At 45.3% G+C, this 71478-nt stretch overlaps 2 protein-coding genes across 2 annotated transcripts; one reads left to right on the forward strand and one right to left on the reverse strand.

The window, feature by feature from the left end:
- Window positions 1-15916: 15916 nt before the first annotated feature.
- On the reverse strand, window positions 15917-18844 carry LOC119045693 (histone H2A type 3). The gene has a single exon (XM_037140477.2). It carries the CDS (start codon window positions 18713-18715, stop codon window positions 18323-18325), a length of 393 nt encoding a protein of 130 aa, XP_036996372.1. The 5' UTR covers window positions 18716-18844; the 3' UTR covers window positions 15917-18322.
- A 9414-nt stretch (window positions 18845-28258) lies between these two features.
- On the forward strand, window positions 28259-44330 carry RNF187 (ring finger protein 187). Its single transcript, XM_037140474.2, has 4 exons — window positions 28259-28360; window positions 41424-41906; window positions 42960-43052; window positions 43244-44330. The coding sequence occupies exons 1-4, from the start codon at window positions 28259-28261 to the stop codon at window positions 43541-43543; spliced, it is 978 nt and encodes a 325-aa protein (XP_036996369.2). The 3' UTR covers window positions 43544-44330.
- Window positions 44331-71478: the final 27148 nt, after the last annotated feature.

Below are 71478 nucleotides of genomic sequence, written 5' to 3' on the forward strand. Positions count from 1 at the left end.
TTATAGGTCTGAAGGCTGACAGTTCAGGCAGCATGGCTCACGTGGGCTCTCTTAGCTTACAGGCTCAAGTCGAGGTGTCTGCCTGGCTGCCTTCCTCTCTAGGGTTAATTGCACCCCCAGAGTCCCTTAGGTTTTTGGCACTTTCTTATGATGTAAGACGGGGACCTTTTTCCCAGCTGACTGGAGCTGTCTTTTCTCCCCAGGCCTGCCTATATTCCTTCTCAAGTTCTCCAGGTGGTCCCCTCCATCAAGGGCCAGTCAACCATTACCAGGGTCCAAAGGCTCCTGCAATTAGCCAGGATATCCAGGATAATCTCCTTGATGTCTACCACTAATGAAAGTTGCAAAGTTCATTTGTGTGGGACACATAACTTACCTGGAAATCCTGAGGACTAGGGTGTGGAGATCTTAGAGGAGTCACCGCACGCCACCATAGTCAGATGTTCCCTCAGGATTTGCTTAGTTGTCCATTAATCAAATCACTGAGAATATGTAATAAAATGGAGCTTGTTTCTCCACAGGTGCACTCATAGGTGTCAGTAGAGTTCACATTCTCTCCAGGGACACTCACGGATATGACAATGTTAAAAGGTTTTCGTTTTCTTTTTCAGAAAAATAACATGATGAGCCCTGGCTGGTGTAGCTCAGTGGATTGAGCACAGGCCTGCGTAACAAAAGATCGCAGTTTGATGCCCCATCAGGGCACCTGCCTGGGCTGCAGGCCAGTTCCCAGCAGGGGCCAGTCCCAGCAGGGGATGAACCAGAAGCAAACATACATTGATATTTCTCTCCTTCTCTCCTTCCCTTCCCTTCTAAAGATAAATAAATAAAATTAAAAAATATTTTAGAAACAATAAAAAATAAAATTGTGAAATATTAAAAAAGAGAAGAAGAAAAGAAAAATAACATGATGATATGTGTGTGCTGGAGAACCCTAAGGCAGAAGTAGAACACTATTATTTCTCCACCAATATCGACCTGCTGGAATGAATGAATATGAACATCAAAGGACAGCTTTGGAAAGATGGAATGAACAAATATTATAGTTATACATCAATACAAAATGCGTTCACAGCAGAATGTGTCAGCTCTGAGTAAAAAATGAGGATGATTATAAAATCACACCTTCCCAGGATATATGTTAAACACATGCATGGCCATGACTTTGATTATGACTGTATAAGCAGGGTCAAGCCATGATGAGGTGACCTCAAATTCTTTGTGGCTCATACTCAAAAATAAAACTGATGTGTTAAATAATTATTTATTTATTATCCTCAACAGAGGACACTTTCATTTTATTTTTAAGTATATTTTATTGTGTTGGTATGGCTCAGTGGATTGAATGCCAGCCTGTGAACTAAAGGGTCTCTGGGTTTGTCTCCCAGGCAGGGCACATGCCTGAGTTGCCAGCCAGAAACTCTGCAGGGGGTGAGGGAGAGGCAACCACACATCAGTGTTTCTTTCCCTATTTTTCTTCCTCCCTTCCTCCCTCTCTAAAAATAAATAAATAAAATCTTTTTTATAAAGTATATTTTATTACTTATGCTATTACAGTTGTCCTATTTTTTCCTTCCCTTTATTCTCCTCTGCCTGGTATGCCCATTCCCTCCAGCATTCCTCCCTACCTTAGTTCACGTCCATGGGTTATACATATAATTTCTTTGGCTTCTCCATTTTCTATACTATTCTTAACCTCCCCCTGTCTATTTTCTACCTACCATTTATGTTACTTATTTCCTGTACTTTTTCCCCTCTTCTCCCCCCTTCCCTTCTCCACTGATAACCCTCCATGTGATCCTCATTTCTGTGAATCTGTTCGTATTCTTGTTGTTTACTTAGTTTGCTTTTATTTTTTTAGGTTTCGTTTTTGATAGTTGTGAGTTTGTTGTCATTTTATTGTTCATAGTTTTTATCTTTTTTTAGATAAGTCTTTTTAACATTTCATATAATAAGGGCTTGGTGATGATGAACTTCTTTAACTTGACCTTACTGGGAAGCACTTTGTCTGCCCTTCCATTCTAAATGAAAGCTTTGCTGGATAGAGTCATCTTGGATATAGGTCCTTGCCTTTCATGACTTCGAATACTTCTTTCTAGCCCCTTCTTGCTTGCAAGGTTTCTTTTGAGAAATCAGCTGATAGTCTTTTTGTTGTTGTTGTTTTGAATTGTATACTTTATTATTTTTTAAAATAAATGTTATTGATTATGCCATTACAGTTGTCCTATTTTCCCCCCTTCATTCCCCTCCACCCTGCACACCTCTCCCCCCATGTTCCCCGTTCAGTTCATGTCCATGTATCACAAGTTCTTTAGCTTCTCCATTTCCCATACTATTTTTGCCCTTCCCCTGTCTATTTTCTACCTTACGTCTATGCTACTTATTCTCTGTACCTTCTCCCCACCTTCACCTCCTCCCACTCCCCTGTTGCTAACCCTCCATGAGATCTTCATTTTTACGGTTCTACTCCTGGTCTAGCTGTCCAGGAGACAGCTTTTGTTTTAGGTGTGGTTGTTAAATAACTGTCAGTTTGCTGTCCTTTCACTGTTCATATTTTTTATCTTCTTTTTCTTAGATAAGTCCCTTTAGCATTTCATATAATAAGGGCTTGGTGATGATGAACTCTTTGAACTTGACCTTATCTGAGAAGCACTTTATCTGCCCTTCCATTCTAAATGAGAGCTTTGCTGGATAGAGCAATCTTGGATGTAGGTCTTTGAATTTCATGACTTGGAATACTTCTTTCCAGTCCCTTCTTGCCTGTAAGGTCTCTTTTGAGAAATCAGCTGACAGTCTAATGGAAACTCCTTTGTAGGTGACTGTCCCCTTGTCTCTAGGACTCTCTCCTTCATTTTTATCTTGAGTAATGTAATTATGATGTGCCTTGGTGTATTCCTCCTTGGGTCCACCTTCTTTGGGACTCTCAGAGCTTCCTGGACTTCCTGGAAGTCTATTTCCTTTTCCAGATTGGGGAAGTTCTCCTTTATTATTTGTTCAAATAAGTTTTCCACTTGTTGCTCTTCCTCTTCCCCTTCTGGTACCCCTATAATTAGGATGTTGGAACATTTAAAGATGTCTGGAGGTGTTCCTAAGGCTCTCCTCATTATTTTGAATTCTTGTCTCTTCATTCTTTTCTGTTTGGTTGTTTTTTCCTTCCTTCTCGTCCACTCCATTGACTTTAGTCCCAGTTTTATTTCCATTACTATTAGTTCTCTGTGCATTTTGCTTCATTTCACTTAGTGTAGCCTTCATTTTTTCATGTAATCTGTGACTAAAATCAATCAGTTCTGTGAGCATCCTTATCACCAGTGTTTTGAACTGTGCATCTGATAGGTTGGCTATCTCTTGGTTGCTTAGAAGTATTGCCTCTGGGGCTTTGAGCTATTCTTCTGCCTTAGCCATAATGTTTTGGTCTGTTTGCGCCTGTTACATATGAGGGGTGGAGGCTTAGGTGTTCACCAGGGTGGGTCTACCCAGTTGCTGGGTTGTGACTGGGGGCAGGGTCAGAGAGGGAGCAATGGCATTTGTTGGGCTCTCTCTCAGATTTCAGTCCCCTCTGCTGCTTCCCACAAGCAAATTGGGCCCTTCTGTTGCTGGTTCCCAGCTGTGTGGGCTTGTGTACCTTCTAGGACCCTGTGGGTCTCCCCAACAAACTCTCCTGTGAGGGTGGGTGCCTCTCCTGGCACCTCAACCCCTGAAAGTTTTTCCAACCAGTGCTTTTAGGCTTTATTTTCTGTTGCTGGGGCCCTGGGTTGCAAGGTCTGTCTCACTGACCATTTTTAGACCGGATTGGTTTATCTGCACATGATTATGTGTCCACTGTCAGCCAGCTGCCTTGCACGTGTCACTGGGTTTGCTCATTTTCTCCCCACACCTGGGTCATCAATCATTGCCTTTTTCTGCTGGGACCCCTCTCTGCCCCTCTTACTGGTCTGGATGAATGGTTTGTTGTTGTCAGACTTTGGTCCAGTTCAATTTTATGTCTGTTCTGGTTGTGTTTTTGTTTCTAAATCCTTGTTGTCCTTCAATTTGGTTGTGCGAGGAGGTGCAGTATTTCCACCTACACCTCCATCTTGGCCAGAAGTCAGCTGATAGTCTTATGTGAATTCCTCTGTAGGTAACTCTCTTCTTTCCTTTTGCTGGTTCTTTTTCATTGCTTTTAGAGAGACAGGAAAGGAGAGATAGAAGCACCTATCAGTTGCCTCCCATATGCATCCAGAGCAGGGATTGTACATGCCTGGACTGGCAATTGAACCTGCATCCTAGGTTTGTGCCCTGACCGGGAATCAAACCTGCAACCTTTTGGCTATGGGACAATGCTCCAACCAATTGAGCCACACTGGCCAGGGCTGAGTTCTTTACTTTTAAAAAAATGGGAAATTTCGCCCTGGCTGATGTGGCTCAGTGGATTGAGTGCCAGCCTTCGAAATGAGGGGTCACTTGTTTGATTCCCAGTCAGGGCACATGCCTGGGTGTGGACCAGGTACCTGGTAGGGGGTGTGTGAGAGACAACCACACATTGATGTTTCTCTGCCTCTCTCCCTCCCTTCACCTCTAAAAATAAATAAAAAGATCTTTTTTAAAAATGGGACTTTCAGCACTGAATGGGTAGCTCAGATGGTTAGAGTGTTAACTTCATATGCCAAGGTTGTGGGTTCAATTCCCAGTCAGGGCACATACAAGAAGCAACCAATGAATGCATAAGTCGAAAAACAAATGGATGTTTCTGTATTTTACTTTCTCTCCCTTCCTGTATTTCTCTAAAATCAAGAAATAAAAACATTTTTTTAAATGGGACATTTCAAGCAGTTACAAAGATAGACATAACAGTAACATGAACTAGACTTCAGTAATTATCAGCCAGAGATCAATTTTGACTTATTTATACCTCTACCCTCCTATTGCTCAGATTATTTTGAAAATATAACCAAAAAATTTTTTTCACTTCATGTGTAAATATTTACCTGACTCTTAGGCCATCCTACTCAACTGAAATAATTTTAATATTTCAGAGATATAATTAATCACACTTATCAACAAGTGACAGATCCTGTCTTCCAGGTTCTTATCACCAACACATCTCTCAAGAGTATACATACTCCATGGGGTTTGTAAGCACCAGTGCTTTCCATGTGGCAATAGCCAAGCAATTTTATGAAACCATACCAGGAGCAGAGGTCTACCCAGAGTCCTGGTGTGGTAGTCAGCTTGGGCTGATGTAACAAAGTGCCACAGGCTGGGAGCTTAAATGCCAGGCATCTATTTCTTCCCATCCTGGAGGCTGGAAGTCTGGGTTCCAGGTTGTGGCAAGGCTGGCTCTCCTGTAGCCTCTCTCCTTTGTATGTGGATGGCTGTCTCCTCCCTGTGTTCTCACATGGTTGTCCTTCTGTGTTTCTCTCTGTTCTGATCTCCTCTGCTTACAATGACATTAGTCACATGGGATTAGAGCCCACCCTGTGACCTCAGACTCATTGAGCCTGGACTTGTAGCATCAACTCTTACTGGGCCTTCAGTGGCCCTGCAGACTTCAGACTTGCTAGCCCCACAAGTGCACAATCCAATTCCTTAAAACAAATCTCTTTCTGTGCTATCAGTTTGTTTCTTCATAGAATTTTGATGAATAAAACCTGGAATTGGAATCCATATGCTCTCTTTTCTCTTGCACCCCTCCATGTAAATAGGCCAAGTTTGTTTCTGAGCTTATCATTTTTTTGGGTAATACCTTATCAAGTAAGGCTAACAACTCCACTTAACACTACTGTACAATGGGCAATGAGTTCACTACACAGGGAGAAGCGCAAGCTTCCAGCCCCCATTAAGTTTCCTGCCACATGACACAGGGACCACTTTCCTGTTGGCCATTTCTCCTGTAATAACCTTTCTCCTGGGCTAATGCTGCATAAAGACAGCCCCAACCCTGAGTGACTTCCAACAGCAGCCCCCAGGCTTCTGATTGCTGCCTCCAGGTGGCACTGACATGTTCTTTCTCTGGTTTCAGGGAGCAACTTCTCCCTGGGGTGTGCAGGTCTTGGGGTCCAGAAGTGGAGCACAAGGCTAGCAGTAACTCATAGTGCTTCCTGAAGCCCTTCCTCTAGAAATGGGGCACTGTCCCTTCCACCCACCTGCCATAAGCCAAGGGGACACCTTGGTGTTAGCTTCCTGGGGCAGCTGTAGTAAAGTGCCCAAACTGGGGGGTTGTGAGGGCAGACAACAGGAATATACTCTGCCAGTTCAGGAAGGAGGTGTGGCTGTGACAGTTGGGCCCAGGTAGCCAGGTTTTTAGTGATCTTGAGCAATGAATTGAACAGAACACATGAAGAGTTTATAGCGGAAAGAGAGAGAGCAGATTTATTAAGTGATAGTGCATAGTGTAAAACATGGGAGCAGGTCAACTCCGAGCAGAGACTGACCCTCAGTGGCTGGAAGGATTGTATTCTTATGGGGCAGATATTTCCTGGCTATTTTTGGTGGGCTTTTATTATGTATGTGGAAATAGTTAGTCTCCCATGATTTCCTTGATTGGCAATCAGGGAAGGGGGTCCCACAATGCCGATTTATTATAATGCTATTGTAACGAAGCAGGGGTCATGTAGCATCTTCTGTGCAGGTATAGTCATGATTCATTATGATTCAGTGCTTTTCTAGAAAGTGGGGACAACTGGTCTTAGAGCAAGGTCTCTGTCCTGTATCGATGTCCTTTGTCAGTCCTGGGGCAACTCCAGAGTTTCCCTCTCTCCTGACTATCTCCTGCCTCGAGGCCAGGCCAAGCTCCTTCTGAAGGTTTAGGGACAGGTGCTTCACTGCCTTTCTATAAGGAAGTGATCAGCATGGCAATGGCAAATATAGCCAAGTACTGATCTGGAAAAGTGATCAGTGTGAGGCTGCAAACAGGAGCCAGGTGTGCAGATTCGCTTTTCCATCGGGAATCAGGTCTGCATTGTAGCTAGGCTGCTATAAGACTTTCTTCTGCTAAAACTCCCTCAGCCTGAGCTAAAACTGCATATGTTTAATGTATATCTCTAGAGCAACTCCCTAAAGTTTGTGCTAAGAGGTCCCAACGATGAAATGTAAGCAAATCAATCATTTTTTTATCATTCCCTTGCATTTGCAACTTTTTTCTTTTTTTGTTATCTGTAAGAAGTAATCACCTAACTAAATCTAGAAATAATGAGAACCTTCTTTGATGGAATGTGACTGACTGGAAAGCAATAAAAGCCTGTCCAGGCAAGGGTCGAGGTGCTCTCCTCTTGAGAGGGTGAACGTGCTGTCCCTTTTTCTCTGCAGGACTCAGTAGTCCATGTGAATTTGTTTACCTCATCCACAACACACAGACTCCAGAGGGCTGGAGTCTGCATCACCTTTCCAGCTCCTGGCGGCTTCAGCTGTTCTCTAGCTGGTGGCCGCATAATCCCATCTTTGCCTCCATTTTCACGTTCTCCTTGTGTATGTCAGTGCTCCCTCTGACGGTCTCTTCTAAAGAGATATGTGATTGCCTCTAGGGTGCAGGAGAATTGGGGAAAGCTCCTCTTGTCAAGATCCTTGATGTGCTCACATTTTTTTTTGTCACATAAGCTACTATTTACAGGTTCTGGGTTGAGGAAAAGCATTTGGCCAGGCGGTCATTTTTGGAGCCAGCCACATGTGGCCACATGCAAGGCCAGCTAGCAGGGTAGTTTAGCCCTGGGAGTGAGGAGTGGGGCTATGAGATTGGGCAGTGTTTGCTCCCAGGTTAAAACAGCACAGGGAGATTTAGTGTGGGGCAAACCTACCTCTTATCATTACTAGAAACTAAAAGAAGGACACAGCACATTAATGACCTTTCTTAAAGTGGTCTTGCTAAATGGGCTGATTCATAGGGAACAAAATATGCGCTAACCCAGTGGCTCTGCCAAAGAGAAGTACCATATAAGAGTTGTAGGAACAGTACATTTTTATCATTAGTGGTGGCTCCAGAGACCACCACACTTTGACTCAGTGTTGCCTTGTGTTGGGTAAAGCTTGTGCATGGCAGCACTATGCAGTGGTTTCATGAAATAACTCTAATGTATTCACATGGAGAGCAGTTGCCAGGATGACTAGGTGGAGTCAAGAATGTACTTTTAGAAGGAGTTCTTCTGTTTCCACCATGTCCTCGCTGAGATGACCAGAGGCATGGGAACTGTGGAGCACTGCCAGTGATCACTGGGACACTGAGACCACTCTGTCTCCACAGGACAGGCTGCCCACATCCCCATTAGAGGAGGGCAGTAAATAGAATCGCGGAGTCTTAGCTTTCCACATGGAAATACCATGGACAAAACAAGTGGTATTAGCCCCTTCCTGAGGCCATCATCACATGTGCATCCAGGTCTTCAGTTGTGTCTGTAATGCTAATTTTCATGAACAGCAGAACAATCTCTTTGGAGTATAGTTGCACCCATGCCTTGAGTGCAAAAAACTAAATCCGATGGGTGTTTTTCAACACCACCAAGCAATTCTCCAATTCTTAGTAGACAAGTGCCCCACAAATTTAACACAATTATGACCCTACATACCTGGAGATAACACCAGTCCTCACAGGTTAAGGGTTCAGTCCTGTAAGACTGTCCCCACTTCAGGTGCCAATCAAAGTCCAACTGTGTTTTTGACCACCCACTCCTCCTCTGGTTTGATTAATTTGCCGTTCAGTTCACTGAACTTGAGAAATATTTTACTTAGTTGATTACTGGTGTGAACCCTGACAAAGAAGACACCTACTAAGCAGGGCTTCTGGTGGCTATGTGGGCTCAAATTAAAACAAACAAACAACAACAACAAAAACAAAGCCTAGCAGCCATTTCTGCACAGGGGCCTCTCACACAAACTGCACTTCAGGGAGAAGCCTGCACTAAACTGCCTGCCCGCGAACTATGTGTCTGCCATGTGAGGCAACCCTTATAAAGGACTTTATGGAATCCTATTTCAGCCAATAGAACTGAGGCTTCCCCTATGCAGTTAGAGCTGTGGAGCTCCAACCAAGCAGAGCAGCTCTATTCTGATCAATCAGGACAGACAATGCCCACCCTACTCCCTCTTTAAAAAGGAGATTTTATTTATTTATTTATTTATTTTTTTGAGATAGGGGAAGAGAGAGAGAAACATTGATGTGAGAAAGAAACACTGGTTGCCTCTCCTATGCATGGGAGACCCAGGCATATGCCCTGACCTGGAATTGGACTGGTGATCTGTTGGGGAGTGCTCTGCCTGGTTTCAGGAATGGTAACCCTAACCCTACCCCTCCTCGCCCCTGTGGCTAAGGATGTGTGAGTGACCTCCAAAATGAGAGCTGCAGGAGACAAAGCTTGTCTCTGGTAGCAATCACTGCCTCAGTGAGAGGCATGGGAGTGAAGTCCATGCCCCAAAGCATGGTCGGAAGTCCATGACGGGTGAGTCTCCTCACAGCGGGGAGCAACCTAAGCCAGACTTGATCACTTGGGAGGCCTTCATAGAGGGACTCAGGGCAGGGGGGATGGGGCTGCAACAAAGAGTGAGCAATGGACTCTTACTGCCCAGTTATGTGATATAGCCAAGTCCTCTGGTAGAAGTGCTTCCTGGCTCTAATCCACTTAAGCCTGAATACCTGATGGGGAGGGGTGCAGCTCCTTGCCTTGCCAGAGTGGATCCCAGGGGGAAAACTCTGACATCACAAAGACTTCCTGAAAAACCTGTGAAATCTGCTTTGCTAAAAGTGCTTTCATTCATGTTAAGGGTCTGAGCAGGAAACCCTAAAGTTTCTCCAAAACTCTCTTCCTGACAGACTCTGACTCAGACTAAGCCCTCAGATTTCTTTGAAATGTTATCTACTGTTTGATCCTTGCTGCCCTGTATTCCTGTGTATTACAACCCAATAAAAGCCCCTGGAGGAGGGGGCTTGAGGCCTTTCCGCCCTGAGAAACTTGCCACTGCTCACGGCCCTTCCTTTCTAAGGGATCGGCCACATCTCCTCCCCAAGCAGATCATGTCTTGTCATGTTTACTTTCATTCTTGGTGGATGGGGGGACTTGTGGGAAAAATCGCCCCCACAGTGACCTTTTGCTTTGAGGTACTACTGACTGAGCCACACCAGTCAGGGCAGGACAGTGCCTTCTGAACCAATCAAGCTTCCAGGTCTTGAGGTTCAACTGTGGCTCAGTCATCTATGCAAATGATGATTTGCACAGAACAAACCAATCAGGGGCCAGAAGTGGGGACTTGTGTTCATATAAGTCACCTCCCTTCTGGCTCTCAGAGTGCACTTTCCAAGAATGACACTGGAGTGTGTCTTTCTGGTTTCAGCTGAAACACCAAACATGTCTCTCCAGAGCAGCATCGTGCAGAGCAGAATACTGAGAAGCAGAGTAGGGCTGCCTAGTCAGAGGGGCCTAACCCTGAGCTGTTTCACAGCACAGCTGTATCACAGTTGAACTGTTTTACACAGAATAAAATTTCCTTTTTCACTGCACCCCAAATCGGGGTCTCTGTGGGGTTGAATTAGTGCTAACAACCATTGGTTGACACAGTTTATTATAAAAGGAATTGTCAGAGGGAAATGATGCACAGAATAAGGTATGGTGACAGGGTATGGAGTGCCCCTCCATCTCCTAGAGTGTCTTCTCTTGGAATCTCCACCTGTTTAACTGGGAAGCTCTCCCAGAACCCCCTCCCTTCGGTTGTTTATGAGGCTTTATTACACAGGCATGATTGAATAAATTGTTGGTCATTGGTGGTGACTGATTCTACCTGCAGCCTCTCAAACCATTCCCAAAGGTCAGGGGGCAGGACTGAAAGTTCCGACCCTCTAATCAATGATTGGTTTCCCTGGTGTCCAGCCCCACCTATAGAAGCTTTCGAAATCACTTCATTAAAATAACAGAAGGTATTTATTCTCTCAACTCTTAGGAAATTCCCTGGGTTTTAAGAGCTTTGTGCTAAGAATGGAGATAAAGACCAAACTGAACATCTTTTTCTTATTGTAAATAACAATATCACACAAAACAAAAACAAAAAGCCCAAATCAAAATTCAGTGATGGATCTGAAATAATTTTCTGCTCTCAGAAAGCAACGACGCTCTCAACAATTTCTGGGCTACGCTAAAAAGGTAAAATAGCCATTTTAAGGGGTCTCTTAAGGGCCACAGTTGACAATTTGAGTATCACACAATAATAGTGGTTAATTATAATATCTTTAGTTTATAAAAGGGGAAAGGTTAATAGTACATGCATTTACAAGCATAAAACAACAAAAGGATGTGAATAAATTGTGTTGAATTTTTATAGATTATGGCAAAAAGGAAAGCGTTGGCAATATGGGTATTTGGTTCTTAAGCACTTGTCTGTTTGTAAGGTTTTGGTGTGGATCTGCGTGTAACACTCCAAGCAGGAAAGCGTGAACAAAAATGTGAGACAAACAGGCGGGGATATCCTTCACGCACCAGGAGGCAGGGAAGACGCTGGGAAATGGCTAGCTAGGGGAGAGCAGACTCCCCTAGCCATTGCGGAGGGTGTACAGGGATGTTACAACGCTGGGCGCGTAGAACAGAGGCGTCACGTAATCTATTCCCGGACAAGGGTGAAAAGGCTTCCCTTTCGGGAAGAATACGCTGCAGCTCTTAGGTCTAGGGGTTGCGCGGGCTGTGAGAAGTCAATGGCATCAGGTGTGCAAAACCCAAACAGCACCTGTGATTCTGAGTCCAGAGGTGGGGGTGGGGATTGGAGGGGAGTCTCTGGGCCACAGGATGGCGGTAGGGGTCTGGAGACCAAGAGGACACATGCACCCGCTTGCAGTTAGAAAGACAGCTATTGAATTGACCAAACGGGAAAGGTGCCTGAGTGTAAATATGGCGGCATTAGGTGTTTTCTGTAGCCAGCCCCAAGCACAGCGTTCAGGAGCCTCCCAGACCATTGCCCGCCTCACCGCACGAGGGTACTTGGTATGCCCTTTTTCTACACCTCTGCATCCCGGTATCCCTTACCCTCCACCCCTTTATCCCGACACTCCGGCACCCCTTGTATCACTTCATCCCTTATCCCTGCACCCTCTCATCTCCTGACGCCTAGCACCCCGCACCGCCGATGTCCCGGAGCCCAGCTACTGTCAGAAGTCCGTGGATCTTCTCCCTTGCGCGTTGCCTCTTGGACCCCGGGGCGCCCAATTGAGCAGAACCCTGAGGCCGAGCCCCACCTCCAAGGAGACACTGGAGGCTCCAGGCTAGCCTGGAGGGACTCTGCGGCCCATCACCTGTGGGCAGCTCAGAGGAGCAGTTCGGGTCACGCCCAGAGACCCCCAGCGCATGTGCCGCATTCACAGGAGGGAGCCGGAATGGCAACCCCTGCTTTAAATGACATAAATCCCACGTCTCTTTTTTACGTTTCATCAAAAACAGCCTTGCACTCTCTCCTCTGTTGGCCTCTGAAGAGGCCGCGCCTTCAAAGTCAATATGCAGCTGCTGTGGAACTTCGGAGCCCGAGGGAGGATGGCCCTCATCCTTGGGTCCATAATTTTTCTTGGTAATGTCCTCACAACCAGATCTGGAGTCGGCTCGTTGACCATTGTTAAAAAGGATCCAGTAGGGCTTTTACTTAGTGTGGAGGGATGGGGGCGCCCAGTGGTGGGATGGCGTACACCCTCCCACTTTTTGGCTGTGGTCACTGGAGTAGTTCCATTCCTTTTCTGCCTCCGGGGGCTTGAGGAAGAGGAACCCCCAACACGCACTCTTGCACGTTTAAATTTCATTCACCAGTATTCACTTTGCATCCTCTGTGTGCCTGAGACTCACCTCTTAACGCTTGAGGGAGGGTACACACCCGAAGACAGCGCCTTCCGGGAGCTTGCATACTGTGGGGTAAGGTAGAGGTTTACCTGTTGAGCAGAAAGAGCACCCAGGCTTGGGGCGTTCTGCCTGGAACCATGGAGACTGAGATTTGAGCGGAAAGTAGGAGGCCCTCAGGGTGGGAAGGCCCACGTGTCTGCTCTGAAGAATGTGGGACATGTGAGTTTGGAGGACGGACCCATGGAACTGGTGTGAGGGAGGGAACGTGGTCAGAGGCTAAGAGAAGGGTATGGGCACTGCACCAAAAGATTTCTTTTTTTGCTGAGTGCCTGAGGGTCCTTAATGCTGAGTACTATTATATATTTAGTGACCTTGAGTGTTTAGTGTTTCAGGTATACTCAGTGACCCTAAATACTTGGTTCCCAGCTGGCTCATTGACTAGGCTGCCAGAGGCGGGGCTTATATTAACGCATGTGAAGAAATTTGTCTACTCTGCCCCTCCCCCCACTTTTTTTCTTGTCTTCTCTATTTTTTAAGAATGGAATAGTCTAAAAAAGAGTACATGCCCATTCTAGGAGGTGGTTGTCAGGCTGTGGTCTGGAGACGTCAGCTGGCCTGCGACAAGGCAGGAGAGTGTTCCTCAAAGGTCTGAGTCCAGTCCTTTTTCAGATGGATGGTTCACAAATACTGTCTCCCACTCCATAGCTTGTTTTTTCATCCTTGTCACAAGGCAAAAGTTTACATTTTGATTAGGCCCAATTACCAGTTTCCTCAGATCCATAGATCATGTTTTTGGTGTCAACCGTAAGCACTCTTTGCCTAGCCCTATGTTCTGAAGATTTCCTTCTATAAATTTTCTTCCTACAAATTTTGTAGTTTTGTTTTCCACTTAAGTCTGTGCTTTTTTTTTCTGTCAAGAATGGCTACTGGATGTTATTAGATACCTTCCCTGCATAATGATTTTATGTTTTTCTCTTTTTCCCCCCACCTGTTGATAAGGTGGATTCCATTGATTTGATTTTCTGTAGATTTTATTCTCAAACAGGGGAACTGAGTTTCCGAGCATCTCACTTATGCTGTAGTGCAGGTAGTGGGAGATTAGTAGTCCAGATAAAAAATGACAGTGTCTGAATTTCCTGGCAGCTGTAACAAATTCCTACAAAAGCTGAGGGACCAGAAACAAGTGTGCTCTCCAGGTGTGCAGCCAAAGTCTGAGAGCAAAGTATGGGCAAGCCAGTTCCCTCAGGAGATTCCAGGGGAGGGCCCTTCCTACTTCTGCCAGGTCCTGGTGGCTCAATGTGTCCATTGGCTTGTGGACAAGTCCCTCCATCTCTGCCTTTTTTCACATGACCTTCTCCCAAGTCTCTGCAATTTTTGTCTCTTAAAGAAACCTGTCATTGGATTTAGGGTCCACCCCAATCCAGAATGATCTCAAGTCCCTTAACTGAATTATACCTGCAAAGACCTTTCTATCAAACAAGGTCAAAGTCACACATTCTAAACATCTGGATGTGGGCATATCTTAAGGGAGCACCCTTCAGCCCACACTAGGTGGAATCCAGGACTAGGATGGTAGCAGTTGACATGGAGAGAAGGGCCTGCATCCCAATGATTCCTGACTTGCTGTTGGTCTCCTTGTGAGCAGGGATGGGGAGGAAGAGATCAAAGGCAGCTTTTGTCAATTTATTTTAGTTAACTGAGTTGCAGGTGGATGGTGGGACCATTTACCTGACTGGGGAAGATGGTGGTAAGGGGCTATGCCTTTGATGCAGCCATCAGGAGGTACATCCAAGCCAGAGCTGGAGCCTGGCCCCTGTGAGGATGTGGTGGATGGCAGCATGGCAGCATGGCAGCATGGCCCTTGCTCTCCTAGAGTGGGGAAGAGGCTGCTCCTCTGGATCCAGAGGGTTCTGTGACTTGGGGCATGAATGATAGCATGCAGGCTGGGCATCAGGGGTCCTGGTAACTCTTCATCTTCCGGGGACCATGTCAGAAAGCCAGAATTAGCTAAGGAGAGAGACAGAACCAAGACACCCTGAAGTGTGAGGGAGGCTGCTGGACCAGTACTTTTCCAAAGACCCTCACTGACCCGTGACTGATGCTGACACCCAACTGAGTCCCAGTTGACCACTGACACCTCAGCTGACTCCCCACTGGCCCCAAATGCCCAGGAACCAGCCTTCTGCATGCTCACTGATTACCAGCTTTCCTGTGAGCCCAGGTCCAACCGTCGATCCTCAACTTTGAGAACAGAACTGCAAGGATGTGATATAAGGATGCCACACAGAGTTGGGGGCAAATTGAAGACAGGGGTGCTGACAATGAAGGCAGCCTCTGGGCACAAGGGCAGTGATGGCAAGAGGAGCTGCCAGTGAGGGGAAAGTGTCAGAACCTGATGTCCCACGTAGCTTGGAGAGGGTCAGAGCTGACCACAGAGAGGAGAGGGCCAAAGGGAGGATGCAGTTAGAGCTATTGCTCGGCAGGTGTCAGAGAAAAGGGGCCACCACACAGCAGGGCAAGATTTTAGGACAACAGCTCAGCTCAGCCCAGGCCCAACAGCATTCAAGCTGGGTGACCCAGTTTTCCCCTGACATGCACCACTGAATGCTTATTTAGCAAAGAAATTGGGTATGTGTGTGTGGAGGGGTGTCCATTTGTTTTTATAGTTGAGGGATTCTCAAACGTGTTGGTGAGTGGACAGGAACTGACACATCCAGGAGGAGACTAGATGTTGGTTAGGGACCAGGGACAGACCCATGTCCAGGAGGGTTGGATAGGCTGTGGGTTATGGGCCAGGCTGAGACTAGACTGGGGAAATTTACCTGCAGTGAATATAGATGTTTCTGAGACTGGTTGGGCTGCATTGTCCCTCCAGTACCTCACCTGTTTTTCTCATCTCTCTCAATGTAATTACCCTATAAGAATATGGAGACAGTAATTGAGAATCCCAGTGTGATGTGCCACAGTGGTCCAAGGAAAGGCCACCCAGAGGAACTCCACACCCCTCTTCCTACATGGTCTCCCATGGGCACTGACAGCCATGCCAGCCTGGCCAGCCCACCCTTCACCTGCTAGATAAAATAATGGAGACACTCAGTCTCATGGTAACCTACCATTACATTCAGATTTCTTTGAAAATCAAGGTGAAATTTCTATAACATATAAATATCTACAGTGCAATTCGGTGCATTTCCAGTGCTGTGCAGTCCTTCGCTTCTCACTCCAAAACATTCTCATCATCCTCGAAGAAAAGTCACTACTCATTCTTCCCATCACCCTCAGTTTCTGGCAATGACTAACCTAGTTTTTGTCTATAGATTTGCTTATTCTGGACAATTCATGGGGTCATATACTGTGGCCTACTGTAACTGACTTCTTTTACTTGGCACAATTTTTTTAAAAGATTTTTAAAATTTATTTTGTAGGGGAAGGGAAGGAGAAACATCAATGTGTGGTTGCCTCTCATGTGCCCCCTACTGGGGATCAGGCCTGATGCACAACCCAGGTATGTGCCCTGACTGGGACTCGAACTGACAAGTCTTTGGTTTGCAGGTCAACAGTCAATCCACTGAGCAACACCAGCCAGGGCTCGACACAATATTTTTTAAGCTTTGTGTTGTAGCATGAATCAGAACTTCACTCTTCTTTTTATGGTGGAATGGTACTCCACAATGTGGGCAGACCACAGTTTGTTTATCCATCCATCTGTTATAGGCATTTGGGCTGTTTCTACATTTGGGATGTTATGAATAATGCTGTTGTGAATGTAGTTATATGGATATCTGTTAGAACCCTTGTATACACCTGGAAGTGGACTGAGTCATGTGATGCTCTCACACAGAGGCAGGTAGCTCTGTTTACTTCATCAGGTTTTTGAACCTGGTAGCGCAGACAGATAACTAGATTTTAGACTGGAGCTGTCCAACAAAACTTTCTGTGAAGATGGTGCTGTCCAGTGTTGTAGCCTCTGGCCACATGTAGATAGGACAACTAAAAAATTAAATGTCCCCTGTGGATTGTGGCTGGCTGTATGGGAAAAGTTCAGCCTTAGAGATGACAAATGAAGTTGCTGCCAAAGAGTACCGCCCACATCACAGTCTCTATTCCAAGAATGTCCAGGGAAGTAAAAAAAACTAAAAAGCTGAACAGCCATGGTGGTAACTTGGAATACTTAAGCCCCTGCCCCTGGAAAATTTATTTTCAATACCACCTAAGGATTTGAACATAAGTTTACAGTAGAATTGAATGCCCTCACTGTTTAACACGCTGGCTGCACCTTGAGAAAGCTCTAGTCTGTTGATGCTCCTCACTGCGATGGGGCCTGCTCAGCACCAAGGTTCTTTCTACTCTCCTCCACGGGGGGGACTCTGGTATGGTTTCCATCCACGTGAGTACAGCAGTTGTCTATATGTCTTTTTTAGCACCAGAATATTTTCTAAAGACTAGTAGATGGCTAGTTTCAGATGGTTCTGGAAAGTCCTGGTTTGAGTAAACTTATTTTTAGTAAGATAAAATATATTTCTGAATTGTTTTACCACTGTACTTATTGTTATAATGAAAAAAATTGATAACAGTGAGGATAATGACAGGAATAACTAACACTTACAAAGCCCTTATTTTGCACCAGGAATTATTTTTTTAGGGAATTACCATGGATTATCTCATTTATTCCCTTATTTTCCATGAGGTAGGTGCCATTAACGTTCCCATTTCTCAGCTGACTTTTCAAAAGCATGTCTCCAACCTTGCTTTGTAATGGAATGTAGAGCTGGTGAACAGCCAGCTTCTGAAATAGGCATGCAGACATTACACAATCTGATCCTAACAATATTCTTTAAACTCACTAAATTCACAAACCTAGTTTTTTAAAATCAGGCTCAATGTACAAATTATCTTATTATGATGTTAGCTAACAATTCGAGAAGTTCTTTGGTTGTTTGACCAACCCAATGTTAACAATTTAATTTCCTTCATTTAGTTAATGTTAAGTTCTCTTGAAGACTTTATACCGCTTTTAAAAATAATTCCTTTTAAATACTGAAAACACCTGTAGTAAAATAAATCCTTCCCCAGACTTTAGAATTCCCAGCCCAATAAATTCTATCATACTCCCGATGAACCTTAAAAACTGCCATTTCGACTCACTCAAGCACTCAAATTTAAGTGGGAACGAGTTTACTTATCAGAACCAGAAATGGCAAATTCTGAGGATAACAAACTTTTCATACCAGGCCAATTTACCCGGTTGTCCCTAGGATAAAGACAGTTCGTATCTGGCGTCTAAATGTGACCAATCGAGACTGTGGAGACTAAACACTGGTAATAACACAGGTACCTTCAGGGTGAGAGAGATTTAAATCCCAGGAGGGATTTGGTGGCAAGATTCGCGAGCATGGCGGTTACACATCAGGTGAGCACCCCCTGCAGTAGAGCACGGGGCACGCCACGCTGAGGCCGGGTGAGGCTCTTTCCAGGAAACTGGGTGGCTCTGAAGAAAGCCTTTGGCATCAGGGGACCCCCAGGGCGCAAGGCAGTTCCTGCCTGCCTCCGCGGCTTCACTTGCTCTTGGCCTTGTGGTGGCTCTCGGTCTTCTTTGGCAGTAGCACGGCCTGGATGTTGGGCAGGACGCCACCCTGAGCGATGGTCACGCGGCCCAGCAGCTTGTTGAGCTCCTCGTCGTTGCGGATGGCCAGCTGCAGATGGCGCGGGATAATACGCGTCTTCTTGTTGTCGCGGGCCGCGTTGCCGGCCAGTTCCAGGATTTCGGCAGTCAGGTACTCCAGCACCGCCGCCAAGTACACCGGCGCCCCCGCGCCTACGCGCTCAGAGTAGTTGCCTTTGCGAAGCAGGCGATGCACACGGCCTACGGGAAACTGTAGCCCGGCGCGCGAAGAGCGCGACTTGGCCTTGGCTCGCGCCTTGCCCCCCTGCTTGCCGCGACCGGACATATCCGTAAACCGGAGCCAAAATAAAGAAGAAAGACAGAGAAACAAAACCCGAAATAGAGACCGCTAGGCCTAGTAAGCCTTTATACTTGGTCCGGAGGTAGGTGAGATGGCGCCGTCCAATTGGATGGCGGCTACAGTCAATCAGAAAAAGAAGTCACCACCTCCTAATTTGCATGTGTCTTTCCCAGTGATGACGTCAGGGAGTGTTTCACCCTACCAGAAACTAGAAACTGTGACCTTGATTTGAATATACGACATATTGAGTTGCTCCGTTTACAGAAACTATTGGTAGAGACACTTAAGCATTCTTTATCCCTTGAAATCTGTCCCCGAGACCAAGAAAGTAGTCCCCAAATTGCAAAAGAATGCAAGAAGCACACAAGCTCTGCTGTAAGGAGAGCTACTCTGTTTACAGGTGAAATTTGTTGAAGTAGATGCATCCCGACACCAGCATCTTGTCCAAAGCCATGGATAGCATGAACTCCTTTCTCAAAGGCATCTGTGAGCGCGCGAGGCGTCCCACCTGGCGCAATACAACGAGTGCTCCACCATCACTTCCCGGGGAAGAGCAAACGTCCGGCCTTGCTCCTGCTGTTGCCAGAGCCCCTACCATAATTGAGAAAGGGTTTCCGAACACGGTGAAGGATTGTTATGTAAACCCAATGGATCTTTGCGCCCTAGCGTTCCCCTGGTTATTTGCAGGGGCCTTGCTTCAGTCGTGTGCACGCGCGTTTGTGTGTATGCACTTGCGCGCGAATGCGAGAATCCAGAGGTCGGGATGCAAATCATAGCAAACAATCCAGGACCCCCTAGACCACCCTTGCCTCCGCTCAGGGCGATTAATGCATGGCCACGCAAAGAAGGAGCGTGGAGCTGGAACGTTCTTTTAGTGCATCCCTGGTGCTTGCTCCCGGGGACTTGGTCTACAACTCTGTCTGTTTGCCTATCTCCCGCCTCGTGTCCCTGGTGGGTGAGTCCGGAGGTGCTTCAGATGATGCGCTTGGTGAGGCCCTGGTGATGATGAGCAGATCTGGCGGTGGCGCCTTGCACTGCGTCCCTGCCTGGACCCAACATCTTTATCCTTGAGCAATGAGCATTTCCCGGAGGACTTTTGTGTGGTTGGATACTGCAATGGCAGGATGCTCAAGACTGAAAAGGAAATGGAAGCTCGGTGAAAACTCAGCGCCCTGTGTTCGGGAGCCCCGTGTAATAAGCCGACTCTGCAGCGGGTAGCTTTCACCCTTAGGGGTGGGAGGTGAGGTGAGGGAACCGGGCTAGTTAAAAGGAAAGAATACCTTTTTTTTCTGAACAAATTAGTTCCCTCCCCTTCGGCCACATTATCTTCTGTGAAACGTTACTGACGAAGAATAGAAGTCCCCCTTTGAACTCCCCGCATTTATTTGGAGAATCATCTTCCCGGGAAAGTTCTTTGTCATGAAGAGTCTTCACTGGAAGGGACAACGCTTACCTTTTCCTAGGCTTGGCTTTCTTATTTTTTAAAAAGGGGTTCCTAATCATTTCCTTGAACATTTTGAGAATTAATGTATTGAAAGCTTGCATCGGTGCGAGGAGGGTTTAGCAAAGGGGGGCGGGGAAGAAAGGTTGCATTATCAAAGCAAGGAACAGGTATTCAGTAAAAGATAATCATGGAGTTTACAAATCCTGTCTCCAAAGGAAAGTTGGAGTTGGGGGGCGAGGCTGAGGCGCAAGCGGCACCAGGAAAGAAAAGTCACCAATCATCCTCTGCCACAGAGGCTGGAACTCCCTCACTCCCTGTCCTGCCAGTTTGTTTTTCTCGTATGGATCCACTCTAAAAGAATTTTTTAAATCTCCCACATTTCAAAGTTGGCATCTAAAATATCTTCATGGTTAGTTGAAATAGTTGCAAGGATGCAAATTCCACCCTTGAGTTTTAAAAAATGGTCATACACATCAGTCTTTTAAAGGTATTGTTAGGTTAGAGTCTCTCAAGAAACTGGAGGGATGCAGCGAGCTAAGGAGAGCAGGGTTTATTAGTGGGGAATAAGGAAGAGGGGAGCCAACCAAGGGAGGTTGGGACTCACTTGGTTGTTCTTAGATCAGGGTTTTTAAACGCAAAAACTTCTGGTTGGGGTATTAGAGTCTGAGTGGCTAGAGCCGGCTACCGGGTGAAAGCTGCACCCTGTTATGCCAGAGAAGCAGACCCCAGACCCTAATCCTCCTGGGCAGGGTCAGCAGGCAGCTTCCCACGGTGCCATTTTCTCGCCTGGTGATTTTCCATTCCTCCTAGGCCTGCCTAGATCTAACAGGTATCTGTTGAAATATCAATTTGGTACCATAATTTATAAAATAACACGACCAATTCCTCATTAATAGATGTTTTAAATGATCCTTTTTTTCTCCCTGAAGTCATTTGTATTCCACTTCTGTCTCAAAATTTCATCCTGGTGTAAGATGTATTTTTTGTTTATCTACCACTTTTCCCTACAAAAAAGGCATGTAAATTGAAATTTTAAAATACCTGTAGGTGATCAAACCCCAGTGTTTGAAACATCAATAAGTTTTGCCCTTGCAGTATGGCTCAGTTGACTGAGCATCTTCCGGCAAACCAAAAGGTTGGAGGTTGAATTCAGGTCAGAGTGCGTAGGGAAGGCAGCCAATCCATGTTTCTCCCATGGGTTTTTCTCTCCTCTTTCTTCCTCTCTTCTCTACTCTCTAAAAATCAATAAGCATGTCCTCAGGTGAGAAATACATAAAATTTTAAAACACAAGTAAGTGTTGATAATTTTGAAACAAAAACCAAAATTTTGGTGAAATCTGCCTCTTAATGAGATGGATGGTGGCCCCTCCCTTTCTACGTTAGGTAGTTCATGCACCCTTGCTCAAATAGACTTATGTTTACAGTGATAGTAATATAGCAGCTTTTGCTTTGTCTTATAGATATATGCTTTGAAACACCATTTACAAAAATATATGCATAGGAATGAAATTTTTCTATAGATGTTTCACTCAATTCTTTGCTTTCCTAGTTATAATCCAAAAATCAAACAGTGATTGATAATCATCAAATGACAATCCCCTTAATTCTCAGATATCTGATTCATATTTAAAATGTCAGTCTTCAGCCTCCAGCCCCACTGTGAATGGGGCTGTCGACAGGTCCAAGCCCTGGTCAGTATCTTAATGAGCACTGTAGTCACATGAAACCAGTCTCACAGATCCACATGATTCTCTCTACCACAATGAGCCTAAAACCGAGATTTAGTAAAATAAAACTTGTCTGCAGCAGAATGTGATAGATTGTGCTCACAGAAGGCAACGATACTGCTTAGTGTCAGAAGATCAAGAAGCAAAATGAACATGTTGTAGAATTCCCAAATATAATTATATAAAAATAAATTTTGTTGTGGATAGTGAAAATCATTGGTGAATTTCTCAAGCTCTGGCTGGTGTGGCTCAGTGGATTGAGTGCCAGCCTGTGAACTAAAGGGTCACTAGTTCGTTTCCCAGTCAGGGCACATGCCTGGGTTGGGGGCCAGGTCCTCAGCAGGGGGCACACGAGAATCAACCACACACTGATGTTTCTCTCCCCCTCTTTCTCTAAAAATAAATAAATACAATCTTTAAAAAAAGGAATTTTGTTAAATGGCAGATGCTAGTTCTTCTTTTCTATTGGATAATAGTACATCCAATCTGAAGGTACGCCTGTGGTGTACACGGGGTCAGATTCATACCTTTTTCTCTTCATCCTGTGTGTTTGTAGCAAAAATATAAAATACAAAATAACCAGTTTTAACCCGAGTCTACATCTTCTCTGGGTAGGACGCAGATATGGGGTGGGAAGAGGGGAGGGGAGGAAGGATGCATTTCTTCTGAGGAAGGGGATGTTGACCCTTATTCAGCACAAGGGATGAGAACGGTATTTGCTTCCAACTTCCTAAACCATTTCTTTCCCATTATTTCTCCACCCCAACCCCAGACTCCCCAAAGGCCAAAGAAATAAATTCAGAACTCAAGACTAGATGCAAATGGTGTTTCAGGTATCTGAGGTAATAGTACTGAAAATATGTTATTGTGCTTACATTGGAAGTGTAGCAAGAAGTCAGACTTTTTAACTGCAGAGAGGACTGGAATGGGTTCCAAAGGAAACACTAATTCTTCCTACTGTTGATGTCCACTGAACAAACCCTTTGATGAGATGGTCACATGCTAAGTGCTTGGTATGTGTGATCTCATCCAGTCTTCTAATATCTCGGAGGGTTAGATATTAATGTTCTCTAATTACCCATCAGAACTTAGGCTTTATAGAACTGGTAAAAGATAAACTGAGGCATATAAAAACATTTTAAGAGTTTTTTGGCAATAAAATTCATTTGAATTTGGCATCAACCAATGTAGCAGATAGAAGGGAGATCCAAGAAGCTGTGCAAAATGAAAGACTCTTATAAGCAGAAGGGAGGGGGAACAGGGAAGTCATCTAAGGCAAATGGTATTGCATATGGTATTGCAAAGTTGCTCTTCTTTAGGGGATGGCTGGGGTTTCTTGTGCAGGTGACCTAAGTTGTGCTGGCCAGGCAATTTCCAATTGTCTGGTTTGGGATGCCATTCTGAGAGCACTGAAAGTGAAATCAAATTCAGTATTGGTTTGGTGATGTGAGATTTAACATAAGTGGCTCCATTTTGGGCCCGTTTTCTTGTTTTTAACAGAAGTCACTTGTTCCTGAGTTACCTCCCTTATTAAATTAATTCCTATATGCACAAGGTTAAGTTTACTTATTATATTGACTTCCAAGATAGAAACGTAAGGTGTAATGAATTTACCTTCCACTTATTTAAGTGTCAGCTGGGGAGCTCATCAGAAATGCAGACTTTTGGGCCCCACCTCAAATGTTTTGAGTTAGAATCTACATTTAAACAGATTTATATGCACATCAGAGTTTGAGAAACTCTGGTCTGCAGGTCAGTTACCTGGCTATTTTAACCATATATGCCACTATCTAAATGGGCCAGGGAACTTAATGGCATTCCCAAAGCACAAAATAATTCACCGAGTTCAGAGCAGTTAGCACCATGCTTTCAAAATACCAACACAAGCAGTGTCCTCTGCATGTGAGTCTATCCTCTGAGGTCCACTTGGGCATCTGGAGATTGTAAGTGCCTGGACATCCTTAGCATTAACCTTTTACCTATTTACTTGACAAATATAGAATTGATTTAACAAACATTTCTCTATAGCTCATCATGAGCTAGGTAATGTGAATCCTGGGAAAGACACCTGCTAAGAAGGGGTCCTGCTAGCTCAGTGGCTCAAATTTAAAAACAAAACAAAAAACAAAACAAACCTAGGAGCCAAATGGCGACCCAGTGGCCTGGCCCACAAACTACCCTTCATGGAGAAATCTGCACTAAACTGCCTGTCTGCACTGTTTCTGCCATCAGAACCAGCCCTTATTAAGGAGTTCCTGGAATCCTATTTCAAAAAATGGGACTGAGGCTTGCCCCATCCAAAAGCTGCACAGTTACAATCAACCAGAACAGCTCTATTCTGACTAGTCAGAATAGAGGACAGTATCTTTTGGACCAGTCGAACTGTGAGGATTTGGGGTCCTTATTTGCATGAAGACAGACCAATCAGGGACCAGGAATGGGGATTTCTGTCCACATAAGCCAGCTGCCCTGGCTTCTAGAGGGGCACTTTCCCACTGGAGACTGGAAAGTGGGTCTCCCTGACAGACCTGATATACTGAAGCTATCTTGCCAGAGTGGAGGAGACCAGTGCAGCACAAACAAACTGGCAAGCAGCAGAGCAAGCTTCCTAGCTGGAAAAGGGCCTGGTTCTAGGATTGTCTCACAGCTATTTTGCACTGAATAAAGTTTTTTTCTTCACTGTACCCCAATTTGGCGATTCCTGTTGGTGTGAAATTGGCAGCAACTACTGACCATTGGTTGACAGTAACCACTCAATAAATATTTAATTCAATTTAGTGCTCATAACAGCCCTTCCGGGTATGCATTATTATTAACTCCACTTTGTAGACAGATAGCAAAGAGCTGGAAAAAATATAGCCGAAGTGTTGGCCCTCGAAGTCAGGCCAGCTGGTGCTAAGCTCCAAGCTGACTACAACAACCTAGATTTTTTTTTTTACCTTTTGGATATTGATTTTCCTTCTTGGAGAGGAAATAATACTTGTGATATGATATGTAGAAGAAAAAAATTAACAATTTAAATGCATTGCCCTGTGTTTAAGTTTCTGGGGCAAAAGCAGCCAGAAATCTTAAAATTTCTACCAAAGTAGAAATATAAAAGTACTACAGGTAAAATTGTACTCAATTTCACAATGGCAGATTTAGTTGTTTTTTTTTAAATGATTTTATTTATTTTATTTTTAGACACAGGGGAAGGGAAGGAGAGAGGGAGAGAAATATCAATGTGTGCTTGCACCTCATGCACCCCCTACTGGGGACCAGCCCCACAGCCCAGGAATGTGCCCTGACTGGGAATTGAACTGGCGACCCTTTAGTTCATAGGCCAGTGCTCAATCCACTGAGCTACATCAGCTAGGGCAGATTTAGTTTTTTAAAGGCATCTTAAAGTGGACAAAAGCTTGCTTCTGGAATGTTTATTCAAACCATTTTTATAACTATTATTTGTTTTTATGTCAAAGACTTAATGACAAATGTATAAAAAAAACTATTGCCACCCTGCCTTCCAGCACCCTTTGAAGAGCTCTGTAGCTTCACCTTGAACAGGAGGTATAGTCAAAGCAAGAAGCCTTTCCTTTCGCCTGTAGATCTCATTGGCACAGATTCTTCCACTGCAAGCTGCCTTCAGTTCTTTTTTTTTCCTTAATATTTTATTTCTTTTTTAAAATTTTTTAGAGAGAGGGGAAGGGAAGGAGAAAGAGAGGGAGAGAAACATCAATGTGTGGTTGCCTCTCACACGGCCCCCACTGGGGACTGGGCCCGAAACCCAGGCATGTGCCCTGACTGGGAATCGAACCAAGACCCTTTGGTTCACAACCCATGCTCAGTCCACTGAGCTACACCAGCCAGGGCTGCCTTCAGTTCTTAAAGCTTACTATTCTGAGTAGGTCTCTTTGTTTCAATAGAGGCTAGCTGGCAGTTAGATGTTGAAGATGTTTACCTTTTGTAATGTTGCAGAGGAAAGACTTTCCTCTCCGCTGTCCTGGTTTGATGGCTGGGTTCATGAAATCAACCAACAGCAGGCAGACTAACAGGACAAAATATATACACATTTATTAAAATTTTAAAAAATATATTTATTTATTTTTTAGACTGAGGGGAAAAGAAGAAAACAGGGAGAGAAATGTGGTTGCCTCTTGAGTGCCCCCTACTGGGGACCTGGCCTGCAACCCAGGCATGGTGTCCTAGACTGGGAATTGAACTGGCAACCCTTTGGTTCATGGGCCAGAGCTCAATCCACTAAGCCACACCAGCGAGGGCCATTTATTTAATTTTAATATTATGTGAATGGGGGAATCACAGGGGGAAAAGGTGAACACCTCCCAAAATGATAAGATTTTGGAGCTCATATATATCTTTACAGGAAAATGGGAGTAGGTACCTAGACTTCTTAGGGAAGAGCGAACGATTTTAGGAAGGATATTGAGACCTTAGGAGACTAGATGGGAGATATGACAGTGTGTGACAAAGTCTGTCTAGGTGTGATGCCAACCTTTAGTCTCCTCTGCTGGGATTGATAAAATTCTTGGAAGGGTACTGATGGCAGTTCAGTTAATTTTGCAGGGTCTGTCTTAGGCAGATAAGGGTGGGGTGGGGGTGTTCAGAGACAACCTCTACCAGCATTTGTTGTTTTTCAAGTGTCTTCAGCTCCAAATAATCAACATATCAATGTGGTATATTTTGGAGTGGCTTCACTAGCAAAGGTGTTTGTTGCAGACATCTGAGCTTAGGATTTGGGGAGGCCATGCTTAGCCTATGTCACATAACAGTGATAGTGAATATTGAATTTTCCAGCAAAATGAGAATGGGGACACTCTGTCCAATGACTATTATGAATTCCAAGACAATCACAGCAGAGCATGGGGCGATTCTCAAGACAGCCCTGGTGCAGGCTCTGTATGGCCCTCGAGCTGTACCCAGTGCCTGGCCCTTGTGTGACCATGGTCCCCTCACCTTCTCTAGTCCTGCCAGCCACTGGTGACATGGGTGCTCCCACCAGGTTCCAGAGATTTCTTGGCTTCCTTGTAGTGTGGGAAGGTTTGGAAGAGCAAATAGGATGCAAATATTTATAGGAATGGCTTGGGTAAGAAGTTGTCTTTTCATGTAAGTGCTAAGATTTGGGAATTGATCTGCTCCACATGAAGGCTGTTTAGTGCCAGGAAATCAGAACTAGAATCTCATGGGCTGAATGTTTGTATAAACGGTCCCCCAAGCTCCAACCAACTCACATGCTGAAATGTTAACTACCAAGCGGATGGTATTGGAGGTGAAGGCTCTGGGAGGTTTTTAGATACTGAGGGTGGAACCTCCATGTTGGGGTTGCTGTCTTTTAAATGAGGTAGGAAAGAGTTAAGATGCTCAGTCTGTGGTGTTTGTTACAGCAGCCCAAGTGGACTAAGATGTCCTTGGGGTCAAGAGCAATGCGATATTTTGACAAATGGAACAGTATAGGGCAAGCTTGAAGTTTGAGAGAGAGAATGAAAGAGAGAAAGAGCGTTCTAGAGCACAGTGCCTGGTGTGCTAGGCAGCGATTCAACCATTGAGGACAATTGGGAAAAATACATTCTGCCAGTGTGGATTTGCCGGCAGAGCCGGATGCCATGCCTTTCCACTAGGTTAGGGGCATGCGCGATCAGCTCCCTCCTCACTTGGCCAGATCCCTGTAAATTCTCACAAACAAGCAATTCCTATAAATGAATTGCTGCAATGGCAAACAAATGGCATATAGGTTCCCCTCCTCCTCCCTTTTCCCCTCCCTCTCCCCCACGACTGATGATTCTCACCTCATGAAATAGCTAAAGTAACACTCGCTCTCGGCACACAGAACCTTATGGGAGGAAAAAAGGGAGAGTCTGCCTGGAAGCCACCCTTCACAGACGCAGATGCAGATGCAGACTGGACACTGTCAGGGCTACTGCAGATGCATTTTAATTGCTGGGTTTGAGAGCTGTCAGAAGGCGAGAGTAAAGTCACAAGGTATACTGGGCAGCTCTGCGAAGGAGGTGAGCGTTACCTAAGGTCTACGGGCTTGCAAAGAAAGAAGGTGGCGGGGCAGCCTTCATCCTCCAGATGGGTTCTGGAGCTCCAAAGGCTGTCTTCCTGCCACACAAGGAATGCTTGCCTGGCAGGGGCAGGGGATTCTACTCTTCAAGTCATTGTCCCTTGCTGTGCTGCCCCTTGCCACCCCAGGCCCCTGCCCCATCTCAGGACCTGAGGTGAGGTAGATATTGCCCTGCACCCTACCCCCTAACAGGTGGCCAGGTGGCTTCCCCTCATGGTCCGCCCCAAAACGCCAGAAGACCAAAGCAGCTGCAGTGTCTATTTTCATTTTATATCAGCAAGCAGAAAAGACAAGGTGGTATGCAATCGACTCCAGGGGCAAGTGTGAATGAAGGACAGGTGACCACAGCTGCAGAGGTGGGACAAGACCTGGAAACCAGGTATGAGAAGCAGCAGTGCATGGTGAGGGATTCACAGCTTGTGGACCATGTTAACACATGTTCCAGCCTCACATGTGCAGATACACTGAGGAGGACAGCCAGCCTCTCAAAGGCAACACCAGCGAGATTGACTTTCCTTCCCCACATGTGCACTCCATATTTCTTTTATTTCCTATCTGTTAGGTAGTATAGATAGCAAACCAAGGCAGAGAGCAGGAAAGAGATGTGTCACCCATTAATTCAGCAGTCCTGAGCCCAGTCAGATAAGTTTGCCAAGTGTTCTGAAGATCACAAGAAAGATGACAGCACAGGAGGAGAGCCCTTGAAATTCTATGTGTATTGGTTCCACCATCTGGGAAAAGGAAGCCTTTCAAACTGCATGTTAATCCCAACATCCCCCAAGACGGGGAGCCCAGAGGCTGGCTGCAAGCAGAATAACCCCAAAGCCCCAATAGGCAGGGCACTCAGACTAACTGGGTGCCCACTTGCAGCTTTGTGCACACGTGCATTTCATAAATAAATTTGCTACCTCATTTCCACTGTACGTTTTCTGTTTCTTAACTGAATTTATCTCTTGTGATCAAGACAAGAGCCAAAGAGGGGTGGGGGGTCCCCTAACTCGGTAACAACACTGGTAACAACACTAAGCACAGCACTGAAAGTATCTTAAGGAATGCTGAAGATGAATGTAGTAGCTTCCGGCAATATTGGAGGAGGTTCAGAAAACGCATAGCTCTGAAACCGTAAGACTAAGGAGATTTTATTACAATAATTTTTCTACATTTTATTTTTATATTTTTATACTTATGTGTGTGAGCATAAAGGAGACACACAGAAGGAAGAGTGAGTTTTTCTAAACATAATCTCAGTCCACCCTCCCTATGCCATGGGTTGGTCCCTTCTTCATCCACACAGCTTCGCTAGTGTCAGCATTAGTCAGCTTCTGTTTATCTGTTGGTCTAATTAAGGTACAAAATGGTAACACATTGCTGTTTAAATCTGCATTTCTCTGATGACCTGTGACCTTAAGCATGCATAGTCACATAGGTCTATTACATTTTGGATTCCCAAGTCTGTAATTGAAGTCATAGCCTTTGCCTATTTTTCCATTGTGGTTACTGTCTTGATTTGCCAAAGTTTCTGGTATTTTTAGATGTTAATCTCTTCTTGGTTCTAGATAATTCATATATTTTCTCCAATCTGTGTTCAGTTTGTCAACTTTACCTTTTAGTGAATGGACATTCTTAATTCTGCTATAATCTCCATTCAGCATTTTGCCTTACATTTAGTGCTTTCTAGTTTTGTTTAAGAAGTCATTCTTCATCTCTAGGTAACAAATTCTCTTACGTTTTTGTCTGTTACCTTCATGGTGTTTAATTCCACACTTTTGGATACAGATGGTCTTTTAAACTTTCACATCAGTTGACTTGATATATATTCATTGGTTTGACCTCTTCATTTCCTTATGCAAATTTTGGTCTCTTATATGATCTAGAAGTTTACTCATTTCATGTTGGTTTTTAAATACCATGTAGTTCATAATTTTCTTATTTAATTTTTTGTTATATCTATAGTTATTTCTACTTTAGTATGCAATCTTTACAATCTAAGAAAGTTTCATTCTATAGCTCAGTTGCTGATATTTTCTTGTTAGTTAATAATCACAATGAATGCTGCAACTTATAAAAGACTTTTTTCTGCATTAGATGAATGAGATCATAGGTTATAAAAGTTTAATCTGTAAAGTATTTCTCTTACTCTCTTGTTTAAATAGGTTGGTCAGCGGTCTAGGTATCTTACCAATTTTTTCAAAGATCCAGATTTCCATTTTATTCATCTTCTCTTCTTTTTTCTTTATTTAATTGATTCCTGCTTTTATATTTATTTTTCCTCATGTTTACTTAGGTTTACTCTGTTAGTTCATTAATGTATTGAGTTGAATGGTGTGTAACAAATTACAAATTGGGTGCCTTAAAATAACAGACATTTATTCCCTCTTGGCTCTGGAGATGTGAAGTTTGAAATCAAGGTGTCTGCAGGGCTCTGGTCTCTCTCAAATCACCAGAGGAGGGTCCTTCTTGCCTTCTTCAGCTGTGGGATTTTGACAGTGATCCCTGGTGGTCCTCACCTTGTGGACAAATGCCTTGCCTCTGCCTCCATCTTCATGTGGCCTCTCCCTGTGTTTGCATCCAAAATTCCCTCTTTTTATAAGGACACCAATTATTGGATTAGGGCGCACCCTTGTCTTTATTATGTCTTCAAAAACCCTCTTCCAAATAAGGTCATATCGACATATTCCTGGGGACAGGACTTCAAAACTTAAATTTATCTTTGTTCTGGATGCAATTCGACCCATAGGAAATGGTTACTGCCTCCTTTTTTTCTCCCTTTTAATCACAACATATGACTTTAAAGAAACAGATTTGCTTTTAAGTATGACTTATTTTGGTTCCACACATGTTTAACAGATATTAATTTCAATATAACTCACTTCTAGGTATTTCTGGTATTTTTTTATTTTCCATCACATTTATATCTTAACATCAAACAAAGTTGAATTTAGGGTAGGAATGGTCATAAGAAAGATGAGGATATTATATTATGGTACAGTGAACACTAGGTCGAGTCAACATGAACATCTTTGGCATACGTGTACTTTATAGTACCTCAAAATAAGCCAGCACATGTGGAAACAGATAAATCAGCATTGTCACAGATTTCAACACCTGTTGCACAAATATTGAGAAATCAAGGACAAATAAGCAGATATTGAAGAACTGAGTAACACAATGAATAATCTCAAGCCTTTGGAACTACAACCAGCAAACAGAGAACATTTACAAGAATCCATTCAATCCATGCATTCAGTCCTAGAGCAGGACTTGTTGAATTATTCAACATAACCATTACATTCTGCATAGGTAGTAATAAAGTTACAAATTATTTACTAAATTTAGCTATAGATTCTATATATTTAAAAAGAAAATGATATACAAGTGTGGTGGGGGTGCTCCACTCACAGAGTTCCCCCATCAGCCATGGATGAATAAGTCTACCAAGACATGATCTGCTTGGGAAGGAAAGGTGGCTGATCTTTCAAAGAAGAGGGGCCAAGAGCTTTTTCTTCAATGGGCTTTTATTGGGTTCGATTTGCACAGGAATACAGGTAAAGCTCATCAATTATTGTCAGGCAGTAAGATCAAACAATGGATAACATACAAAGAACTATGAGGGCTTATTCTGAGTCAGGGTCAGCTAGTTAAAGGGCCATAAAACTTTGGGAAACAAACTCATTTCATGTCTGGACCCTTTCAGAAAACTGAGGACATTCTTAGAAAAGCAGGTTTCACAGGATTTTATGTATTCTTTCTCAGGCCTTGATTGCCATGGGGAACTGCCTGTTCCTGCCCAGGGCTGCACCATCCTCTGGCATTGTTTCAGGCTTAAGCCAGGCAGGGGAAGTAAGGTAGCCAAGAGATTAGGAGACTTTTCACAGACAGAATGAGGACTCAGGCTTTGTCAAAGCCGAGGGGTGAGGGTCCATCACTCCCTTTTTCTATAGTTCCCCAAGTTCTTCCCTGAGGGCCCCTTCATGACCATGCCTGTCTTAGGTCATCCCTCCCTTGAGGAATCTTTTTTTTTTTAAATTAATTTTATTTAGTTATTTTTCAAGTACAGTTTTTTGTCTATTTTTCCCATCCCAGCCTCCCCGCCCCTTGCTCCCCACCTCCCTCCTATTTCCACCGCCTTGGTTCTCGTCCCTGTGTCCTTCCTATTTATTCCTCCAAATCCCTCCCCCTTTTTCCCCTTAACTTCCCTTCCTTCTCCCCTCTGGTCACTGTCCCCTTGTTCTCTATTTCAGTGTCTTTTTTTTTTTTTTTTCTGCTTGCTCATTTGTTTTGTTGTTTAGCTTCCTGTTAAAGGTGAGATCATATGGTATTTGTCTTTCAGCACCTGGCCTATTTCACTCAGCATAATGCTTTCCAGTTCCATCCATGTTGTTGCCAAAGGTAGTAGCTCCTTCTTTCTCTCTGTAGCATAGAATTCCATTGTGTATATGTACCACAATTTTTTGATCCATTCATTTACTGATGGGCACCTAGGTTGCTTCCAACTCTTGGCTATTGTAAATTGTGCTGCTATGAACATTGTGGTGCATAGGTTCTTTGATATTGATGTTTTAGGATTCTTAGGATATAATCCCAGCAGTGGAATTGCTGGGTCAACCTTGAGGAATCTTACCTGTCATTGGCTAACTGGTTATTCATCTGGGGCCAAGCAGGATGAAGTAAAAGGGGACAGAGGCTGGCACCCCTACCAGGAAGATTAGCTTTGTCTCAGTGGCTTGTGGTCCCAAGGTCTCTTACTCAGCCTTAGCCAATGGGGGGGGTGGTGTCTGAAACCAGGCAGGGTGGTTCCCAACATACAACTAAATAGTATAATATTTGGGTTAAAATATATGAAATAAATTATATGAAGAATTAAAAATATTGAGAACCTAATTAAGACAATACTTACTACCTACAAAATATATGTGCTTGAGCTTATCTCTACTTAAAAGTTCATGTACTAATATGTTCATTCCTAATACACATATTAGGAATGAATGCAGGTTTAAAAACAAATTTTCAAATGTATTATTCTGAAAACCTAGAAAATTCTGGAAAATTATTCCCATAGATAATACTATAATTGTAATTTTTATTTCTACCTAATTTTTTAAATACTTTCAATTTGTTGGTTTAATTGCCAATATTTCTATCCTGATTTTTTCCCTTTTCAGCCCCAAAGTGAGACAATAGTTTTTCATGAAGCAGAAAAATATGTATGAAAATAAGAAAGAGCTTTTATTTAAGGCAGTTTTGTAGTTTGTGGGGTATCATGATGAGTGTGTGTCTTTCAGATTTCTCTTGGGTAAGACACAGGCTGAACTGAACCATTCTGAAACACATCTCAGCTTTATTACCCTGGGACCCCATTTTTATCTTCGTGTAGCACATGGGAAATTTGCAAGAATGCTAATTTGCTTCCTATACCAATTCTAAAGTGTTTGTTTTTTGCCCCTCAGCACCAAGCAATCAATTCAATTCTGACCCTTTCTACCTGGAGATAGTGTAATCGAGTAAATAGGGGCCCATTCATGTGGCACTTTGGTGAACGACCCAACAATTAATGGTGGAAGTAACAAGCTTTTATTTACAATATTCCAACCTTAGGGGTGCGGAGAGCACTGATGCTTGGAGCCCACATCTTCCCTAAGACCTAGAACTTCTCTTGCTCCTCAAAAGGTTATAAGCCAAAAGCCCCCAAACTAGAAGTTCCCCATTTCCTTGTCTGAATTTAAGCTGGCTGTGTGAACAGTTCTCATTCCCTTTGGAAAGGTACCAAAGTTGCCATCCTCACACAGCAGCTCTCTCCTTTAGAATCTGTGGTGTGTTGTCCTCAGCCTCCACGTACTGGTCCAAGAATACATGTGCTGCATTACTGCATCATGGTGAAGTACAGAGAAGGCACAATTCCTGGGAGTGGGCTTTCCATATGTCCTAATACCCCAGAGTCAGTGTGTTGCAAGGCAAAAGTCTTGCTTGGCTTTGGAGTCAGAGCAGCCTCATATCTCCTTCCTTATCACACCAGGCTGCATTGAGGGAACCTGACTACAACTACATACCTGCTTGCTTACTCCTCCCTTCACATGGATACTACATCATCACTCTCCTTCCTCATGGCTCCCTGCTCACTACACCCTTTCCAAACCTCATACCATCTCCTATCTTACTACTGGCAACATAGCTCTTCTCGTGGTTGCCTGCCCTTAGTTTAAATCCTGACCTCATTTCTGAGACCTCATCTCTGACTTCTCCCACAATGAGATGCATTTGCCACCTTCCCTGTATTGTTCTATCTTCCCTTGGCTGCCACCTTTAGTCAGAGCAAAGGTGACTCACTGATCCAGGGACTTCCACCTCCCTCGGCTACATCGTGAGTCAGTTACGTCATTAAGGTCACACACACACCTTTTGTTCCTAGGCAGTAGCACAGCTGTTATCTTACCTTTATTATGAAAAGTATTTTAAGCTGTATCATCTGTTTGCCCCCATACCCCAACCAAGGGCTATGGGGGTCTTGGGGACCTCTTGCCCTGCACCCCGTTTTAGTAGTAAAGGGCTCAGGCACACATAACTGTTCCTACTTCTGACACCAATAGCAAATCGAGTTTGTCCCCGCCATGTTTCTGTCCAACTACCTGTAAAGCAGAGGTCTCCATGACTCTCTCTACAGGTTTGACTAATTAGCCAGAGTGGCTCACAGAACTCATAAAAGATATCACTAGATCACCAATTTATTATAAGAACATAACTCAGGAACAGCCAGATAGAAGAGATGCACAGAGCCAGGCATGGGAAAAGAACAAGGGGCTTCCCTGCTCTCTGAGCCTACTCTTCTGGCACCTCCATGTGTGCACCAACCCAGAAGCTCTCCAAATTGTGGCCTTTCGGTTTTCACAGAGGTTTCATTATACAGGCATGATTGATTAAATCACCAGCCATTCTCTCCTCCTCTTAGGAAAGAGGATGGGATTGAAATTTCCAACCCTCTAATCACTGGTTGGTTCCCCTGATTACCACCCCCGTCCTTAGGGGCTTTACAGAGTTAACTCATTCACATAACAAAAGATACCTTTATGGCTCTTATTACAGAAAATTCTAAGGGTTTTAAGAGCTATATTTAAGGCAAAGACCAAATGTATTTTTGTATTATAAATCACAATATCACAACCACAATAATTTCAAGTTGACCTCTTAGTAGTGATACCAAACTTCAGTATGAGTCTATCTATCTGTGAACACAGGACAAAAGAAATGTATGAGCAAGGGTTTGCAATGTATAGAGGAAAAAGTTTAATATTAAATTGGCCAATCCAGAGACAGGGAGCTAGTGCTCTAAAAGACCTGAATCCATGATTGTGTGTGGGTTACAGATTATATAGGGCAAAATCATAAGACACCACTAGTTTAGGTCATGTTGGGAGCTGATTGGTTGGAGGTAAAGTAAGGATAATAAATCATTTCTTCGGGTCTTAAGGACAGCTCTAAAGTTAGCTCTGACATCCCTGTACAGAATTTCAAAGAAAGCTAGCATTACCAGACTAAAGGGGTCCATTTTCCTGCATGCATAAAAGGCCGATTAGATGTGAACAAGAGTTTTCAGCCAAGAAAGGAAGGATTTATTATAAGGAGATGGTGCCATGCTCAGAGTCATAGGTGAGCTAATGCTCAAAGGCCTGGCTCTTGATGGTTTCCAGGGGATGGATTATATAGGAAAAAAGGTATTGATCATGATGACTAAAGGAGTCAGGATTATGGTCTCCACTAATTGGTTGGTGCCAGGGTAATTGGTTTGTAATCGATCATTGACATCTAGTCCTGATGTCAGCCATGGAGTTGTTCTGAGTTTGCAAGGATTTGTTTAGTGGGATCATTTTGCTTTTTTGGGTCTGTAGCAAAAACACAACTGAGGCCAATACATTATCTTTAGTTTGATTGAAAACTCTTTCTCTGTAATCAGTGGACCCAGGACCTTGTTCGTAAGAGTACTGAATGCTGACCAGAACCTCAGTGTACTGAGGACAAGGAAGAGGGAGGTTGGTGATTCAGGGTGCTGGGTGAGGCCAGTTTGAGTCAAAGGGAAAAATCAAAATGAAAGTACAGATTAAAGAAAATAAGGTTTCTTTATGGTTATAGTAGCTTGGGGTTCATTCCACCTTAGGGTTCATGATCTGAAAGATAACAGGTCAGGATGTGATCTTCAGCCTGCTAGAGATCTGGACCATACGATCATTAGTCAGGTGCAGGCTATTGTCTTCTGCTGCCTCAGGGGTGAATGAAGGAAGAGGCTAGGTCTATGAGGGGTGTAGACAGAGAGGGGAAAAAACAGATTTTTAAGCTGTAATCACAAATCAAATCAAAATTATGAGGACCCTTTGTTTCATTAAGTTGTATATCTTAGTAGCATTGTAACAAAGGGAATCTGGTCAGATAGCTGCGCAAAGGGGAGGGATCCCTGAGGCAGCATGAAAGGCTGCACTCCTTGAAGTAAGGGTGGGGTTGCAGGAAACTCCAAGGCAACAGACTGAAGCCACAGTACCTGTGACTCCATATCCCCAGTAGAGGGTAAACAAGCAGGCACGTGGAGCCATGCTCCAGGCAGAGATGCTGTGTACAGCTAGAAACCCTCCTTCCCACTTACCATGGTGGCAAGAGAAGAAGCAAGAGAAGAGGCAGAGATGTTCTGTAGGCTGACACATATGATAGAAGTTAGCCTAGAATGGTCGGCAAGTTGGACGCTCCCACAGCATGCAAGATTTTGGGGCAAAAGATGGAAGGTGTGGAGTCTTGGCCCATTTTTGCATTTCCCTTGCTCACCCAGTCAGAACCCAGCTTGCGGAGGCCAAGTCCTGCACGTGGGACATGAGTGTTGCCAGCATCAGGCCTGTGGGATACTGTGGCTCCTCACTATGTGGCACAGGTCCTGGACTGCTTCCATCCTCTTGATCTGAGGGCAGTACACAGACATGCAGGTCTGGAACGCTTGCTGGTCCAAGGTATGTGAGCAGCCTTGGATCCTGGAACTGCTAGGACAGAGAGAGCCCCTTGTACAACTGGCTGCAGTGATCTGGCGGCATGCCCTGGCACTGGAGAGGAAAGAAGCTTTGAGGAGACAATGGAAAGTCTGCCCCATTGATGTGCTCTGCAGAAAGAGAGAGAGAGAGAGAGAGAGAGAGAGAGAGAGAGAGAGAGAGATCTGAAGCTAGAGAGCCAGATAGACCTGTTCACATAACAGTCTTGTGCTCCAGGAGGACAGGTAAGATTGGAATGGTGTTTCTGGACACTGACTCTGGTTCTGGGGGTGGCTGGCATCTTTCTGTGTTTTGTGGAAGAGATTGCCCTGGAGCTGGGGAGTGTCCACATCCCCCAAGCTGAGCAACCTGTTAATGAAGAATGAAGACTTTTTCCTTTCCCACCAGTTTTGTGTTATGCTGTGTTTGGCAAAAAGCAGCCGAATCCCACTTTGTTCAGTAACACTATTTCTAACAACAATAAAAATTATTTTCAATTCCATTTTCATGTGCCAGATATAAAATTTCCAGTCAGAACTTTATCTAAATACTTCTAATGTTTCTTCAAGCATGTCCCTATACACACAACTGACCGTCTCTCTCATTTTTGTACACCCTGCTTTGTTAGAACAGAACTTAAAATAGGGTGACCCAAAATTCAACAAAACACACATGAAATGTACAACATATTCTGGATTGCAATTTCCTGTAATAAAGATTGTAGGAGAAGAAAAACATTTTCCTCTATCAGTCTCAGGTTCAATGGCCAGGGCCCCATGAGATTTACACACAAATTAACAGGAAAAAAGTAGTTTATTAATATGTGTAGCACACATTACCTAGGAGAAACCTCAGTGGTGAGTTACTCAAGGGGATGCTTAGAACTTGGGCTTTGTAGCATCTTAACAAAGAATACATTTGTAGAGAAGTGACAAGAAAGGATTTTAGGCTTTTAAGGGTGATGAGCTATGGGGAAGTAAATTTTTGGTGGAAGGTAATAGAAGATAAGGACTATTAGTGCAGGTCCATATTGGCACCAAATTCTCCTTTTCTTTATGGCCATAAAAATTCCCCTGGAGAGGGGCTTCGTGGCAGTTGTCATTTCTCAGAAGTTTCTGCTTTTAATCAGATTGGAGAAGCTCTGGGAGGGTGTCTTTCTGCATCTTTGATTGTCATTTGCTTCCAGCTCAAAATAATCTTCTTGCCAAAGTGGTACATTTTGGAGTGGTGTGTCCTCTTTGGAATTTTTTACTTCTATTCCGCTGGTCTATATTTTTGCTGGCCTAAACAGAAAATGACCTTGTCACGCTCTTATAGAAAATATTCGAATTTCTTATTGTTGTGAATTTAATCCCCAAACATTTAATATTAATCCACTTACTATTGAGAAAAAGGAAGATGGTTCGCAGCCTGGAAATATTGGGAGTTCTCCCTTTTCGAGAAGAGACATCCTCTTATTTAGTTCTTGGTGTCAGTGCAATGGGAATCGGAGCACCAAGACACCCAGAGAAAAATGTGTCCTACTATTTTGTAGGTGTGTATTAAATGTGATACTTAGCAATAATCCTAAAAGTGTATTCTTTAATTTCCTGGATGGTTCAAGAGGCAGATGTGGGAGTCTGTCCACCTTCCTTGCCCTCTGCCCACCCAACTCTTCTTCTCAAAGAACACTTAGCTAAATCTTTCACTTGGAGGGTGCAGAGGAAGACTAGGAAGGGAGAGTGAGAAATGCTAGGTAACTTCTTTGAGTCTGTCTTGGGAGGTGTGATATTGGGATTTATAATAAGAAATATATATTTGGTCTTTGTCCACAATTCCTGGTGCAGAGCTCCTAAAACCCTTGGGATTTCCTGTGATGAGAATATTCATAACAAGGCCCTGTCAACCACTCCAGAGTTTATGTTAATGAGTTAATTTTGGAAAGTCCCTAAGGAGGAAGGCTGGTTACCAGGGAACCAACCATGTCATAGAGTGTTGAAACATTCAATCCTACCTCTATTATCTCAGGGGAGGGGAAAGGAAATGGAGATTGAATCAAGCGCCAATGGTCAGTGATTTAATCAATCATGGCTATGTAATGAAGTTTCCATAAAATCCCCAAAAGACAGGGTTTGGTGAGCTTCTGAATGGTGAGAACATGGAGGTTCTGGGAGAGTGGTATACCCACAGGGAGAGGGCATGGAAACTTCCCACCCCTTTCAACATACTTGGCTCTGTGCATCTCTTTCACTTGGCTCTTCCTGAGTCATATCCTTTATAATAAGCTGGTGCTCTGGTAAGTAAATTGATTTATTGAGTTTTGCCAGCTGCTCTAGGGAATTAATTGAATCCAAGAGAAGATTCATAGAAAACCCCACTCTATAGCTGGATGGTCAAAAGAACAGGTGACATGTGAAGGGGGTGGGGCAGTCTTGTAGGACTGAGCCCTTCACCTGTGGGGCCTGATGCTATCTCTGGGTGACCTACAATTTAACTCAGTTAAATTGTAGGTCACTCAGCTGGTATTGGGGAGTTGCTTGGTGTACAGAAAACCCACACACTGCAATCAGGAGCAGAATCAGGGACAGCTATGCAAATGTCTACCATTTTTTCATTTCCTGGCTCTCCTGTGCAAGTTTTCAAATCGATGGTGATTGTGATGACTGAACCGCTCTCATTATTAAAACTGTAACATTTTTGGTTTTTAAATACTGATATAACAAACATTTTTCCAAAGCAAACCATGAAAGTCTTTATTTCCATTTTGGGTTATTTTTATAGTGTATTTTAAGAAAAGCAGTTTCAAAGATTATGAAAATCTGAAGGTTCTCAATACATAATTGCTACATTGCCTCCGAGAAGCAATATTAATACAGGAGAAGGGCATGAGCACTATTAACTGAAGTCAAACAAAGTTAAGTCAGGAGATTGCTACCTTCTGCCTGAAATGGAGCTCAGTTGACCACAGAGGCAAGCAGATCATGAAGAGCCTCCAGAACAAAAGAAATTCCTGCAAAGATCGATTAATAGCTACTCATCCATACCTTATTGTTCACCTATACTATAAAAGGCAAACACAATGTCACAAAATAGACCTTGTGAAGGTTAAAGTTAATCCCAACAAATGTTCCACTCTCTATTTTTCTACACCAGCAATTTTCCATACAGATTACAAACAGATATAAGTTCAACCTCTAGAGATGGTTGGGGGTCTTTCTTCCTACCCTTGTGAAGAGAGTCTCACTCTGTGAAGTGGCTTTTCTTGCTTACCCTCTCTACCCAATAAACTTACTTCCAATTAAACTCTATTTTGGTTTGTGTTTGAATTGGTTCCTGTGAGAAGCCAAGGACCCTCTTGGCTCTGGGCTGAGCTCCCACTAGGGATTCGCTTTTATGGCATCATTATCTATAAAGTCAGGTCTTATTTTATTTTTTGGCAGTTGGGAGGGGTATCCTGCTAATTTAATAGTGAAAAAAATCTCAGTTTATGTTCCTATTTCTTAGTAACTGGTCAGAGAGTGTGTGTGTTTTATGTGTATTTATAATTTTTTATTTGGTGAATTAAAAAATCCCACGGGGGTCATTTTCTACTGTACTATTCTGTATCAGACTGATGTACTCTTTGTATATTTGTGGCTGAAATTCCCTAGTTTGACTATTTGTCTTTAATTATTGTGCTTGACTTTTTTCCCCACTCACAGGAATATCATGGACTTTGCCCAGTTGCTTTTTTCTTTTTTAAAAAAACTTTTCTCTCCATTACATTTCTGTTTTGCCCCACAAATTGGGCGGCGGGCCTTGAAGCGCCTTCGTCCTTCTGACAATTCCTCTACACAGCCACGGTTTACCAGTCGCATTTCCAACTATAACTTGGTGCATTTTTAAGTCTGTAACAGATTTTTCAAAACCTACAAAGCCGAAAAGGGACACCTCTCGGAGATTTTGCACTTGTATGCGATAGTAAATTCATTTTTTAAATATTAAAATAACGTAATAGTAATTTTTTCCAACTGCGGGCTTGGTTGTGTTCAGGGTAAAAAGACTGCTTGTTCCCAAAACTTTTTTGTTTTTCCTAAAGAGATCAATAGATTTCTCTTCGGTGGGGGCGGCGGGGGACAGCCCGAGCCGGTGGCCGGGCTGGGCGGGGCGTGCAAAACTGTCTTTTACCGGAGGGACTCCGAAGCCAATTGTCAGCATCTCCCCACCCCGCTGGGTGCTTGCAGTTCAGGTCCTATCAGCTCACAAGACTTTTAAATGTTCTCTAAATAATAAAAATTGTTTTCCCTCTCTCCTACATGTAATTTATGAGGGAAGTGACAACTGCTGTAAGATTTTTCTGGTGCGATGACGTGGAGGGCTCGCCGGCTAAAGAGTGAAGCGTCCCGTTGACAAGACCCGCGGGTGATGTACACCGCTGCCAGGACCGTGCGTGCAGCGCCCAGTCTTCCCCGCCCACGCGCATCTCGGTCGCCATCCTTGTCCCGTCTAGCGCAGCGTCTTGACTTTCCTTCAGCGACCGGGTCCCGGTCCGCATTCGCCGGCCTCTTCGCCCGCGCCCTCTTTTAGGGCCCCCGCCGCCGCCCTGGCGTTCCCTGCAGGCCCGGGTGAGGCCGCCTGCGCCTTGTGCCAGCGCACGCCCCGCGAGCCGGTGCGCGCCGACTGCGGCCACCGCTTCTGCCGGGCGTGCGTGGTGCGTTTCTGGGCGGAGGAGGATGGGCCCTTCCCCTGCCCTGAGTGCGCTGATGACTGCTGGCAGCGCGCCGTGGAGCCCGGCCGCCCGCCGCTCAGCCGACGCCTGCTGGCGCTCGAGGAGGCGGCAGCAGCACCCGCGCGCGACGGCCCGGCCTCGGAGGCTGCGCTGCAGCTGCTGTGTCGTGCTGATGGGGGTCCGCTGTGCGCCGCTTGCCGGATGGCAGCAGGGCCCGAACCGCCCGAGTGGGAGCCCCGCTGGAGGAAGGCACTGCGCGGCAAGGTGCGCGCGGGCGGTGCCCTGTGCGCCGCCATCCCTCTCCCTACCCGCGCCAGATGGTGCACGGAGCCTTACAGTCCTCCTGAGGACGACTCCCTGTCCACCCTCCCCCTGCTCTAACTGATGTCCTGTTCCCAAATACCCCACCCCCCATACCCTCCGGCCCATCCTTTTCCCTTTGAACTACCCTTCTCTTTTCCCCAGCTGCCGACGGCTTCCAGTGGCAGGTTCCACTCCTGTGCCTAATTCTTGGGGCCCTACTGCTCCTCCCTTGGGCATGACGTCACCTTGTGGCAGCCTCCTCCCCAGGGGTGAACCCTCCCCTGAGGCTGTCTTGCAGTTAAGGCTCCTCTGTATTCCAGTCTCCGCCCCCCACCCTTCTCGTCCCCTCAGCCCTCTTTTGGTTTCCACGTCTGTTCTGGTACTTCATCTGCATTGCATGTGGTATCTGACCCTGGGTGGGAACCGCAAACTGGCGACCAGGAACCCACCCTTGTGGGTAGTGGGCGCTCAGATTAGCTGGGCTCTCCTGGGGACTCTTCCTGCCCGGTGGGGAGGGGAGGAGGGTCCTTCCACCTACGTGGTCAGCACACAGCTAGTGCCCGTGTCTAGCAGGCCCTGCGTGTGGCCATGCACACCCTAAAGGGGCCACCAAGTTCATCAGGGATTCCCAGAGTGACCCTGCCAGGGCCATTCCTCCTGAAAAGGATATGGTAACTATTGGCAGATACCACTCTCCATTCCTATGCTTGTGACAGTAATATCGGGTAGCTGAGGGGACACTCATGTCCAGTTATCTAGTTAGATTCTTGGGATGGACTTTTCTGTGAGGCTTCTTCAGGGAGCAAGCTTAGCAGAGTCACTAAGAACTCTCTGGTGTCTGCAGCCTGTTCGCATGAGGCTGGCAGGATAGGAGCAACGATGTGATGGGGCCTTCTGGACAGTCAGATCTTTAGTGAACTCGGGAGGTGCAATGTACCCTGGACTGGGCTAAAGGAGGGGTGTCCTAGACCTTCAGGTGTGGCTGCCAGCCTGGTAACCAGCTTATCTTCCCAGGAGAGCAAGGGGTCTGTGGAGGTCATGAGAAAAGATCTGAATGATGCTCGGGACCTGCATGGCCAGGCTGAGTCTGCTGCTGCTGTGTGGAAGGCAAGTGGGAGTGGCCCTGGGGTGCGCATGAATGAGGGGACACGGGTATGCACTCTGACCCTATCTGGCGGGGCCTTGGGATGCAGCTGAGCCCTGTGTAGCAAACCTTCTCTTCTTGAAGTGGTCAGCATGGGGCTGGGGTCTTGGGTGAAGCCTGAGGACACAGGTGTCCTTCTCTGCCCTCCCTGCAGGGACACGTGATGGACCGCAGAAAGAAGGCCCTGACTGACTACAAGAAGCTTCGGGCTTTCTTTGTGGAGGAGGAGGAGCGCTTCCTGCAGGAGGCGGAAAAAGAGGAGGGGTCCCCTGAGGATGAGGATGCTGACCCTGCAGAGAGGTTCAGGTCCCTCCTGCAGGCCCTGTCGGAGCTCGAGCGGAGGCACCGAAACCTGGGCCTCAGCATGCTGCTTCAGGTGGGCCCCGCCCCATCTGAGGGTGCTGAGCAACCAAGAGAAGGCTTCCATTTGGGGCTGAATTTCAGGAATCAGTGAACCGGGAGACAACCCAGCCTCCATGGCATTGGCGATGTTTTGTGAGGCAGGGTTGCACCCCAGTGTTGAAGCACTGGGCCCCTGTGCTACCCTAGCACTCTGCAGGCAGGAGCTGGCTGAGGGGTCCAGGAGCACAGGGACCACCGAGGAGGCTAGTGGCTATCTGACCCTCGTTCTTCATGTCCTCACACCCTATGTTGGAGGCCATGCCTAACCCTTGAGGCTCTGGATTCTTTGCATTCCCTCTGATCCTGAGCCAGCAGCCTCTGTCCTTCTCTTTTCTGGGCTAAGGTGTGATTTCACTCCTGGAATGCTGGTTAATCAACTCTAGTGGGTGGTGGTTTTAGGTGATGATTGGAGGGGGGCTTGGCTTCAGCCTTGGGAAGGCGTCTATGGCTGGTGGAACTGGGGCATGGTCGTCTGGGTTTCAGGATGGCTACTCCCTCCTCTACCTCCCTCTCTCTCTTTCCCTGTCTCTTTCTCCCTGCAGTGATGCCAGGCAGAGGATGCTGGCTCAACCCTGGCCCAGCCCCCAGCAGTTCCTCCATCCGCCTCCTTCAGGACTCCGGAGGGTCTTCATCTAAGTATAGACTGGGCTTTGTATTGTAGGTGCCACCTTGGGCTATCCCCTCAGCAGTGTCCATGTTTTTTTCCTCGGGTGGTCTTGTTTCTGGGCTATAAAAGCCAGTTTTGCTGTGGAGACCTGAAGTGGTGGGGGGCATCCGTAACCCAAGTGTGTCCTGTTCTCTCTCTTCATAAAGCTGTTGTTGCTGCTGCTGTCTCTTCAGCTCTGCCTGAGGTCTCTGTGGCTGCTGTCGTCGTCACAGCTACCAGGTGGCTGGGTTGTCTAGACCCAGAGCCCAGTGCCTTTAAATGCTGCCCACGATGAGCCTGTTCCCACTAGGTTTGAAGACCCCCACCCAAGCATTGGGCACAGGAGTTAAGATTAAATTTGGGGTGATCATCCAAGGAAAGGGAGGCTCAGGGCGTGCAGATGGGGAGGGTGAGCAGATAGGTCAACCTGTCACTCCTTTTTAAGGTCCCCCATAAACTACCCACAGCTTGATTTCTGTGTGCAGGAATGGCTGCCGGGTTCTTGTGGGTCTGGGAGGTCAGCCTCCTGTGCACCTCACCTTACAGCTCTGCCCCCTGTGCTTTCCAGTGTGTCTGTTGGCCATGCCCACTTCTCTGTCACTGTCCCTCAGGAGCAGGGTAGACGTGCTATTAGTCTTGCTGGGTCCTGGCTTCCCCTGCTGAGTAGTTGCTCCTAGAGATGAATTTAGCAAAATCCGTGACTTAGTGGCAGTGTCATTGTATCAGTTCAAAGGGCAGAAATGTCACACAGTGACTGGATAAGGGATCCCAGTACATTGGCACAGACAGACTTTAGGACGGCTAGGACTATGATTCCTGAAATAGTGGCTTTATGATCAAATGGGTCATTTTTGGACAAAGCTTCTCAAAGTTAGGTGCCACCAACTCAGGTTTTTGTGAGTTTGGGAGCTAGTGGCCTGGAGCCTAGATCAGGGTTTGCTCATATTCCTCATGTCTCTTCCGGTGCCCCGTGATTGGGACTGAGGAGCCTCTGCAGCTGGTTTTCTCTGATGGGCCCCCACTTCCCACCTCTGCTGAGTGATACTGGGGAGCTGGCCCAGGCTGCAGCAGACTGAGCCCCAGATGCCCACTTGGAGGGCTGCCGATTCTTCCCCTCTCAGTTGGGGTCCCAGGTGTAGCCCAGAAGTGTGGCACCCTGTGGCTGGGGAAAGACACGAGGTCCACTGGCATAGACTCTTTTTTAAAGAAACTTTTTTAATATTCTCCAAAGTATATTTTTAAAATTGCTTTTTAGGAAGGGAGGGAGAGAGAAATGTTGATGTGAGAAACATGGATCTGTTGCCTTCTCATATGTACCCCAACTAGGGATCGAACTTGCAACCCTTTGGTCTATGGGATGACGTTCCAACCAGCTGAGCCACACCTGCCAGGGTTCACTTTCTTTCTGACAGTGGGGACCGCTTTACTGCTTTCACATGCTATCTATGTAAGGATGGTGGGCAGAGAGGGGAAAAACTGCCTGGCTGTATATCAGAAAGAGACATGGTCATCATCTCATCAAGTCAAATAACTGTGGCTAAATAACGCTAACAAATAATTCTGACCCCTCGGATCAGGGGTCCATACTAGGGGTGCCCTCTGGCCTCTTCCAGACTCTGGAAGACCCAGGAGGGAGCTGCCTAGCTTGTGTTCCATAGAGAGCCTTGGCTTGGGCTCCAGTGAAGCCTGGCTGCCCCTCATCGTTCCTCTGAGTGTGCAGGCAGTGAGAGCTCTGTGACAGCCTTTTTATGTAGGGGTTCCTATATTCAGTACTGAGATACAGTCCCTTCTACTTGTCACTATAAGAGCTTGATGGGAAAATTGTGTATAGTTAGGAACTGTGGCTTATTTTTATTTCAGATTCATAGTCCAAGGGGAGCAGAGACAAATACTGAGTGTCATTTCACTCAGTATGTAGTAGGGGTTATGGGGACACAGCCGTGCTTTGCACACCATGTGCAAGCTCCAGGGTTCCCCGGAACCTCCTTGGAGCTCGAGAATTAACTACAAATACTTCCAGACCTCTGCTCATGGTGATGGTTTGTCGTGGGGAGAAGGAACAGGCTTAATGGGTTGCCAGCTGATCTTAGAGGCAGGAGTGCCACCCGCAGGTAGGTGGGGCAGGCTGCTGTGCAAACCTGTGGGCAGATGTCCGTTCTCTGGTCATTGCTAGGGTGTCTCCCCCAGCTTTGCTGTGCCCTTAGGAAGAGGGTCACAGAACACGAGATACACCCACAGCAGTTCTATGGGAATGCTGCCATTCCTTTATTGCCACCAGTGGAAAAGCTGGTGTGTGGAGTGGTTTCCACAGGTGAGGTGATTGGACTTATAAAAAATGCCTTTTCAAGGGTCCCATGGCCAGAGTAGCAGGTGGATGGAACAATAGAATACATTTGCAGTGGTTTACACTGAGACTATACAGGGAAGGTTTGCAGAAGAGCCCAGAGCAGCTACAGTGAAAGAACATAGGCCAGAGTGTGGACAGGCAGGTGAGAAGAGGAGCCAGGAGCCCAGGGAGAAAGGGTCAAATGTGTTAAACTAGGGCAATCACTGCTTTCCCCTGGCCTTGTATTGCTGCCATATGTCATCTGATTTAGGTCACAATGATCCTGGACCTAGAGACCCTACAGCCCACCTGCCTGCTTTTCTGATCATAGCCCTCACCAGGCCCTAAGGGAATTCACATGGTGTAGGTGGTTGATGGGGAAGGTGGTTGGTCGGATGGGGGATGGAGGCCATGGAGAACTTCCAACCCTGGAAACAACACAGACAGCTGTTTGGTGGGGCTGAGGGCACCGTGCTGAGATAAAAGCAAGAAAATGAAACATAAAATACTATGTGAACTTAAAATGTACACACACAGGACATCTTGTGGTTGTAAGAACACTTAAAACTGACAAATGGAACCATTGGGGTAGTTGCCTATGCAGAGGAGAAGGGTTTTAAATTGATGTAACTGAAACACAAGTTTAGTCACCTGCTGCAACAAAAGCCAAACTCAGGTGCTAGTATGAAGGGAAAGGTTTATTCAGTTGTGGCCTGGGAGAAAGGTGGAGCTCCTTTTAAAAGGCCATGTCATCTTCTTGCTCAAGCCCACAGTTCTTACAGGAATAGGGAGGGGAGGGCTCCCCCCCCACAATCCAGTGATCTCTCCAGCTTTTGGCTCACTCTGCATTATACATTCATCTTTCTAGCCTTTGGTGTGCTCAGCGTAAGAACCTCACCCTGTAACATCTTGGCCAGTGGGGGAGACACCCTGGTGCTCTGCCAGCAGTAACAGTTCCCCCCTTCAGAACTTTGGAAGCATGTAATCTTACAAGGTAAATTGATGGAGGCCTCAGCTTCTGTAGCTTCTTCCCCCTGTCAAGAGGGATAGTGCATTTTTCTTTTTTTTACCTATGCCTGGGTGCAGAGATTTCTGCTATCTGCTAAAAGAAGAAGGGGGTTAAGAATGGAGGCAAGCCTCATTGTGATGAAGAAGTCACTGTCTTTGGAAGGTGGCATATGTAGTATCTACAGGATGGCCCTACTGAACAAGTGAAGCTGGTAGATTACATATTTCAAGGGACAGTGTTGCAGATGGGCTTCTAAAGTGAGACCTTTGGGAGGCACTGTCCTGTTCTGAAAGAGAAATTTTAAATCTCAGGAGTCCAGTCTTCCTTTGCAGTATCAATAGCAGCGCAAGATCCCAGTCCTCAGGTGTCACCCACTTTATCTGTGCCTGGTGGATCCAAGGCTTGATTCCTGTGAACTTTAGGGAAGAGTGTGTTGTCAGCAGGACATCATAGGAACTGGTCCATTGCTTGGCACTGTTCAGGACCTTATATTGCAGTGTTCCAGGTCTTTCATAAGGGTTTGTCTGACAGACCTGCAATGAGCAAACTTGTGCATGGCTGTTAGTGTTTGCCCCAAATGTTGGACATATTCTTTGATTTTTAATTTAGGAACGTCTTCCAAAGGAGACTTTCCTAAAACAGAAACTTGGAAGGGTCACCCATAAAACTATTTCAGAAGGGCTTAATTGAAACCTGCTTCAGAGTGCCACCCCAATCTGGAGCAAGGCAATAGGGAGGGCCTGGTACCATTTCAAATGTGTTTCCTGCCATATTTTCCCCAGGGTCTTTATTTTATCGGTCTTCCCTGTAGATTGGGGTTTCCAAGATGCATATAGTTTCCATTGAGTTGGTAGTGCCTTTGCTACCTTCTGGGAGATTTCTGAAGTGAATGGCAGGCCTTTCTCACTTTGAATGCTGTAAGGAAGTCCAAACCTAGAGATTATTTCTTTAGGTAGAACTTTTGCTATCTCAGTTGCCTTCTTGGTTATAGTGGGGTTATACTTCCACCCATCCAGAAAAGGTGTCTCTGAAAACTAATAAAAATTTAAAGTTCTTATGTTAGGCATCTGTGTAAAGTCAACTTGCCAGTCCTCAAATGGGTGTTTCTCTTTATATTGCATTCCCTTTCCCATAGGCATGTTCTGTCTTAGGATGGTTTTTGGCACATATCTGACAGGCTTGGATAATCCTCTGGATGGTCCTTTGTAAATTAGGGTCCTTTCAATGAGGGTGCCTTCATGTAAGTGTTTGAGGGTGGAATATACTAGAGCTTCAAGGGGTAAGATCATACCATGGATGTTGACATTCCACAGAGAATTAGGAACACTGTTAAAGTGTCCCCATTCACAGGCCTGTTTCTCACGTCATTCTGTGTAATGGGGTTAAAATTCTGAGAAGTCCCCGTGGGGAGTTGAAGCCCTAAGAAGCTCCTGCCCTTGGGCAGCTTGTCTTGGTGCTTTATTGGCAGTTTGGTTTCCCTGGCTTGTTTGGGAACTGCTCTGGTGTCCTGGGCAGTGCATTATGGCAATCTGGTTTGGTAGATTCACACTACCTGTACCAATTTTAAGTCTCTTTCGCATGTTTGCGTTCTTATTCCCTGAGGGTAAGAGCCCTCTTCCCTTCCATGTTGCCCCCATGGGCATGGACTACCATGAAGGCATATTTAGGGTCAGTGTAGATGTTAACATTCTTTCTGTAAGATAATTCTAAGGCTTTGGTGAGGATTAGGAGTTCAGCCTTTGTTGCTGATGTTTCTGTGGCAAGGACTGGGCTTCTCTTACCTTGTTTATGGTGACTACCATAACCTGTGTACCTGGCTTGTTAACTATTCTTCATGAAGCTGCTCTCACCTGTAAATGGTTTCTTCTAAGCTTCCTTTTTAAGGGGGTATTTCTTCTGTGGGATCCATGCCCCTTAGGCTTTTAGGTTAATTTTTATAGGTTGGATGTTAACCGTCCTGCCTAGGGTTCCACCTGCTAGTCAATCTCAGGTGGGAAGAGTTTACCTCCGGGTTCTTCTGGGAAAGTCAGGGAACACCTGGAGCTGGAGACCATGTTCTGGTGGGACTCCTAAACATAAGTGTTGCTTCTCAGGAGAAAAAGTTGTTTGTGCCTGCAATTTACAAAGTAAGTTTTGACCCGATAATGGAATGGGGCAGTCTGGCATGTAGAAAAAACTATGTGGAAGTTTTTGATCCCCAAGCTACCATTCTGGAGGTTGGAGGAATGCCTGTTTTTGTTAACTGTCTGGTCACTTCAGTAACCAGCACTGAAGCTGAACTTTTGTTGGTTAGTTTTGTATTTAGCAGAGTGTGTAGCTCCTGTATGTACAAGGAAATCAATCAGCTTGTTCTCCACTGTCAACTGTACCCAAGGCTCCTGTAGGGAAATAATAACAGGTTGGGAAGTGTCTAGGGGTGCCCCTGGGCTTCCTCAAATGTCATTAGATTAATTTCTTTCTGACATTTCTCAATGAAGGTTTCTGTCCTTTTTGAGTTCTGGGCAGTGCTTTCTCCAATATCCTTCCTTGTTGCAATAGGCACATTGTGGATCTTTCTCTTTTCCTGTTGGCGTTGCCTCTTGCCTCTTCACCTGGTTTTCCTGCACTGTTACTGAAAAAAAAACGGTGTCCTGCTTTACTGTGTCCTCCAGCTGGGAGCAATTCATTCCTAATGCCCCGTCTAAACATTGGAGCTTCCTTCTGATATGCAGGGCACAGTCAGGTTTCTCATCCAGACTTTCTCTGGCGCTTGTGTTGTGCATCAGCATCAGTGTGCTTTTTTGATAGGCTTGAGAGGTTCTTTCTAAAATTCAGAAGAGTCTTTGTTTGATTTCTTTTAAATCGCCTTTATTTAATTTTCAGGCTCTTTGTTTGGGCACCCTTTTCTTAATCCCTTCCAATATGTACCTTTTGTAATGTTCTAGGAAGCCTATGTCCCTGCTATTCAGGTCTCAGTTGGATCCTTTCAAGAGAATTGGCTCAGCTGTGTTGGGGGTCCCATTGAGATTCTCCTGATCATTGAGATTCTACTTATGGAGGTGATGAGCTTCTTTATTAGCCTTATTTATAACAAGTTGCCTTTCATCTGCCATTAGCAGGATGTTAAGGAGAGCCTATACATCTGCCCAGTGTGGATGGTGAGTGGAGAAGGTGGAGGTGAAAGATCTGCCATTCTCTGAGGATCCTCCCTGTATGAGGGGTTGGGATTCTTCTAATTTAGTAAATCTGAATTGGAAATTGAAGTATGTGTCCAGTAGTGGCCAGCAGGCTGACCTTCCTGGTTTATTCTGCCAATGGGATGTTACCTCCAAAGGAAATTATCCTGATCTGGGGAGAGATGCTTCCTGGCCAAAGTGGGTGCTTTGCTGGGTCTTCAAGGGAGAGACCCTTCCTCATATAAGGGAGGGACTGTTGTCCCTTCTGTGCCCTATTTTAGGAGTATCTAGCAGCGAGGTTGGTGGCAGGGGGAATCTTGCTGCTAATTCTGTGTCTCCTAGGTTTAGGGCATTACAGAGACTCATTTTTCATTTTCATTTTCTCCCTGTGCCAAGGAGTGGTTTTGAAACCAAGTCCCTTGTCTGCATCATTAAATTGTTTCTTTTCTTTGCTGAGTCCTTATGTAAAGACATAAACACCTACACCTGGACATAAGGAATTTCATTGCATTTCCCTGACTTATGGCAAAACAATTACAATTGTATGGTGGTGTAGTAATTTAGGGAACCATTTAGGGGCCATTCCCCTGCCTGCCTCCCCCTCACCCCCCTGTACTCCAAGATATACATAGGCCAAGCAGTGTTGCAATACAAAACTAATTCCTTCTTAGTCATTGTATCATAGCTGTGCTTGAACCAATCCGCTAAAATTTGGCTAAGTGGGCTCCCTTCAGGAGTTGCAACAGAACAACCCCTGAAGACATGAAAGTACAAACCCAAACCATACCCCTAGAAAGACCCCAGACAAAGTGGGAACACATAAACAAAACTTGGATCTATCATTTCATTAATCCAAATGAGTACTTATAAGTAAGTTCTAGAGTCTTATCTGCTGCCAGCTAATACCACAAATGGTTCTGACTAGACCCAAATGGCACGAAGCCCAACCGTCAAGGATAGCCTGCCAGTTGATACTGCAGATGGTCCTAACTGGACCCAAGGGGTACAGAGCCCAAGTGGTAGGGCTTAGGACCCCCAGTGTGCATGCTGGTTTGGCTCCAGGTTTGGGGTCCATCTACTCCCCAGAAACCCATTTCCTCTAACCAGCCAGGTATTTCAGGAGACTGATGCCTTGAGAAGGAGAACAGGGAAATTTCCCAAGAAAAGCTCTCAGCAGCTGTGGGAAGTCCTCATAGTCCTACTTCTGGGGTTGGCCTGTCACAGGCAGCTGGGACCCCAGCCCTGGCCCTCTGGGACTTACCCTGACTTACATGGTGCCTGTGGAGTCACCAAAAACTGTTACTGGAAACACAGGTTTGGCTGCCTGCTGCAAATAAAACCAGAATTGTGAGGCAGGTGCTGGTACAAAAGGAGGTTTTATTAAGTGCCATGCCCTGGGAGAATGGTGGACTTCTGTCTCAAAAGACCATCCCCGTGGTTTTCACAGGGACAGGGACAGGGAGGAGAGGGCTTTCTTTCTATTTAATTATCTCTAGGTTTTGGAGTACTTGAGGCCCTATTCACTCATCTTTCTAACTTTTGGTGCACTGGGGCCCTGTCCATCTTTAACCTTTGTTGCGCTCGGTGTGAAAACCTCCTGCGCCATCTTGGCCAATGTAGGAGACTCCCTGGTGCTCATTGACTATAGTAACATTGAGGGTGTAGTAACAGTGATTGCTACATTGATTGTAGTAACATTGAAGGTTTTCTCTGGACTCCCACTTTGAGACTCTTAGGTAGGCTGAGTTGCCTGCCCCCAACCCCAGTATCCTTTCCTTTTTCTTCTCTGGCCTTGTGGGAGCCCCAGTGACAGCTTCCTAGAGGTCCTTTGTCCTGGGCATTCCCTGTGCCCACTCAGCTGTTCTCATTGGTCCAAAGACCAGCTTCTTGCTACCAGTGTTTTTCAGGGGAGGGTTGGACCAGGGAAAGGGTCAAGGGCCTCAGACAAAATAGGTAACTCAGGATGTGACTGGGACAGGGAGGTTCCCCCAGTGTCCCCTGTGTGCAGAGGAGTGGTGAAGCAGCTCCTTGGGGGCTCCAAGCCCCACCTGCTCTCAGTCAGATGGCTCAAAGCTGGGGTGCCTCATTTCCTAGCAGAAATCTCACTTAATTTAGGGACACATTATTTAAATGTTAAACAGACCTCATGTTCCTTTTTCTGTACAAGATAATCTTTTGGGCCTCAGGGTTTATTAAACCTCTGTTCCTGAAGAGGGATGTGGTAGTGAACCACTTCTACTTGATAGGCCTTGCAAGTATTTATAAAACCACTTAGTAATGAAGATGTCTTAGAACATTGTCATCAATAAAATATGGTCAAGTAACAACCAGTCAGAATTAAACCTTCATAGGACACAGTATCAGCTTCTAGTTTTGATGTCCCAGTTTTTGCATAAGTGAGTGGGCAGATTTAAGTAAAATCAACATAAAGTGGAACATGTTGCTCTTAGATAAAGACTCTGGTCTCCTATTTGTGAGAGTAAAACTGTCTACTAGTGAAAGTTTTCAGTCCCACACCTTGGATCAGCCACTGAATTTGTTGTGACTAAAAAATGACATCTGTCCCTCTGCATGGGCCACCTCTCCTGGTTGCTTTTGTGTGCAGATGCCTCCTTTCTTCCCTTTTAAAGACTTGACCCTCATGGCAGGGCTCCCCAGCATTTGGGAGCATCACTCTTTTGCCTCCTGAGACCCAGTGGACCTGGAGACAGTGCCTGGCTGGCATCCAATAGTAAGGTAAGACTCGTGGGCAAGGCCAGCCAGCCTTGGGCTCCCTGCTGAGGTCCCTGGAGTCCTCTTCCGAGCTATAGCCCCACAGGGGCACTGCTGGTGCTTTTTGCACCCTGAGCTACTAGTGTCCCAGGGTTTAAGTGTGGGGGCTCAAGGAGTGTGGCAGAACATAAAGGCCCATTCCTTGAATGCAGCCCTTTTGGCCTGTGGGAACATGGTTATCTCAAAGGACATCATGCCCTGAGTGCAAGGATAGCGCTGTGCTGTGAGTTCTGGTGCCAAGACCTATGCAAGTGAAGTGACTATCCAAGTTTTGTCTGATTGGAAAAGCCACAGGGCTTGTTACTGCAGAACAGCCAATGGGACTCCCAGGATGAAGGGTGCATTCATCCCACTGGGAGCTGCATGCAGTGGGTGCTCTGGGAATATAAAGGCCAGCTCTTTCTGTGCCTGGCCACTGCAAACAGGCTAGCTGGATATGTGCCACCTGTGTCTTGCTGTCTGCAGCTGGAGGAGCTCAACAAGCTCGGGGTGTCCTGCCCAATCCCCAGGCTCTGCTACTGCAACACCAAAGACTCTTGAGTCAGCCACATGGCCAGAAGCAAGCTGCCAATGTGTCTCCTCATTTCCTTCATCCCTGTCCTTCCCTTGTGCAGCTGTGGTCAGTACAAGAGACAAGGTTGGTTCAGGAGCTGGCAATGGCCCTAGCTCTGACGTAGGAATGGTGGATGCATCACTGTTGGTGCACAGCAGACACTGGACCAGGGCTGGGGTGGTCAGTTGTATACCTCAACCCTCTGCAGTAATGCTGTGGGGGATTGGGAACATGGATGGGCATGTAGTGTCAGAGGTATGTAATGGGCCTCCCAGGGTGCTTAAGTTCCTGCCCAAGGGGTGCCCTCTGTGGCAAGGGTCTGTCTTGGAATGAACTGTGGACAGAAGTTGCCCCTGGGCAAAAACTAGGCTCAGTGCTGGGTTCTGGTGGACTCTACCATCCTACTGGTTCACACAGGCCTTTTCCACCAATGCTTTTAATACCCCATCTAAGCCCTGGCTGGTGTAGCTCAGTGGATTGAGCGCGGGCCTGGGAACCAAGCAACCACGGTTCGATTCCCAGTCAGGGCACATGCCTGGGTTGCAGGCCAGTTCTCTCCCTCTCTCCTTCCTTTCCCCTCTAAAGATAAATAAATAAAATCTTAAAAAAAAAAAAAATACCCCATCTAGAATATAAAACGCTGTTAGCTCCTGGCAGGGTTTAGGACACACTGCCCTGAATTGAGCAGCGAGGCATATTAAATATTTTAAGCCAAAGAAGTTTAGGAAACACCATAAACAGGAAGGTTACTGACCCGCCCTCCCCACTTTGTCCTTCTCCCCAGAAACAGGCCTTAAACCCTCAAGTAAGGGGGTGCCTTTCCTGTACCCCGTGGTAAGGGGCACTCATCTATGAACACAAAATGGATACCAAGAAGAATCCTAACAGGCTTTGCTAACAACTTTCTCTATTGTCTACCCCTTGCTCGTTGACCTATCACAGTCCACTGCCACTGCCTACTACTAAACACTTGGGCCTAACTGTCTCTGGGTCTGCATCTCCTTATGAAGGCCCCAAGACCCATGAAACTTAAATAGCTTGGTAGGCTTTTCTCCTGTTAATGTGTCAGGTTAACTTTCAGACCTTGCCAGTATCCCAAGAAAGGTTGAGGGAAACCTTCCCCTACATTCAGGTGCCTTTTCCCATGCTGTGTGGTCAACCATGCAGCTGAGGAACCTAAGGAGGTAGACCTGGCTGTGGCTGGAAGGAAGTCTGGTGCCAATGACCCCAGAGGTGAGACCCCTGTGGGGTCAGGGGCCCCACTGAAGGGAGGGGAGCATAGTGAGGGCAGAGAAAGGTTAGGCCAGAAAATGTGTGAGCTTCTGAGATGGTCTTTTGTATAGAAAGGACAGACCTGTTTTCAGCAGAATGCAGAAGCTGCTGTCCAGGGGACTCCTCTGTGCTGCTGACCCTCCAGTCCCTGGCCATACATGGTGTAATCTCTCTTAGAATCTTCCCCACTTGTGACCTGTGTTGGGAGGTCCTGAGCTTGGACACAGGCTGAGAGTCTGTAGGCATCTGTTAGTCAATACTAGGAGTTAGCTAAGAAATTTAGAAATGTGAGGCAGCTCCAGCGTGCAAAAGAGCAGACTTAAAAAAAATAGTTCTAGGACTCCTGCCTCCTACTGGTTTCCTGTGACCCTAATGCCCCCACCTGTTCTTGCTCTCCAATCAGATGCCCCTCCTGCACCCTGCAGGCAGTCTTTGGACCCAACACTTTTGAAAAGGTTTGTGTGGGCCTGTATATGTCTCAAATGCAGGCTGCTGGACTGTTCTGTGCAGGTAGGTTTTAGCTAACCATCTTTCTTTTTTTTAATAGTTCCTTAATTTTTACTCAGTTACCACTGGTTCTGATTTTGCACTCTGCACTTGTTCCTCATCCTAATGTAGTGATAACAGCCTTCCACGTGCTTTTTAGGTCTCTGCTTCCAGAATGCTCTTGCAAATATTTATGCTTTCCAAGGGCATTAGAAAGTGACACTTCCACACATATTAGAAGCTTAAAGATGTCATGTGACTCATCAAAGTGACAGAGTCTGGGCTGATTTGGGATATCAGAGGCCTCAGCCACACACTTGCACAGAATTCCAGAGGACCACAGCTTCTGATGGGCTGGGTCCATTGTACACCTGGGGAGAAGTGCTTTGGAGACAGGCTGAGGCAGTTGGACCAGCTGGGGCATCTAAAGTCCCTACACTTGGTGGTCAGGGTTGGTCGGCAGCTCGGAGGACTTGGAGTTGGAAAGGCTCAGGTGGGCAGACTCAGGCCTCCTGGTGGGTAATGCAGAAAATGCAATGGGGACACCATGGGGAATGGCCAGTCAGTCACAGTACATGGAAAACAGCTATCAAGTATCTAACCCTACACTGGCCATCCTGCAAATGTCCCCAGGCTGGTCTCGAGTTTGGGATTGCTGTAGTGTGTGTGTGTTTCAACTGGGTAATTCCCAATACGTAAAGTTAACCATTTTAAGTGGACAGCTCTGGAATTTAGCACAGCCACAGTGTTGTACAACCACCATGTCTGTCTCATTCCAAAACATTTTCATCATCCCAAAAAGGAGACCCTGAACTCATTAGCAGGATTTGCCTGTTGTGGATGTTTCATATAAATGGGTTTATACACTGTGTGGCCTTTTGTGTCTGGCATTTCACTTACTACAATGTGTATTTAGGGAGGGGAAAAATCTTAAGTGTCCTTTTTGGATCTCTGGCTAGACTTGAGAGTTTAGTCAACAAAAGACAGATTTACAGGAGGAAAGCACATAGATTTTTACATGTACACAGAGCCCTCATAAGGAAATAAAGATCCACAAAAGTGGCTAAACCGAAATACTTTTTTTAATTTCATTTAAAAAAAATTTTTTTTTAGAGAGAGGGAAAGGGAGAGAAGTTTAACGTGTGGTTCCCTCTCCCACAACCCCTACTAGGGACCTGGCCTGCAACCCAGGCATGTACCCTGACTGAGAATCGAACTGGTAACATTTTGTTTCACAGTCTGGCTCTCAACCCACTGAGCCACACCAGCCAGGCTGAAATGCTTTTATAATAGGCTGAACAAAAAAGACAATTTTGGGGAAATAGCTCAACCATATGGGGAGGCTAAAGGAAGATAAGTATGTTACCAAGGTCTGTCTGTACAGAATCATGTTCTGTCTTAACTTTCCATCCCTGATAAGAACACTTTTTTTCCTCTCTGGTGCAGGGTAGGCATCTTTCAGGGGAGAGCTTCACCTCCTGTTTTCAGGAAGAAAAGGAGAGATCAGGATGATATTCATGTATCTGCCACTATTGCAGTGTCTTCAATTCAGAATCATCCTTATGCAGAAGTGACATACTTCAGGGTGCTGCCTGCTCCTAATGTTAGAACTCTGCTTATGTTTCCCACCATGCCAGGCCTGTTTATCAATCAAACCAGCTTCCCACACAGAACTTATTTCTGTCAATTAGTTGTCTCTTTAATTATTTCTGTGTGTTTTGTCCAAATGCCATTGAAAAGTGAGATGTGAGATCAGGAATATGGTGTCTTTTAAGTCTCCTGGAATCTAACTCTGTGTGTGGTCAGGGCTGATGAATACTTGTAGGATGGAAGGATACATGCATTTTATCATTCACTGTGAGCTCTCTGGGAGGGGGCTGTGCTTATTATTCAGTCCTGTAGTCGTGGTGTGTAACCTGGTACTGTGGTCTGAATGTGCCTGTCAAATTCACATGTTGAGTCCTAATCCCCATTGGGATAGTGTTAGAAGGAGGTGATTAGGTCATAAGCGTGGAGCCCCATGAATAGGATTAGAGCCCTCACAACAGAGACCCCCAGAGAGCACCTTCACACCATCTGCCCTGTGAGGACACAGGATAAGGCACCGCCTATGAACCAAGAAGTGGGCTCTCACCAGACATCAAGTTGGCCAGCCCCTTGTTCAGGACTCCCAGGCTCCACAACTGAGGAAGAAACATCAGTTGTTGGTAAGCCCCCTGGTCTGTGAATTCTTGTTATCATCTCCCTAACAGAGTGAGACACATGGTGATGAACACACCTTCACTGCATCCATGGGCATATTTTGTGGGTGAGGGGGAAGCAGTGGAAAAGTCAGGGCCTAGGGACAGTTCAACTTCCACTGAGCCTGGAGCACCCCAGAGGAAACATGGAGACAGAACTGAGTGCTGTGTACACTGTGTCAGGAACACATTAGGTCTCAGGAGGTGAGCACCTGGTCCCTGTGAGAATTAAATCTATGGACCCACCCAACTGGGCAGCGGGAGCCCAGATGTCTGGTAAAACATGATTCTGGATGTGCTTTTTGACGAGATTAACATTTGAATCAATGGACTGAGTTGAGCAGGCGGCCCCACCAGTGTGGGTTGTCCAATCAGTTGATCGGAACAAAATGATGGAGGAAGGGAGCCTTCTGTCTGTCTGTCTGTCTCTTGAAGCTGGCACAGTGGTTTTCTGCATTCTGACTCAGACTGGAACACTTGCCACTGGCTCTTCTGGGCCTTCTGGTTGCTAATAGTAGACCTTGGGACATCTCAGCCTCTATAATCAGGTAAACCAATTCTTCACAATCTCATGTTTATACAGGGTGGGGCAAATTAAGGTTTACAGTTGTGAGTATACAGAGCACAGTTTATTCTTGTGTTATTATTATTGTGTTCTCCATACAAACAACCATAAACCTACTTTTGCCCCACTCTATTATAAATGAATTATATATTATTTATTAATAACTGAATTTATTAACAGTATATAAATTTATTTTTTCTGAGAGCTCTTTCCCACTCACTACCCTGGCCAGGTGCAGGCTGTGGCCATCCAGCACCTGGGGAATAGACAGATCTGTGGGATCCTCTTTCTGGGTTGCTGATGCAAGTGGGGCTTTCTACCAGCGCAGCATTTGTGAACTGGCAGATTAGTGAAGTAAAAGTTCATTTTGTTTGCAATGTATATGCTCACAGGGAGGCTCAATGAGCAGTGACTCAAAGGGGTGATTAAAATTTGGGGCTCAAATACCTGACTTAGTAGGGGACGGTGAGTGGGGGGAAAAGGCTTTTATGGGAAAAACAAAAAGGGTGTTTTTTTTTCAGGCTAGGGTTAGGTTAGGTTTTTTTTTTTTTTTTTTTTTTTTCAGGAGAACAAATGAGAGGTAAAAACGTTTACAATAGTGTTTGACTTGGGATAGGTAGAGTGGTCTTTCTGACTTCAGAGCCATAACACTCATAAAGCTAACTAGCCAAGAAGCAGCCCCTTCCCCCATAAACACAGCAGCCCCAGTAGAGCTCCCAGAGGGCTCTTTCTGGACCAAGAGGCCTCATGCCTCTGAGGTAGCCTTCACACCCTGATGATGTTGAGTTCACCAAGGGTGCTCCTGGTACAAGGTTTTGATGCAAACCCAGCTCCTGGGGTCTGAAACATTGTGGGTGGGGGAGAGACATTCACACGGACTATTGAGTCCTGCGGAGGAAACAGGCGGGCATGGCTTTTTCTTTCAAGGGGAGCAAAAAACTGGGGCCTCGGCCATGACAGGCCTTTATTTCTTTTCTTGGCACATTGCATGATTGTCCTCATTTACTATGCACAGGTTGCTTTAGGTGGTTACATTTTACAGAAAACAAAGGAGCCAATGCCACTAATCACATCACAGAAGAGGGATATTTACAAATGAAAAGGGAAAAGTAGTTGAACCAGTTACACTCATCCTTGGAAGGCTGAGCATGGATTTTAGGAAGTTAGTTTGCAGTAAATGTTTGCTGCAAATTGGGGTGAGGGAGCTAAGTAAAAGCAAGACTCAAAGCGGCCTAGGTCCATTGCAGGCTTGATTCCCTACAGGAGAACCTATCCGTGGGCGTGGGTCCTGTGCATCTCCGAGTGGGAGCTGGGCCCATGCCACACAGAACAGTCTCCTACAAGTTTTGATTCTGTAAATTATTAATTCCTCTGCATTCAACATGGGAGGTGGGGGACACATAAAAACTGATGAATGAGGGACCTCTGCCCCATCACAACCCCCCCCCCCCGCTCATCCTGGCAGGTGATGGATTTTCTCCCCATCTCTCAGAGCAGGTTTTTAAGTTTTAGGTGTGTGAGAAATATTTTTAGAACTGTTATGATTAACTGTGTCCTCCCAAATTCCTCTGATGGAGCCCCAGCTCGAGGATCTCAGATGGGGCAGTATTTGGAAATGGGACCTTTAAACAGATGATAAAGGTAAAATGAAGTCATTAACGTAGGCCCTAATCCAATAGGACTGCTGTTTTTATAAGAGGACATCAGGACACAGGCCCAGAGAAATGACCATGTGAGGACACAGGAAGGAGACAGCCATTTACACACCAAGGAGAGAAGCCACAGGAGAAGAGCGCTGCCCCCACCTAGATCCCAGACTTCCAGCCTCCGGTGGGTGGGTGGGGGGAAGACATGGCTGTTCAAGCCCCCAGCCTGTGGTATTTGTTATGCAGCCTGAACTGACTAATTCAAGAATTTGGAACTGCAAATTCTTGCTGAAGTCATGGAAGTGACTTGGCAGTTGGTATGAGACCATGTTCTTCACGGCCTCACACTTACAGGAAAGTGAAGCAACCAGACACCGAGGGATTCTGGAGTACGAGGTTTATTAACGTGCACGGGCCCAGAGAAGTCAGTCTCCAAATTCTGAGCCCCGAACAAAGGATTCTTGGGATTTATATAGTCTATGGGGTCTTCCTGTCCACGTAGCAAAGCGGGATACAGAAGCGGAATGCGGAAGTTAGTTCTAGCTACTGGGCAGAAGCAGAGTACAATGTGAAAATTAGTTCTAACTGCGGGGGTGTTAGTCCTAGCCCTTGTGAATATCCTGCTGTTTGCTTTTCCCAAACGACCTTATCCCTCTCCCAGGGCACTTGGGGTTTGGGTGAACAGGTTCTTCAAAGCTTCCCATATCAACACAGCTCTGAGGTCCTGGAATCCCCCTGGAGAAATGCTGTATTCTAGCTTAGCCTCACAGGGAAAAGAAGTCTTCAGATAAGGCCATGCTTCTCATCCCTTATTTTATCACTGCTCCGTGAGGAGTCCCTTTAGGCATTATTTTTTTAATTGCCCATCCCCATGAAAACTTTACACCTAGATGCACCAGGCTGGGCCTTCAGAGCATGTTATCAGCCCCGGGAACCAGTTTTTGCCTCATGGTTGGGATCTTGCCCTTGCTGACTGAGAGTGCTTGGGATAGAGAATTGCCAAAATTTTTACACCAGGAAGGCAATGCTTGAATGTACCCACCTGTGGGGTTGGGGCAGTCTATCCCCTGCCTCCCAAGTTCTGGGACCATCCCTCTCTCAGGATCACATGCAGCAGCATGAGGGCGGTATGTGGGTACTCAGCAGGTACATATGCATTTGGGGTTCAAGAATCCTGGCTCTGAGCTGAACTGTCTGGTTCTTTATCCTGATGCCACTGGGGTGGCTGTTGTGATGTTCGAGTGGCCCCTTCAGAGGGCCTGGCTCCATCCATGTGCTGTCTCCAGGGGGCGGTTTCACCACCACTCTCATTCTGTGCCCGTCATGCCAAGTCCAGGTTTGTCTCTGGCTGGGGCACACTGAGCTTCCTGTGTGGGTGTTTCCATTAGCTTCAAGGTGGAGCTGGCCAACTTGCTGGGTCGTTTTGGGGCATTAGTTGATCCTGGCCTGTACAATAATGAGGACCTGCTTTGGGTTATGCAAAGGGCAGTCTGCTGCCTCTGGCCCATGGAGGAAGATAAGCACCTGCTGGGGAAATGGCCCCCCACATTGCATGTCCACAGGGACAGGCATCCCTCAGACCCCTGCTCACTCAAAGCCTTCACTGTTCAGGCTCTTTAAGGATCTGCCCGAGCTGGGCTTAGGTGTCAGGTGACCTGTCTTTTCCTGTGGAGTGAGTCAGTTGCTCTGCCCATGATAGAGAGAAAGGGCAGATGCTGTTCAGGGAACAGCAGGAAGTCCTCGTGCACTTGGATGCAAGTGCGTCACTGCCCAACTTAACCATAGAGCAGGTACTCCACTCTCACCTGCAATATGTGTGACCATATCTACCTAATCTTATATAGAATTTATATATATGATTTATATATAACATATGCAGTGAATTTACAGAGAAGTTATACATAGAGTATATGCAGACAATTTTTATATATAGAATTAGCATTTATATATTACATGGAGAGAATTTTTGTATATAGAATTTACATACACAAGAAAATTACATATAAAATATATATTGAGTATATATAAAATACTATATATAAATCAAGATATTGATGTACATATATACCAATTGAGAAACATGTAAATATATAAACACATATGTATACACTTAGTCCACTTGGGTTTGTGTAACAAAATACTACAGGCTGGTGGCTTATAAACAACAGACATTTACTTCCCACAGTTCTGAAGGCCAAAGTTCAAGATCAAGGCTCCAATACAGTTGGGTTGTGAGGAAAGGTGCTTTCTAGAACACTCTTGCTCCATCCTCACTGTGGGAAAGGGTGTGGGAGCTCTCTGGGGCCTTTTTATAAGGCACTAACCCCATTCATGAGGGCTCTGACTTCATGAACTAATTACTTTCCAAAGGCCCTTATACCATTACCTTGAGGGCTAGGATTTAATGCAATTTTTTGGGGGGGGGCACTAACATTCAGTTTATAACATATATTTGCATATATTTCTTGACTGACCCAGTACTCAAAGGGGGATTCAGTAAGTGCTGCTCACCATCCCCAGCAGGAATGAGCATGAAAAGAGGAAATGTGACTGCAAATTGCCTGGAACATAGCCAGCCTTCAGACAGTGGCGAGTCATTCCTGGGGCACCCTGACAGTGTGAGACAGAGCTTCAGAGAGTGAGCCCAGTGAATGTCAGGGGGTCTCCACTTTCACACAGCTGTTGCACTCCACCCTTTTAACACAAAATGTCACCAAGAGATTCTCTGTGCTACCTAGCAGGGTGTCCTACAGTTTATTCTGACACTAACAGAAGTTGGCACAGACCCTGCAGGTTAAGGGCTCAGTTCCATGATACCACTGTCATTTCTGATGCCAATTGCAAGTAGTAAGGCCCAGGTTACCCACAACTTTCAACCCACTGGCTGCAAATCAGATTCATACCACCCCCTCCTTAGGTCCCATTGTTTGCTATGGACACATGTTTATGGGTTTATCATGTGCTAGAGGATGTGATACAGGATGAAGGTGAACAGCCAGAGGAAGAGGCGCCTAAGGTGAGTCTGGGAGGGTCCTGAGTGAAGAAGCTGCTGTCCCCTTGGAGTTGGGGTGTGTCACCCTCCTGTCATTTACAATAGATGCATTCACCTTCCCAGAAGCTCCCAGGCCCCCTACTGGGATTTTCCGGAGACTTTCTCATGTAGGCATGATCAGTCCTTAACTCCGTTTCCAGCCCCCTTCCCTCAGAGGCTGGGGCAGGGTGAAAGTTCCAGGCTGCTGCCCATTATGGCGGGTATTTCTGGTGACCAGCCTCATTCAGGAGCTCAGCCAGTACCCCCCCTTTTTTTTTTTAGAACAAAAGATGCACCATATATCTCAGGAAATTCCATGGGATTTAGGAGTTTGGTATTAGATGCTTCAAACACCCCAGAAATTGCAAGGGGTTTAGGAGCTCTGTGCCAGGAACTGGGGGTAGGGACCAATATATGTACTTCTCATTGTTTCCCAGCAGGGAAGGAAGAAAGAAGGAAAGTACCAGAAAGAATGCTATTGTGAGGAAAGGTAGCCTGCTGTAGGATATCCTGGTCAAGCCCCAGAACTTGAAGTTTGTCTAGGCACAAAAACCTGAGACAGTGCACCAGGCAGAAATTCAGTGGCAGTAGGGAGGCGCAGGCTGGACAATGATACAAGAGCAAGAGAGCTTTGCATTCAATTTGTGCTAAATGCTGGGAAATGTACCAAAGGTTCTTCGAGCCCCATGGGACTTAAAACCAGAGCAGCAAAGACGCATAGAAGCATCTGCCCACTAGAGACTAACCTTACCATGTGGGTCTGTGCGGGTAACTTGAGGCCACGTGGGTGGAGGAGGGACGTTGTCCATGGCCCCACAGTGGCCACAACACCAAGACTTTGATTATATGTTTCTCAGTCAAGCATTTGGACATACTGTATATGTTGGCTATCAACTGGTTTCTAATTTCCAAACCTAGATGAACTTAAATCCTGCTCTAATGGTAGAATGACGTGGACCTGACCAGAAAACAATGACCAAGAGTGTATAGTTGAGGTTCTCCTATGATAAGAACCAATAGGGTATTCACACACAACCGGTTATATACATGTGCGATCTGGAGGCAGAATTCCCTTTTTCTCTGGGGATCTTGGTCATTACTCTGAAGGCTATCACTTGATTGGGTGAGGCCCACCCTCATTACAGAGATTAATCTGCTTTACTCAACATCCACTGAGTTAAGTGGTAATTATGTCTAACAGACACACTGAGCAACATAGACTAGTGTTTGGTCAAATATCTGGGCACCATGGCCCAGCTGAGTTGACCCATAACTAACTGTCACAAAGATTGAAAGCTCAACAGGTTGAAAGACCTCAGTACTCAGACAACTGGGAAAAAGGCAGAGAAGGGGCTGGACCTAGAGCCTCTGCCATGTCCCACTGTTTTCTCACTAAAGCATATGACATCCTTTTATTTACAAAACTGTAAATAAAAAGCTGTCATCCTTTTATTTACAAAACTGTAAATAAAACAAGAAAATAGCAAGACCCTGAGAGATGTGTCATGATAGAGGTCACCCTGGACTAGGAGCCCAAACACAGGACTGGGTACCAGTCTGCCCCTGGGTGCCCGGATGGGGTGCACCCCTGAAGGGGGCTGATCCAAGCAAAGAGGTGAGAGCCTCTTCCAGGCTCCCATCCTAGGTGCCTACATCCACTAGGCAATGCCCATGCCAGGTGAGGCAGGGAAGGTGGGAGCCAGGCTGCACTTATGGTAATGGTGGGCCAAGCTCTCATTGGGCAGCTCAAATCTGGTAATCTGGAGTGGCTTTGTCCTGGGGCTGTCTCTCTGCCTCCCTTCTGTGTAGGGCCACACAGGCTTGTCCTCCTCTGTGGATGTGCATGGACACACATGGAAAGATGCAGAGCTAGCCTGCCCTGACCCCACCCTGTCATGCTCAGACCATCTGCGCCCAGCCTCCTACAGCCAAGGACACCATCCCCTTGTCCCCAGGTGCTGTGTACCTGAAAAGAAGCCCAGGTACACAGTCCCCTCCAACCCTTCCCTGGGCGAAGGGAAGACTGCTTTGCCAAGGGGACCTCTAGGTCCCAGGGCTGGGTATACAGTGGGGCGCTTGGTTTCTTCATCCTGGGAGCCTCTCAATTTGCTGGAGGCAGCATGAGGGGTAGGCAAGACTGCAAGATTCTAAAAGAGCTAATTCAGTTTGTCCCCCAAAGAAGTGGGAACAAGCAGACTGTCACAGGTGCTGGCACTGGGGCAGCTCCTGCTGGCCCAGCTGTCATCCTGGGAAACCCAGCCATCCCGAGTTTCTTCCCTTCTTCTGCACCTTGTTCTGGATGACTTTGGGGTCACCTCCTTCTGGTGTGTGCCGCAGTGCCACCCACAAAGCCTTCCCTGATCTCCCCACTGAAAATGCTACCCTCCTTGCTCTCCTTCCCCTTCCACTAGGTTCATGTTCACTGTGCTTACCACCACCTGCTGTTTTACTTATGAACAAATGTAATTCGATTATAGAAATTTCCACCAATAGAATAAGGGCAGGAATTTTAAAAAAAATAAAAAATATTTCGGTATATTTTGCTTGCTGCTGTGTCCTTGGTGCTTGCCATGTCAAAGATGCTTACTTCATGACAAACTGAAACGTCAGAGCTTTAAGATAATACTGGGAAAACCCACTTAGTTTGTAGGGAAACTGCAGAATATAGAGGGACCTTTAAAAAAGATATTGCTTTAAATTTTTTTCAAGAGTTCCGCCTACTCTTCCACCAAGAAGGAGGAGCAGGTAGAAATCCTCCACCTCCTCGCACAACCAAAAGGAGATTAAGAACCAATCTAAAATCAATAAACAACCAGAAGTGCCAGAAAATCAAACTGCATGAAACTCTGACAACCAAGGAATTAAAGAAAAAGTTAATCAGAACAACCAGACCAGTAAGAACCCTCGGCGAGGTGGTGGACCACACAGGCAGGGCTTGCTGAATGGGAAACTGAGACTCAGAGTTGACTGTGGAGTATGGCAGGAGTTGCCGGGGTGGGAGAAACTCCCCATCTCACACGAGGGTTCCTTGGAAAGTGGGCTAGAGCCCAGCAGGCAAGCTGCACTTTCCCTCTCTGGGGCCTCCCCCACAGACAGCACTGCAGTGCAGCAAAGAGGGTTGCCCTGCCCTGGTGAATGCCTAAGGCCCTGCCTCCTTACAAATTAATAGGTGTGCTGAGACAAAGAAATATGGCCCAAATGAAAGAGCTAAACTTCAGAAAGAGAGCTAAGTGATGAGGAGATAGCCAACCTAACTGATGGAGAATTTAAAGCCCTGGTAATCAAAATGCTCACAGAACTGATTGAGCTTGATTGAAAAATGAAAAAAAAAAAAAAAAAGAAAGAAAAAGAAAGATACCCAAAACGAAATAAAAAAAAATATTCAGGAAACCAGGAATGAACAGGAAGGAAACCAGGACTCAAAGCAACAATTTGGAACAAAAGAAAAAATAAACATCCAACCAGAACAGAATGAAGAAACAGAATTCAGAAAAGTGAAGAGAGACTTACAAACCTCTGGGACAACCTGTAACATTCCAATATCTGAATTATAGGGGTGCCAGGAGGAGAAGAACAACAGCAAGAAATTGAAAACTTATTTGAACAAATAATGAAGGAAAACTTCCCCAACCTGGCAAAGGAAATAGACTTCCAGGAAGTCCAGGAAGCCCAGAGAGTCCCAGAGAAGTTGGACCCAAAGAGGAACACACCAAGGCACATCATCATTAAGCTACCCAAGATTAAAGATAAAGAGAGAATTTTAAAAGCAGCAAGAGAAAAGGAGACAGTTACCTACAAAGGAGTGCCCATAAGGCTACCAGCTGATTGCTCCAAAGAAACTTTGCAGGCAACAAGGGGCTGGAAAGAAGTATTTGAAGTCATGAAAGCAAGGACCTACATCCAAGATTACTCTATCCAGCAAAGCTTTCATTTAAAATGGAAGGGCAGATAAAGTGCTTCCCAGATAAGGTCAAGTTCAAGGAGTTCATCATCACCAAGCCCTTGTTATATGAAGGTTGTTAAAGGGACTTATCTAAGAAATTGAAGAAGATGGAAAACAATGAACAATAAAATGACAACAAACTCACAACTATCAACAACTGAACCTAAAAAAAAACCCAGCAAAAGCAAACACCAAGCAAACAACTATAACAGGAACAGAATCACAGAAATAGAGATCACATAGAGGGTTATCAGTAGGGAGGGGAAGGAGGAAGAATGGGGGGGAAAGTACAGGGACTAAGAAGCATAATAGTAGGTACAAAATAGGGGAGGTTAAGAATAGTATAGGAAATGTAAAAGCCAAAGAACTTATATGTATAAACCATGGGCATGAACTAAGGGAATGCTGATGGGAAAGGGGTTGCAAGGCAGTGGGGAATAAAGGGGAGAAAAAAATGGGACAACTGTAATAGCATAATCAATAAAATATACTTTAAACAATAAGTGTACACTTGAAACCTATATAATCTTGTTAATCAATGTCACCCCAATACATTTAATAAATAAATAAATAAATAACAAAGGGTGTGTTTTCTCCACCAGCTGCCAGCAAGTATTCAACTATACCAGGCCAGGGAGTAAAAAGAAGCCCAATGAGTTTTCCTTTTGCCGAAACACCTGTGCCATCTCTCTTGGTTTGAAAGCACTCATCTTATGAAGCTGGGAGACCAGCCAACCATGGTCAGTGGTGGGGAGGTTGATTGTACTAAGCTTTCCAAACACATTGAGGTCACCACCTTGCTCCAGATAAGAACAGGGAAGAAGTAGGAACATAGGAATACTGAGAGTGAAGCACAATCTCAATGACACACAGCAAATGAGTTGTGCAGACATTTCTTGGCCACTGGGAATAATGATTTGTGTCACCAAGGAGAAATTCACAACTAAAATAGGGCTTTCCTGGTTGCTGGAGGGTGGGGTTTCAGTGGGTTCATAATATTTATGAAGCAAACACTCAGAAATATGCTTCCCTATATCAACCCACAGTTCTTTTTATTCTGAAGTGAAATCTTGCCTGGTATTTGTAGACACGAGCCAACTAGCTGCTCTTTTCTGACACTGAAAGTTGTCAGGCATGCTACAGTTCCACCACACAGTAGAGGATACATTGCTTTTAAATTGCTGCTACCGAGTGCTATTTACACACACTCGCATTTGATTGAGAGACTCCCATGGTGAGATTATGATTTATACCACCTTTTCCAGCCAACTCTCTTGAGCACGGGCTGTTTCCACCTTCCAGGCACAGAGCAGCGAGAGGGTGGTGAGGATAGCCAGAGTGCATAGGGACCTTTTCTGGCCCCTTGCCACTCCACACCCTGAGCGGGAATCCAACAGGCCACAGGCCATGTCAGTGGTCATCTGCTTTAAAAGACTCTAAAAAGTCAATTTCCAGAGCAGTGCAGGGTTTACCTGGCCCTTTAGTTAGTGATGGTCCAAATTTGTGTGATTATTCCATCCTTTAGGCAACAAATCAAACTTGCTTTCTGTCCTCCAGCTATTCAGAGCAAAGCCTGCTACAATTTTCTTAATTGATAATATTTTATTGTTTCTAGTTTCCTACCATTTCTTGTTCTCAAACACATAGTAAAATATGCATCAATTTTTCTGCTTTATTGTTATGACTATTGGAATCATCGTAGTGCAAATTGTACACACATGGGAGAAGAGTTGAAATATTAAATAATAGTTTTCTGTTAATGTGTGGGCACTGCTAATTTGCTGGTGTTGAAAACAAAATGTCTTAGACAAGTCAAACTGTATTCCATGAAACATAGATTGTGCTAGCAAGGCAACCAGAAAGGTTAGCAAGGGTGTGCCAGTGCAGAGGGGTGTGGCATGGAGGGCAATAGAGATGGGAAACAGAACGCTCATGGAAGCCTCCAATTGAAGAAAGGAGGAACCACCAAATCTAATCGGGATAACAATTTTATCGTCAGAATAATAAAAATTGCTTATTCCAATCACTTTCAGGAGGGAACCTGGAGCAAAATGCTCTGAGAAGCCAGAAATGTCTCCTCACCAAAAAAATAATTGCATACAAAAATATAAATATAAACATGGTATGTGTGTGCATTGCCTCTGAGGCTGTCAACTGGCCTTCAGCTGCTTCTTGGGCTGTAAACCCAGGAGAAGGCTGCTGTGCTCAGGCAGGGCAGCTGAGCCCCTAGGAGCAAGTTGGATTCCAACCAAGCCACTGATGCTGGGGCTTCTCAAGCTTCAAACCAAGTTAAAAGACAGTTTGCCCATTTCATAGTTTGGGAACAATTTTGTTTTCCTTGGCACAAGTATTATTCATGAAATTTGTTGACAACACACCAGAAAGTTAGCTGATCTATTCAGGAGTGAACCCAATAGATGCAGGTAACCTGTCTTTTTGTCCTTAGCTGTAAGCTAACCAATTTTATGGTTTCCCCCTGCAGTGCTTAAGCCTTGCTAAGCACTTGGAACACTTCATCTCCAGTCCCTCCCATAAATGTAAGATGTAGGACTTCCAAATTCTAGTGTTCCAGCTTTTGGGTGTTAAATGCCTGGGGGAACCTTGTCAAAAGCTACATCCCACAGAAATTATACTCTGGTCATTCCAAAGCAGCTTCACAAGCAACCACCCAGTAAAGTTTGTAACATTGTACATGAAATACATGATTGTCTAAATACTATAATGTACATTGGAAACTAATACAAAATACTATTAAATGTAAACTAACTTAAAACAATTTTAGTATCTTTATTGATTATGCTATTACAGTTTTCCCCCTTTATCCACCCTCCTCCCTGCACACCCAAAGACTCCAGCATTCCCACCCTTAGTTCATGTCCATAGATTGTACTTATAAGTTCATTGAGTTCTCTGTTTCCTATACCATTTTTTTATCTCTCAATTTTTCTTCACAAAAACTGGAGTTCCATTTTTTATTTTATGGTAAAATACTTACCATAATTAGTAGGTATTTCATGCCTACTAATTATGCTTCTTCCCTCTACCTTTCCCCACATTCCTCCTTTTCCCCTCTCCACTGAAATCCCTCCATCTGATGTCCATTTCTGTGATTCTGTTCCTGTCATAGTTATTTCCTTAGTTTTTGTTTTTGCTGGGTTTTTTTTAGGTTCAGTTGTTGATAGTTGTGAGTTTGTTGTCATTTTATTGTTCATTGTTTTCCATCTTCTTCAATTTCTTAGATAAGTCCCTTTAACAACCTTCATATAACAAGGGCTTGGTGATGATGAACTCCTTGAACTTGACCTTATCTGGGAAGCACTTTATCTGCCCTTCCATTTTAAATGAAAGCTTTGCTGGATAGAGTAATCTTGGATGTAGGTCCTTGCTTTCATGACTTCAAATACTTCTTTCCAGCCCCTTGTTGCCTGCAAAGTTTCTTTGGAGCAATCAGCTGGTAGCCTTATGGGCACTCCTTTATAGGTAACTGTCTCCTTTTCTCTTGCTGCTTTTAAAATTCTCTCTTTATCTTTAATCTTGGGTAGCTTAATGATGATGTGCCTTGGTGTGTTCCTCTTTGGGTCCAACTTCTCTGGGACTCTATGGACTTCCTGGACTTCCTGGAAGTCTATTTCCTTTGCCAGGTTGGGGAAGTTTTCCTTCATTATTTGTTCAAATAAGTTTTCAATTTCTTGCTGTTGTTCTTCTCCTCCTGGCACCCCTATAATTCAGATATTGGAATGTTACAGGTTGTCCCAGAGGTTTGTAAGTCTCTCTTCACTTTTCTGAATTCTTTTTTTTTTTACTTTTTAAAAATTTTATTGATTATGCCATTACAGTTGTTCTATTCCCCCCTTCATTCCCCTCCACCTTGCAACCCGCCACCATTCCCCCCTTTAGTTTATGACCATGTGTCTCAAGTTCTTTAGATTCTATATTTCCCATACTATTCTTGCCCCCCATCTATTTTCTACCTACTGTCTATGCTACTTATTCTCTGTACCTTCTCCCTCCTTCTCCTCCTCCCACTCCCCTGTTGCTAACCCTACTTGAGATCTTCATTTCTATGTTTCCACTCCTGATCTAGCTGACCTTTTAGTTTGCTTTTGTTTTAGGTGTGGTTGTTAATAACTGTGAGTTTGCTGTCCTTTCACTGTTCATCTTTTTTATCTTCTTTTTCTTAGGTAAGTCCCTTTAACATTTCATATAGTAAGGACTTGGTGATGATGATCTCCTGGAATTTGATCTTATCTGAGAAGCACTTTATCTGCCCTTCCATTGTAAATGGAAGCTTTTCTTGATAGAGCAATCTTGGATGTAGGTCTTTGGTTTTCATGACTTGGAAT

Source organism: Artibeus jamaicensis, unplaced genomic scaffold (genome assembly GCF_021234435.1).
Source record: "Artibeus jamaicensis isolate MK-2021 breed Jamaican fruit bat unplaced genomic scaffold, CSHL_Jam_final scaffold_3272, whole genome shotgun sequence".
NCBI classification, from domain to species: domain Eukaryota; kingdom Metazoa; phylum Chordata; class Mammalia; order Chiroptera; family Phyllostomidae; genus Artibeus; species Artibeus jamaicensis.

Excerpts from the sequence above, each read along its gene's own strand:
- RNF187 (XM_037140474.2), top strand. The coding sequence starts at position 28,259 with ATGCAATCGACTCCAGGGGCAAGTGTGAATGAAGGACAGGTGACCACA. Across the intron at positions 41,907-42,959 it reads GGAAGGCACTGCGCGGCAAG|GAGAGCAAGGGGTCTGTGGA; the intron begins GTGCGCGCGGGC and ends TTATCTTCCCAG. Across the intron at positions 43,053-43,243 it reads CTGCTGCTGCTGTGTGGAAG|GGACACGTGATGGACCGCAG; the intron begins GCAAGTGGGAGT and ends CCCTCCCTGCAG.
- LOC119045693 (XM_037140477.2), bottom strand. The coding sequence starts at position 18,715 with ATGTCCGGTCGCGGCAAGCAGGGGGGCAAGGCGCGAGCCAAGGCCAAG.